Source organism: Salvelinus namaycush, chromosome 29 (genome assembly GCF_016432855.1).
Source record: "Salvelinus namaycush isolate Seneca chromosome 29, SaNama_1.0, whole genome shotgun sequence".
Lineage (NCBI taxonomy): Eukaryota > Metazoa > Chordata > Actinopteri > Salmoniformes > Salmonidae > Salvelinus > Salvelinus namaycush.
In genome coordinates, this window is record NC_052335.1 from 15,380,217 (window position 1) to 15,452,305 (window position 72,089).

The following is a 72,089-nucleotide window of genomic DNA, read 5'->3' on the forward strand; positions in this document are numbered from 1 at the left end:
GACTGAAGACGGGATGGTTTGACATTCGTGCGGTTGAGTCAATTTCTGCTGTATCAAGGACTCTACCACATGATGAAACAAGGAAGGTGTTGTAGTGAACAAGTCTTTGGTTGCCTAGACAATGCCCCCCTTCTTGCAGCAGCACGGACAATCAGGAGAGGAGAACATTTGCATCTAATAAAATGTATAAATAAAATGTGTAATTTGGCTGACCAATAACCAAAATTCCATGACTGTCACAGCCCTACCTTTGGGCTTCGCTTAGGGACACCAGGGGGATGTATAAGGCCCTATAAAATCCACATTGGAGAACGCGGACGGAACCACGGGAACCAGATATTAAAATGTAATTCAACAATATAAAATAAATGCAATGAACTTAATAGGAAATCAACTAAATGTATTGAACTTATTAGAACATGTATTCATTTGCTCAAGTTTGAGTTTGAGTTTATTTTTATTTTTACAGGGACAGTGCACATTAATCAACGTTTCAGTAAAAGTGCCGGTTTTAGCCAGCCGGCTAATTTTCAACCGCAGTCCCTGGGCAGGTTATTAAAAACAATTACAATATAGACAATAGCAACATAGAACAAGCAAGACATAGCAACATAGGACAAGCAAGACATAGCATACAGACAGAGCAACATAGGACAAGCAAGACGTAGCATACAGACAGAGCAACATAGAACAAAAAGCAGCAAGACAAAATTCATAAAAGCAACAAAGTGTTTCCACACCTTACAAGTTACAGACAACAGACATGGAAAGCGGCAACACACAGCTAGGGACCATGTTCACAAATCTGATTGACCTTTAGCCATGTCTTCAAGCATTTTGTGAAAGTGTGATATGTGGTGCAGTTATGTGTGTCTGATGGCAGTGTATTCCAGACATGGGAAGCTCTCACAGAGAATGCAGATTTACTAAAGGTGCTTTTCTTTAAGGGAACTATACAGTCACCTCTCATGGCAGACCTTGTAGATCTGCTGCCATATGTTTGGGTTTTCTGTTTAACAAAAATACTGAGTGGAGGGGGAGCCAGATCATTTAGGATCTTGAATACAAGACATGCGTCGGTGTATTGCACAAGATTTTCCCAACTCAGGAGCTCATGCTTTCTGAGGATGTGACAATGATGATGGCTATTGGGCTTCCTATCAAGCACTTTGAGAGCCTGTTTGTAGACAGACTGAATAGGTTTTAATGTTGTACAGCAAGCTTGGGCCCAACTAGTCAAGCAGTATGTTAAGTGGGGGAGTATCATAGATTTGAAGTACAGTTTTCCTACCTCTGTAGTCAAACAATTTCGTATAAATCGGAAATTAGCTAGGTTGAATTTGGTTATTTGAATGACCTTTTTCACATGCTTTTTAAAAGAGAGGTTGGAAGTTAATCATAAGACATGAACAAAATGCATCAGTGATTCTTATTTTCCTGCAACTTTCTGAAACGCCCATGTCTGTGTGTGTGGTGCGTGTGTGTCTTCACTTTGTGTAGCCATTAGCGATGATGCTAATGATAACCTTCTTCTGGTAGAGATCTAAAGGCTTTCCTAAATACTTTCTCAATTAAATGTTTACTACAAAGTAGGCTATGCCTACCTGGGAGAACGATATCATTATTATTTGCATCATTCCAGTGGCCATTTGTTTTGCAAACTCTGCAATCACATGAGTACTAAAGAAACACTGCTAATCAACAGTATGTTGATGTGCACACTTGCATTAAAGGGTAAAAAAAAAAAAAATGGCACTGACCTACACACAATACCCCATAAAGTCAAAGTGAAATTATGTTTAGATATTTTTACAAATTAATAAAAAATTAAAAGCTGAAATGTCTTGATTCAATAAGTACAATACAGGTGTCCTTCTTAACTCTGGGATTTCACCACAAGGCCAATGGGGACTTTAAAACAGTTACAGAGTTGAATGGCTGTGATAGGAGAAAACTGAGGATGAAAACTGAGGATGAATCAACATTGCAGTTACTCCACAATATTAATCTAATTGACAGAAGGAAAAGATATTCCAAAACATGGATCCTGTTTGCAACAAAGCATTAATGTTGTACTGCAAAAAATGTGGCAAAGCAATTCACTTTTTGTCCTGAATACAAACATCATACATTACTAAGTGTTATGTTTGGGGCAAATACAATACAGTACTGAGTACCACTCCATATTTTCAAGCATAGTGGTTACTGCATCATGCAATGGGTATGCTTGTAATCGTTAAGGACTGGGGAGTTTTTTCAGGACTAAAATAAACGTAATGGAGCTAGACACAGGCAAAATCCTAGAGGAAAACCTGGTTTAGTCTGCTTTCCACCAAACACTGGGAGATTAATTCACCTTTCAGCAGGACAATAACCTAAAACACAAGGCCAAATCTACAAAATCTACTTAGAAATCTATGGCAAGACCTAAAAATGGTTGTCTAGCAATGATCAACAACCAACTTGACAGAGTTTGAAGATCTTGGGAAAGAATAATGTTGCACAATCCTGGTGATCGTTGCCAAAGGTGCTTCTACAAAGTATTGACTCAGGGGTGTGAATACCTATGTAAATATTTTCACTTTGTCATTATGGTGTATTGTGTGTAGATGGGTGAACAAAATAAAATGTGGAATAAGTCAAGGGGTATGAATACTTTCTGAGGGCACTGTATCTCTCATACGTCGTGGGGCGACGCACAATTGGCATAGCGTCGTCCGGGTTAGGGAGGGTTTGGCCGGTAGGGATATCCTTGTCTCAGTATGTAAAATGTAATAAAAATGTATGCACTCTACTGTAAGTCGCTCTGGATAAGAGCGTCTGCTAAATGACTAAAATGTAAATGTAAAATCTCCCTAAACCTCCTGGGGTCCAGCAACATTAAGGCAGTTTTACATGACATTACATTTCATAATACTTTTCACAAAACATTAAGTGTGTGCGCTCAGGCCACTACTCTACTACCACAAATCTAAATTCAGCAAAAAACAAAATTAAAGGCAATTATGGTCACAATTATGGTCAATCTTAGGACACTAAAGAGGCCTTTCTACTGACTCTGAAAAACACCAAAAGAAAGATGCCCAGGGTCCCTCATCTGCGTGAACGTGCCTTAGGCATGCTGCAAGGAGGCATGAGGACTGCAGATGTGGCCAGGGAAATAAATTGCAATGTCCGTAGTGTGAGACGCCTAAGACAGCGCAACAGGGAGACAGGATGGACAGCTGATCGTCCTCGCAGTGGCAGATCACGTGTTACAACACCTGCACAGGATCGGTACAAACGAACATCACACCTGCGGGACAGGTACAGGATGGCAACAACAACTGCCCAAGTTACACCAGGAATGCACAATCCCTCCATCAGTGCTCAGACTGTTCACAATAGGCTGAGAGAGGCTGTACTGAGGGCTTGTAGGTCTGTTGTAAGGCAGGTCCTCACCAGACATCACCGGCAACAACGTCGCCTATGAGCACAAACCCACCGTCGCTGGACCAGACAGGACTGGTAAAAAGTGCTCTTCACTAACGAGTCGCGGTTGTCTCACCAGGGGTGATGGTCGGATCCGCATTTATCGTCGAAGGAATGAGCGTTTGTTACGAATCCCTTTGGCCCGGCAGTCTATGGGGGGGATGGTAACGAGACCCGTAACATAACTCATGCAAAGTATAATAGTGAAAACGTAACAGTGAGAACGAAAAACCACAGACAACTAAATTACCGTCAAACACTCAGGGTTTATTTGTAAACACACGGTACTGGGGAGCGGGAAAAGGGGCTGAGCTGGACCCAAGGAAATAAATAATAAACATCCAAAAACACCCCTAAGCTAGACTACCTGCTTCAACAACAGCTAGCTAACTAACCAAAAATACAGAGGGTGGTCCGCCCAGTTCTAACTAGTGTATTTAGACAAAGTTTACCTACGGGTAGTGTATGCCAATGGGCAACTTGTCTTGATACCCCCTTTCGCACCATCAAACAAACAGTCAAACACCATAACAAAACAATACTCACAGGACAACGGACAAAGTGACATGTAGTTGCAAAAACAAACACGAGATCTCTGCATACAAAGAGAGAGAGAGAGAAAGATTGCATGACCGATAGATTGAGCTCCAGAGAAAACAACTGAATGGGTTTTTAAACCAAGGGAAAGGGGATGTGATTGGGTAATGGAAACAGGAGGAGGTGTGTCTTCTGATTGATGACTGATTGGGGAATGATGATTGCCACCTGTGAGGGAAGAAGGAGAGAAAAGAAATACACACACAGGATATCTGTATCCGTAACAGCGTTACACCGAGGCCTGTACTCTGGAGTGGGATCAATTTGGAGGTGGAGTGTCCGTCATGGTCTGGGGCGGTGTTTCACAGCATCATCGGACTGAGCTTGTTGTCATTGCAGGCAACCTCAACGCTGTGTGTTACAGGGAAGACATCCTCCTCCCTCATGTGGTACCCTTCCTGCAGGCTCATCCTGACATGACCCTCCAGCATGACAATGCCAACAGCCATACTGCTCGTTCTGTGCATGATTTCCTGCAAGACAGGAATGTCAGTGTTCTGCCATGGCCAGCGAAGAGCCCGGATCTCAATCCCATTGAGCACATCTGGGACCTGTTGGATCGGAGGGTGAGGGTTAGGTCCATTCCCCCCAGAAATGTCCGGGAACTTGCAGGTGCCTTGGTGGAAGAGTGGGGTAACATCTCACAGCAAGAACTGGCAAATCTGGTGCAGTCCATGAGGAGGAGATGCACTGCAGAACTTAATTTGTTATGTTCATACAAATATTTACACATGTTAAGTTTGCTGAAAATAAACGTAGTTGACAGTGAGAGGACATTTATTTTTCTGATGAGTTTTACAATGCATGTGTATGCGTGTGTCTGTGTCTGTGTCTCTTCACAGTCCTCACTGTTCCATAAGGTGTACTTTTATCTGTTTTTTTTAAACAGACAGCTTGGTGCATTCAGCATGTCAATACTTCTTACTAAAACAAGTAGCAATGAAGTCAATCTCCCCTCTACTTTGAGCCATGTGAGATTGACATGCTGCCCTGTTCTGAGCCAATTGTAATTTTCCTAAGTCCCTCTTTGTGGCACTTGATCACACGACTGGACAGTAGTCCAGGTGCGACAAAACTAAGGCCTGTATGAGCTGCCTTGTTGATAGTGTTGCTAAGAAGGCAGAGCAGCACTTTCTTATGGACAGACTTCTCCCCATCTTAGCTACTGTTGCATCAGGTTTTGCACAATTGGCCCATCATCATCCAGGTTAGTGGAGGGTTTGGCTGGGGTAGGCCGTCATTGTAAATACGATTTTGATCTTAACTGACTTTCCTAGTAAAATAAAGGTTAAATAAATAAATAAAAGACTCAAAGCCAGTGGCATGTCATTAGTAAAGATTTTTAAAAGTAAAGGGCCTAGACAGCTGCCCTGGGGAATTCCTGATTCTACCTAGGTTATGTCGGAGAGGCTTCCATTAATGCACCCCCTCTGTTTTCTGTTAGACAGGTAACTCTTAATTCACAATATAGCAGGGGGTTTAAAGCCATAACACATACATTTTTCCAGCAGCAGACTATGATCAATAATGTCAAAAGCTGCACTGAAGTCTAACATAACAGCCCCTACAATCTTTTTATCATCAATATCTCTCAGCCAATCATCAGTAATTTGTGTAAGTGCCGTGCATGTTGAATGTCCTTCCCTATTAGTGTGCTGAAAGTCTGTTGTCAATTTGTTTACTGTAAAATAGCATTGTATCTGGTCAAACACATTTTTTTCCAAAAGTTTACTGAGGGTTGATAACAGGCTGATTGGTCGGCTATTTGAGAAAGGAAAGGGGGCTTTACTATTCTTGGGTAGCGGATTGACTTTTGCTTCCCTCCAGGCCTGAGGGCACACACTTTCTTGTTGGCTTAGATTAAAGATATGGCAAATAGGTGGCAATATCGTCCGCTATTATACTAAATTTTCCATCCAAGTTGTCAGACCCCGGTGGCTTGTCATTGCTGATAGACAACAATAGTTTTTTCACCTCTTCCACGCTCACTTTATGGAATTCAAAATTACAATGTTTGTCTTTCAGAATTTGGTCAGATATACTTTGATGTGTAGTGTCAGCGCTTGTTGCTGGCATGTCATGCCTAAGTTTGCTAATCTTGCAATGAAAAAATGATTAAAGTAGTTGCCAATGTCAGTTGGTTTTGTGATGAATGAGCCATCTGATTCAATGAATGATGGAGCAGAGTTTGCTTTTTTGTCAAAAATGTCATTTAAGGCGTGCCAAAGCTTTTTACTATCATTCTTTATATCATGTATCTTTGTTTCATAGTATAGTTTTTTCTTTTTATTCAGTTTAGTCAAATGATTTCTCAATTTGCAGTACGTTAGCCAATCGGTTGTGCAGCCAGACTTATTTGCCATACCTTTTTCCGCATCCCTCTCAAACATGCAATTTTTCATTCCTCATCAAATCCACAGGGATTTAATTATTTGTACAGTCATTTTCTTAAATGGGTGAATGCTTATTAGTAACTGGAATAAGAAATGTCATAAATGTGTCAAGTGCAGCTTCTGGTTGCTCCTCATTACACGCCACAGACCAGCAAATATTATTATTGTATGACCTCTTATACACTATATTAGGCCCAGCCTTTGGAACTTTGTTTTTCCTAGATATGGCTACTAAATTGTGATCACTACATTCAATGGATTTGGAATCTGCTTTAAAGCAGATATCTGCAGCATTAGTAAAGCTGTGATCAATACATGTTGATGATTTAATTCCTGTGCTGTTTGTAAATACCCCGGTAGGTTGACTGATAGCCTGAACCAGGTTGTAGACACTGGTTACAGTTTGAAGCTTTTTCTTGAGTGGGCAGCTTGATGAAACCCAGTCAATATTTAAGTCACTCAGAAAATATACCTCTCTGTTGATATCACATAAATTATCAAGCATTTCACACATATTATCCAGATACTGGTTGTTAGCACTTGGTGGTCTTTAGCAGCTTCCCAAAAGAATGGGCTTTAGGTTAGGCAGATGAACCTGTAACCATATTACTTCAACAGTATTTAACATGAGATCCTCTCTAAGCTTTATAGGAATGTGGTTCTGAATATAAACAGCCACATTTCCACCTTTAGCATTTCTGTATTTTCTGTAGATATTATAACCATGTATTGCTACCACTGTATCATCAAAGGTATTATCTAAGTGAGTTTCAGATATAGTCAGAATATGAATGTCATCTGTTACTAGCAAGTTATTGATTTCATGAACCTTGTTTCTTAGGCTACATATGTTCATGTGGGCCATTTCTAGCACTTTTCTTGGATGATTGATTGTGTTTATTGCTTTCCCGGACAAGCTTATCAGAAGTAGACATGACAATGTTATTTCTGTTTGAGCTGATAGTGCAGGGTGAACTTCCTACTAGGGCACACCGCCTTAGTGCTAACAGTAGAACTCTGGTTCATAGGTACATGATTACTGTATAAAATAGCTGTAGGATCGACAGAGGCTTTCAGGGGAGTTAGAGGGACATACGTTAGGCTACTTACGTTCATTCAAACCTCTACACAAAACTCTCACTCAGAAATCCCCCATTTTCTTATTCCCTGAAGAATGATTCTGTATGTTATTCTCCTTACATCATTTGTTATCTTCACTGTCAAAGTGGAGGCACTTTTCTTAATTGCCCCAATTAGAATGTATAATTTCCCTCAAACAAACTAACCAATAACATTTACTCACATCCATGGGCCAGGATGCAATCAACATCAACTTCTGTACAGCAGGAATGACTTACAGATGTTTGGGACCATCTCAGAGATAGGCTCAGTTACAGTTGAAGTCGGAAGTTTACATACACCTTAGCCAAATACATTTAAACTCAGTTTTCACAATTCCTGACATTTAATCCAAGTAAAAATTCCCTGTCTTAGGTCAGTTAGGATCATCACTTTATTTTAAGAATGTGAAATTTCTGAATAATAGTAGAGAGAATTATTTATTTCAGCTTTTATTTCTTTCATCACATTCCCAGTGGGTCAGAAGTTTACATACACTCAATTAGTATTTGGTAGCATTGCCTTTAAACTGTTTAACTTGGTTCAAACGTTTCGGGTAGCCTTCCACAAGCTTCCCACAATAAGTTGGGTGAATTTTGGCCCATTCCTCCTGACAGAGCTGGTGTAACTGAGTCGGGTTTGTAGGCCTCCTTGCTCACACACGCTTTTTCAGTTCTGCCCACATATTTTCTATAGGATTGAAGTCAGGGCTTTGTGATGGCCACTCCAATACCTTGACTTTGTTGTCCTTAAGCCATTTTGGCACAACTTTGGAAGTATGCTTGGTGTCATTGTCCACTTTGAAGACCCATTTGCGACCAAGCTTTAACTTCCTGACTGATGTCTTGAGATGTTGCTTCAATATATCCACATTATTTTCCTACCTCTGATGCCATCTATTTTGTGAAGTGCACCAGTCCCTCCTGCAGCAAAGCACCCGCACAACATGATGCTGCCACCCCCATGCTTCACGGTTGGGATGGTGTTCTTCGGCTTGCAATCTTCCCCTTTTTCCTCCAAACATAACGATGGTCATTATGGCCAAACAGTTCTATTTTTGTTTCATCAGACCAGAGGACATTTCTCCAAAAAGTATGATCTTTGTCCCCATGTGCAGTTGCAAACCGTAGTCTGGCTTTTGTTATGGCGGTTTTGGAGCAGTGGCTTCTTCCTTGCTGAGCGGCCTTTCAGGTTATGTCGATATAGGACTCATTTTACTGTAGATATAGATACTTTTGTACCTGTTTCCTCCAGCATCTTCATGAGGTTCTTTGCTGTTGTTCTGGGATTGATTTGCACTTTTCACACCAAAGTACGTTCATCTCTAGGAGACAGAACGCGTCTCCTTCCTGAGCGGTATGACGGCTGCGTGGTCCCATGGTGTTATACTTGCGTACTATTGTTTGTACAGATGAACGTGGTACCTTCAGGCATTTGGAAATTGCTCCCAAGGATGAACCAGACATGTGGAGGCCTACAATTCTTTTTCTGAGGCCTTGGCTAATTTCTTCTAATGCCATGACATCATTTTCTGGAATTTTCCAAGCTGTTTAAAGGCACAGTCAACTTAATGTATGTAAACTTCTTTCCCACCGGAATTGTGATACAGTGAATTATAATTGAAATAATCTGTCTGTAAAAGTTTGTTAACAAGAAATTTGTTGCGATGTTGAAAAACTAGTTTTAATGACTTTAACCTAAGTGTATGCAAACTTCCGACTTCAACTGTACATGGTCAGCATTGGTTACAGCATTGGACATTTAGATGAACAGTATACAGTTCACCTCTAAAACATTTGATAGGGTCCTATGGAAATCATTTGGGAGTGTGACTGTGTGTATGTGGGCGTTCATGTGTGCGTGCTTGGTGCATGTGGAGCCCACACACTTGGTGCTCCACCTCTAGAATGGTCTACAACTGACTAGGTATCCCCCGTGTCCTTCCCTTTCCCTTCTGTGAAGTTCAGTCAGGGAAAAAGTGTTGAACATATATATTTGCACATTATTGTTTCAAACCCACACTGGAGTGATTTTCATCTCTCTAATCAGAGACAATCTGGCACATCTCACTAGGGAGGGATGAAATAGAACGTACACGCATGCACACACAATGTGTTCTCTCTACTCTGCTGTACATCATTTTTGCTCTCACTATCAGTATGACATTTAACGTTAAGGAGTTATGGTAACAACGGGTGAAAGTAAGGGGGTACAGTCCAGTACGGCATCCCGGCAAAATAAATAGTGGGGGTGATCCGTACCGGTAAAACATCACAATAGTTCAAACAAAAGGTGACGAAAACTGTAGGCTATTTCACCAGTATTTGTCATTACTGCATGTCAGAGGCATGAAACATTTGCGAAAGGACTTGAAATATGATAGCCTACGTGCCAAAATGCTATGTTTTTCCGATGAGAACACTGATATTTTGTCAAGGCAGAGATGCGTGGCCGACACAGAGACGCATGCGGACAGCAGTGGACGCATAAATTCGGGCCTAATGACATTAGCTTTAGTGTCATTACACTTTTTGGTGTTTTGTGTAAAAGATTTCTCTTTCCATTCACCACTGAGTAGATTAACATGGTCGGGTAGCCTAGTAAAGGAAAGGAGCCCTTTGAAATTATTGTCAACCAATGGCAATCAACCAATGGCAGAAATCTACCAGGCAGCCCATAGCTGAACTATAACCTCTAATAGCTCCACCCATAAAGAGGATATGTGTGTGCATGTGTGTGTGGAGGCCGGTGGGAGGAGTTAAAGGAGGGTGGGCTCATTGTAATGGCTGGAATGGTATTAATGGAATGGAATCAAACATATGTTTTCCATATCTTTGATACCGTTCCATTTATTCCATTCCAGCCATTACAATGAGCCCACCCTCCTTTAACTCCTACAACTAGCTTCCAATGTTGTCTGTGTGTTTAGGCCAAGACATGGGGTATTGCTACACAGAAGGGAAAAGGCAAACAGTTTTTTTTATATCCTTAAAAGCCTTATAATGCCATGCTTTGTTCAGGTTTGTTGCACTGGCTCTTTGGGACCCCTAGAGAAACAAACACAGCATAAGAACAAGTTCTCCCATGTCACCACACTCTTCCGCACACTCCACTGGCTTCCAGTCGATGCTCACATCCACTACAAGACCATGGTACTTGCCTACGGAGCAGCAAGAGAAACTGCCCCTCCCTACCTTCAGGCTATGCTCAATCCCAACCTGAGTACTCCGTTCTGCCACCTCTGGTCGCTTGGCCCACCCACCCCTACGGGAGGGCAGCTCCTGCTCAGCCAGGTCCAAACTCTTCCCCAATGGTGGAACCAGCTTCCCACTGAAGCTAGGACAGCAGAGTCCTGAAACCCTACCTCTTCAAAGAGTATCTTAAATAATCCCGTGAACCCCCCCCCCCCCCCCCCCACATACTTTATTGAGAAAAAGTTAACTTACTATACTTGTGATATGTGGTTTTCCCACCTAGCGTTCTTAAGATGAACGCACTAACTGTAAGTCGTTCTGGATAAGAGTGTCTGCTAAATGACTAAAATGTAGATTCACACATCCACAAGAAGTTACATGTTAGGGCAGAAGTATGTGGTAACATTAACCAGCCAAAGATCTCTGTGAATGACTTAAAGGATCTTTGATTGTGAACACTGGTCACTGCTATACTATGTATTAAAAAGGAAAGCAGGAGGAAGGGGAGTGGGGAGGAAGGAGGGGGAGGAAGAGGAAGAGAGTTCATTTGGTGAATGAGTTGAGTGCCTGTACATTCAGTAGGCCAAGCAGTTGTCGCAATAAATCTGCTGGAGTTGAAATGCAGGTTGTTACTTTAGATCTAAGGAGGTCCAGGGCTGAATCAATATCAGTTTTCTGTTGACTTGTATCGTTCCTGTGTGTGTGTGTGTGTGTGTGTGTGTGTGTGTGTGTGTGTGTGTGTGTGTGTGTGTGTGTGTGTGTGTGTGTGTGTGTGTGTGTGTGTGTGTGTGTGTATGTGTGTGTCCAACCCCAGATCATCTGCCTCTGATAGGGAGACTGCTCAGCAGTGTGTGAAGCCACAAGCCATCGAAGGTTACCTGGCTGACACATCTGGATTTACAGTTTTGCCTACAGACACTGAAAACACACAAAGATATGCCACACAAACTCAAAGGCTGCCATTCAATTAGTTATTTTGTCATAAAACAAATCAAAGCTGCTGGTCAGGTTGATGTCTGATCTGGTTAATTATAACGTATCCTAAAGTTATTCAGTCAGCAACAAGGCAGGAATGCAGGATATATAGCTTAATTCAAAGCAACTCGACTGGATATGTGAGGTGGGGAATGAAAATACGTTTATGGGAGCTGAAAACAACCAATAACACGTTTTATATGATTTTCCTACTTTTGAACAGGAATTCCACAGTTCACGGGCTCAATAACTGAATTAAACTTCAGTCCTCCTTCTCATCGCTTTCCTCATCACCAGGGAGTACCTCCTCCGGTCTCGTCTTGTAACATGAACGAGCGGCACCTTTTTCCATCAAATGTTTTCTTCATCATGGACAAATCTCAGTGCAGTGAAGATCTCGCTCACGGCTTTTCATTGCGTTCCGGTTGTTTGACGCGCGGGCGATGATGGGACGCGGTCTTTCACGCACTGACTGGTACCCGACTGGATAAAATACCCTTTTTTTTTAAAGAGGAATTTTGCTGACTTCTCCAACTTTTATTTTCGAATGCTTGCAGGTATGATTGTTTTGTTAACTCTAGAAGCAACTACCATGTCAATACATTCACGTGACAGACGGGAATGTATAGACACATCAGGCATTACTAATCAATGATTATCACATCCAATTTCCACTCTTACAGTTGCATCATTTAATTTGCTTTGTGTGATTAGGCTACTATGACCAATGTGATAAAGTCTCAGAGTTTTATCACCATCACCATTAGACTAACTCTGATATATCCAGTAATTCCTCTAATCATAATTCGTTGACGTATTAAACAAATCATATTCCTGGTCACTCTCATACCCCTGATGATTTTTTTATCAAGCTTTTGAATTTGTGCTGCATTCAAACAAATCATTTATTTGAATTTAAGCTTGGTATGATCATATTTTCCTTGTGTAGAGAATAGTTGTAAAACATGGAATCATCAGAGGAATTTAGGCTATTGTTGGAGCCAATCAAATGTAACAATTTCCCACCCTGTGCCACCAACGAAATGCACTTCACCACCAGCGCTATCTGCCGGTGACAACGCTTTTGCAGAGAGAATACTTCAATAACACTCAAGCAGTTGGTGAGGACTGTAGGGGATTGAGCGCCCTCTGCTGGCCTCATCTTATACACCAGTCACCTGTTTCTTTTTGCGCAATCTTCCTTCCTCTCTCTGTCTTTTAGGCCCTGGTGGAGCAGTGCGATGACTCCCTTTCCCCCGTGTCTGCTGCTGCTCTGTGCCCTGCCCCTGTGTGTTCTTGCCTGGCGGGGCCACGGTGATGGTGTTGATGAAGAGTATGGCTGGTCCATGCAGAGGGTCCCGTTAATTCTGGACAGGCACACTGTGCATCTGCAGAGCCCCACATTTGGTGGGAAGGTCGAGGGGGCAGGTGAGGATGAGGAGGGGGGGTGTGGGATAAAGTGTCAGAGCGCCCTCCCCCCTCCCGACTGGGCCACACTGGAGAGCATGCTGGGATACGAGACGGTGTACGAGAATGGCACGCGCACACACAGCAACGTCACGCTGCAGGGCCTGAATGACACAACCTCACACACGCCCTTACACACCCCCTCACACACTCGCAGGAAACGTCAGGTGTACGGCGAGGACGGACGCTTTGTCATCTCGGACAGCCACTTCATCACCAGCTACCCGTTCTCCACGGCGGTCCGCCTGTCCACGGGCTGCTCCGGGGTCCAAGTGTCTGAAAAACACATACTGACGGCGGCCCACTGCGTCCACGATGGGAAGGACTACCTGCAGGGGGTCCGCAGGCTGAAAGTGGGGGTCCTACAGGTCAAATCTAAACGAGGTAGGAGGGGTGGGAGGAGGAGAGGGGGGAGGAGAGGAGGAGGAGAGGAAGTGGTAGGAGAAGGGGAGAAAGGGAATGGGATAGACGGAGAAGAACCGAGACAGGAGCAGAGACGGAGAGGAGGGAGGCAGAGAAGGAGGAAGGGAGAAAGGGAGAAACAGAACAGGGTTGATGAGATTGGAGCAGAGGGAGGTGAAGGAGGGAACATGGAGAAGGAGAGGGGACAAGGAGGGGGTAGGCAGAGAAGGAAAGGTAGCAGAAGTAGCCGTGTACAACGCAGCACCGAACCCAAAACTCAGCCCTCCTTCCACTGGACACGCGTAAAACAAACCCACATCCCCAAAGGTTGGATACACACAGGAGATAGAACCAACGCCATATCCCACAACTACGACTACGCCCTCCTGGAGCTCAAACAGCCAATTAAACAGAAGCACATGACACTGGGTGTAGTGGCCGCTACAAAGCCCCTCCCCTTGGGTCGCATCCACTTCTCAGGGTTCGACAACGAGCCAGAGGGAGGACAAAAGGACAGAGAGGGGGAAAAGGTGGTCTATCGCTTCTGTTCAGTGACGGAGGAGTCAGACGACCTGTTGTATCAGCATTGTGATGCCCAGCAGGGGGCGTCAGGCGCTGGTGTATACATCCGCCTCAGACAGGAAGTGGTGGGGTCCAATAAGGGGAAGTGGCAGCGGAAGGTTATCGGGGTGTTCTCAGGGCACCGCTGGGTGGACGGAGACGGGGGTGAACAGAGGGACTATAATGTGGCAGTGAGGATCACTCCGCCTAAATACGCTCAGATCTGCCACTGGATCCATGGGGATCCCAGCATGTGTAGGGAGGCCTGAGACACCAGGGATATGTCAGACTGATCAGAGTAAGAAAACAATAAGATATGCATCCATGTATCGCCTTTCACTGAGACCTCAAAGCGCTGAGGTGGTGGTGGACAAACTAACCAATGGCCAGCACAGACAGATCAGATGGAATAGAACTTTGGAATATGGGAGGATTTTCTTGCTCTGGTCAATCAAACAGATCCCTATCCAGACTGAGGTCTCAAAATTCTATGGTGCGCTAAAAACACGTTTCTTTGTCTCATGTGCTTTTTGTGTGTTTTTTTCCCCCAAGAAATACCCATCGTGCACATAATATGGGTGCTAAGATGAGTTCCGTTGGTGATGATTTTTCTTGGGTAAATCTTTGTTTTTAGTGTCTCTACATGATTCAGTTATCTAGCCAATGCTCTTTTTGGGTGCAAATAAGGGTTATAATAGTTATCAGAATATTTTTTTCCAGGGTCTATATTTTGAGTGTAAATGTGTATTTTGTTGAATATGTCCTAAACATACATTTTGCTTGGAAAAAAATTAGATCAACAGTGATGTAAAAAAAAATACAAAAATAAAATGTCTTTATATTAAAACCTACCATTGAATACCAAAAAACTTGTGATGGACTGAACATGTTCAAGTATGAATGACAACAGTGGAGACATAAGTGATGAGGCCTGAAGTCTTTCCATCAGTGTATTTCTATTTTATTGCATCTCAAGGGACTCACATGCAAGTGGGGGAGAGAAGAGTGATGCCATCCAAGAACCAAACACTGCTTTCAACCAAATATATAGCAAATATTGTTATCCACATTTTTTATTTTATACGTTTTATTCCTCTTTTTCTTTGTCAATACTTTTTTTCACAACAGATTAAGATAGTCACTTTGGAAGAAAAACAACACATGGAACATCCATTGTATATCTGAGCGGTTTACAGCTAACGAGTTCCCAACACCTCTGGAGTGTTGCTACGGGAGACAATACAACTCTACTGATCACAGCTCCACAATGACCTTAGGTCAGGGTTGTCAAAATCATTCCATGAAGTGCCTAGTGTCTGCTGTTTTTTTGGTTTGTCCTTTCAATTAAGCCTTAGACAACCATGTGTGGGGAGTTCCTTACTAATTAGTGACCTTAATTCATAAATCAAGTACAAAGTAGGAGCGAAAATCTGCAGACACTCGGTCCTCCGTGGAATGAGTTTGCCACCTAAGCCTTAGGTTGACATGGGCTGTGTCCCAACAATATTTACAAACCTTCTTTCCTTGTCTCCTTCATTTCATGACCACTGGTTGGTTTCACCAATTGCCTTTCACCTATCAATTCAGATAATTGGCCGTTAAGTAAAGGAGACAAGTACATTTGGATTTTTTAAAGTATTTGGATGCAGCCTAGATCAACTTCACTTGACATGGTCAAATGCAGTAACACTCCGCACCAATAGGGAGAGCCACAGTAAACACTGGGGGCTGAGTTTGCATTCAGTACTGCCTCCAAATACAGATGAGATATTTTTCAAAACTGCTTGAATTTTTTAAAACCTTAGAATTCATAGACATAACTAAAATATGATACATTTTCTCTCAAAATAAAGATTAAAGAAATATATGTATAATCTATACTTAAAAATATTCTAAAATGCATATGTCAATTTGAACATAGTCCACAAATGTTGCATGTAACACACAATCAAAAAAACAGACAAAATAAAAACAACATTTTGTCATATGATTTGTCATCTCGTAAACCCAGATTTGTGGTGACAGTTGTACATATTTCAATATTCATCAATATAACTGTATCTGTTCTCAAAGAGGCTGGGTGGATCAATTAATGGAGAAGAGTACAACTAAGTGTTGAATGATGTTAGAAAGGATAGTGAGGGAGAGGATAGGGCAGGGATTGGCCAGTGAGGTTTACACACACCGAACACAGTCCACGGTTAACAACACAATCCTCGTCTGGGAAACGCGCAAAAAAATCAACACAGATCCACCATTCCAGGTCAGCTGACACGTGGGAGTTCCAGAACAAATCTAAATACACTCATTGTTTATGGTACATTTTTTTCTTAGTTTAGGTAAAGGATAACATTGAAGTACACACACACTCATACACAGTTTAGTTTTCTGTATCTATGACTCACAGCCACGGTTTTTGCTACAACAGCAGACAGAGAGGTTACGGGGAAGTCCGAGGACAGGGGTCGTAGTGCTGATGGTTGATTGGCTGAAGTGGCTGGGGCGTGACAGGAGGGAGACGGGGGGTGCACACATCCACATCCACAGCTCCAGACATAACAACAACCTCTGGAGAGAAGAGACAGAGCGAGGGATGATTACCACAATGTTATTATGTAACTGTCTCTTTTCATTGCATTGTGTGCATGTCGTTTGGTGCCACTGTGAGAGAACCCTACCTCAGAGGGATGGGTTAGAGGGGTTTACATGAAGTCCTTGATGTTGAGGTCATCCAGGGCATTCTTGGGGGGCGGAGGCCTCCTCGGGCTCCCGGCCATCCCTGGAGATCCCATCTGTCACAGGGAACAGTGTTTCATGAAATAGGTGTGTCTGTGTGTGTGTGTGTCTGTGTGTACTCTGTGTGTGTCTTACCGGTGCTCCTGGGGCTGCAGGGGCTCCAAAGCCCGGCCTAACCATGGGCATCATGGGAGCTCCAGCACCGGCCGCCCCGCCCTGAGAGAGAGGAAACAGTCAGACACTATGGCAGCCATTTTAGAGATGCGTACATGTGCCACCTAAAGGGGTCATTGGCCATCTTAGGTGCTCCTAATGGTCCTAGGTTGAGGGCGGGGTGGTCTTACCATGCTGAATCCTTGGTAAGACCCCATAAAAGAAGGGGATCCCATTGGAACGTTCTAGGGGTGTGGAGTGGGGGAGAGGAGGTGGGACATTACCACACTACATACAACACAGGCACAGTAAAGACAACACTGCAACAACAAACACACAGACATATCACTGACACGCACACATAGAAAACATAGAACAATACACCATAAAAAAACTTTTAAGACGCACGCACGCACACACACAGAGAGAGAACAGCAAAGCACAGCACATAAAAACACTAACCTAACCTCTAAAATCAGGTTCAGGTGATTTGCTCATGCAGAAGCATTTGAAGACCACAGGGTCAATCATAAGAATACATGATCAGGCAAGCCAGTTTAAATCAGCAACTGATTATCTGATATTCATGTCAGTGGTGAGGCTTTGGCTAAATGAACAGCTGAAGCCATGGGTTAATACAGTAACTACAGACCCTATAGCAAAAGCTTTTTGGGCTAATGGTTAGTGCAGCAATTATATTATGAAGATAAAGCGATCTAAATTTGTATTGTTTTGTATTGTGTTTCGTTTGGACACTGGGAAGAGGAGCTATTGCTCAAAAAATGGGGGTTGAAATAAGGAAATATGCAGATGAACGGGGCATTTTGGGGTCAGGTGGCTTGTTTGAGGTCAGAACTTTAAGGGAAGAAAAGGAGGGAAGTGGTTTCACAAGTAGCTCCTTGGTTTAGGACAAACCTCAGCCCGCTCAGAGCTCTCCAGTATTCCCAGTCCAACCCCTTAGTTTTCCCACAAAATGTTCACCCCTTTAAACCAAACACCAAATTCCTAATGTCCATATTCCAAATGTGATTGGACCACCCTGGAGAGTCAGAGAGGAGAGGTGCGTGTGATTGGCTCCATGCCATGCCTGTCACTGCCATGTGGCTGCACTCCATGCTATATGACAAAGACCAGATTTACCATGGGAGCGCCCCAACTTGGAGGAGCTACCTGAGGAGTTGACCAGCCTCCGCTTCCCATCGTGTTCTCCCCCCTGCGGAAGAGATGTCAATCAGTCAGTAAGCAAATAGAAAGAGTAAGAAAAGACAGAGGCCCCCAACCTCTTAAAATGTAAAGCTCATTGAGCGCTTGGAAAATGCTATGTGATTGTAATCCATGACATTAAATTACATGTCGAAACACAAAGTAACACATACTCAAAACAGGAAAAACGTACGTTTTTTGGCTCCCCATTCCCAGATCTGAAAGAGAGAAAATAAGACATTTCCCAGTCAGACAGAATAATGTACATTTAATATCTTATAACAGTTGCAAGTACTATGTAATATTATTGTACCTCTACTGTAATTACACTGTATCTGGCTATGTAACATTTCATACCTCTACTGTAATTACACTGTATCTGGCTATGCAACATTATGTACCTCTACTGTAATTACACTGTATCTGGCTATGTAACATTATGTACCTCTACTGTAATTACACTGTATCTGGCTATGTAACATTATGTACCTCTTCTGTATCTGGCTATGTAACATTATGTACCTCTACTGTATCTGGCTATGTAACATTATGTACCTCTATTGTATCCGGCTATGTAACATTATGTACCTTTACTGTATCTGGGTATGTAACATTATGTACCTCTACTGTAATTACACTGTATCTGGCTATGTAACATTATGTACCTCTTCTGTATCTGGCTATGTAACATTATGTACCTCTACTGTATCTGGCTATGTAACATTATGTACCTCTACTGTATCCGGCTATGTAACATTATGTACCTTTACTGTATCTGGGTATGTAACATTATTGTACCTCTACTGTAATTACACTGTATCTGGCTATGTAACATTATGTACCTCTACTGTAATTACACTGTATCTGGCTATGTAACATTATGTACCTCTACTGTAATTACACTGTATCTGGCTATGTAACATTATGTACCTCTACTGTAATTACACTGTATCTGGCTATGTAACATTATGTACCTCTTCTGTATCTGGCTATGTAACATTATGTACCTCTACTGTATCTGGCTATGTAACATTATGTACCTTTACTGTATCTGGGTATGTAACATTATTGTACCTCTACTGTAATTACACTGTATCTGGCTATGTAACATTATGTACCTCTACTGTAATTACACTGTATCTGGCTATGTAACATTATGTACCTCTACTGTAATTACACTGTATCTGGCTATGTAACATTATGTACCTCTACTGTAATTACACTGTATCTGGCTATGTAACATTATGTACCTCTACTGTAATTACACTGTATCTGGCTATGTAACATTATGTACCTTTACTGTATCTGGCTATGTAACATGATGTACCTCTACTGTATCTGGCTATGTAACATTATGTACCTCTACTGTATCTGGCTATGTAACAGTATGTACCTTTACTGTATCTGGCTATGTAACATTATGTACCTCTACTGTATCTGGCTATGTAACATTATGTACCTCTACTGTATCTGGCTATGTAACAGTATGTACCTTTACTGTATCTGGCTATGTAACATTATGTACCTCTACTGTATCTGGCTATGTAACATTATGTACCTCTTCTGTATCTGGCTATGTAACATTATTGTACCTCTACTGTATCTGGCTATGTAACATTATGTACCTCTACTGTATCTGGCTATGTAACAGTATGTACCTCTACTGTATCTGGCTATGTAACTACCATGTACACTCAGTAGCCGTTCATGGAAAAGGTTTGCTCCTACAGACAGTGAGTCACGTGGCCATGGCTTGCCATATAAAGTAGGCAGACAGCCATCGAAGCATTCAGTTACATTTCAATTGAACGTTAGATTGGGCAAAACAAGTGACCTAAGCGACTTTGAGCTTGCTATGATCGTCGGTGCCAGCTAACAGGTGGGTTACAAACAGGCAAATAACGGCGCAGTACAACTGAGGTGTGCAGAACGGCATCTCAGAACGCACAACCCGTCGGTCCTTGTCACGGATGGGCTATTGCTGTAGACGGCCACACAGGGTTCCACCCCGATCAGCTAAAAACAAAGCGGCTCCAGTGGGCACACGATCACCAACACTGGACAATTGAGGAGTGGACCACTGCCTGGTCCGAGGAATCCCGGTTTCGTGTTGTGCCATGCTGATGGCAGAGTCAGGATTTGGCATCAGCAGCACGAGTCCATGGCCCCATCCTGCCTGGTGTCAACGGTGCCCCAAATAATTCAGGCTGTTCTAGAGGCAAAGGGGGGTCTGACCCAGTACTAGATGGGTGTACCTAATAAATGGTCCACTGAGTGTAAGTAACATTACAATAAGGTGAGATTGGTTATAGGAACATGTCTATGCATAGATGGACAGCACCATGATGCTGAAATTATTCAGGCCAAATTGAGAATCCCTGTCCTGTGTCTGCTCAGAGACTCTGTTCAGAGACTTACTGCTAGCCATGCTAGCCATGGTGGCGTCTAGGTCCCCTCCCATATGTTTAACTGGAGATGAGGCGGCCCCAGTCTGGGGCGTCATAGCAGGCATCAACACATCCCCTAGACCATCAAACGCTACAGGAGACACATAGGAGGGGGGAGAGATAGGAATGGAGTGGAGGGGGGAGAGGGAGGGAGAGAGAGAGAGAGAGGTGAGAAACAGCCACAATAATCCTCTCTGATCATAACAGAGGGGTCCTCCTTACGAGTGGGATTACCATGACAACCCATCGAGAGGGTCTCCATGACAACAGTGATCAGAGAGGAGCACAACATTGGAATGTTAACAAGAGGCAAGTCCTCATACTGATACTCAGTATGACTGAGGGCTTATACTGTGCCTCAACACACACACTCACACACAGTTAAAGTGATACTCTCCATGTAATATAAATCAACAGCATAAATATGCTGTCTACTCAACTCTACTAAATAGTATTACTATCCTATTAGCTAGCTTGTTTGAGATGGGGCATCATCCTTTGTATCTTGGTGACAGTAAGGATGCAGCCACTACTCTAGAGGGAGGAGGCAGTACCAAGCTAAATGGGCATTGTGCTGTGAGCATCTCACACACCCTATTTATTAGGCATCTGTCAGAGCAGAGGGAAAAGAACAGCAGCAGTTGCTCTCTTACTGCAATGCAGCAATGCACTGTGGGAAACAGCACATCAATGAGCCAGAACACTCACCCAATCAGAGAGCAGGAAGCAAGCAATGAGCCAGCCCCAGAGCCAGATGGAGAGAGAGAGGAGCAATAGAGGGACGAGAGAGAAAGAGAGAGACATAGAAAGTGAGAGAGGACAAAGAGTGTGAGAGAGCGCGCGAGTGAGTGAGATAAAGTGCAGCGGGAAAGAGAGAGAACAGAGGGAGGGAGGGAAAGAGAAGGAGAGGATGTAAGGGTAAGAAGAAAGGGACAGAAGGACAGTAGTGGAGGGAAAAATAATGGAGTGAGTTGAGAGATGACAAATGTTGCGAGAGAAAGAGAGATGGAGGAGAGAGAGAGAGTTAAGGCTTAAGCAGTAGTACTTGCAAATCGTCATTTACATAACATGCAGGGCAGTGACAGCCTTGACCATAAACCTGGTAAGCACAGGGAAAGTTACCACAGTAAAATGTGAAAAAGTCAACCAATGAACACACCAACAGAGAGAGAGACAACTATGGAAAGAATCTAGAATGAGAATGACCATACACAACAGCATGTGCATGTGGAATGGCCATAAAACCAAGGTATGTTCACAAGTTACATACACTCAGGATGTATTCATTCAGACAGACATGTTCATATACAGTACCAGTCAAAAGTTTGGACACACCTACTCATTCAAGAGTTTTTCTTTATTTTTACTATGTTATACATTGTAGAATAATAGTGAAGACATCAAAACTATGAAATAACACATGGAATCAGGTAGTAACCAAAAAAAGTGTTAAATCAAAATATATTTTATACTTGAAATTAGCCACACTTTGCCTTGATGACAGCTTTGCACACTCTTGATGACAGCTTCGCACACTCTTGGAATTCTCTCAACCAGCTTCATGAGGAATGCATTTTCAACGGTCTTGAAGGAGTTCCCACATATGCTGAGCACTTCTTGGCTGCTTTTCCTTCACTCTGTGGTCCAACTCAATTGGGTTGAGGTTGGGTGATTGTGGAGGCCAGGTCATCTGATGCAGCACTCCATCACTCTCCCATCTTGGTCAAAATAGCCCTTACCTGCCCTCCAGGACACCTACAACACCCGATGTCACAGGAGGGCAAAAAATATAATCAAGGTCATTAATAACCACCGAAGCCAGATACAGTGTTCACCCCGCTTCCATCCAGAAGGTGAGGTCAGTACAGGTGCATCAAAAATGGGACAGAGAGATTGAAAAACAGCTTCTATCTCAAGGCCATCAGATTGTTTAACAGCCATCACTAGCACAGAGAGGCGGATGCCTACCTACAGACTTGATATCGTTGGCCACTTTAATAAATGGAACACTAGTCACTTTAATAATGCCACTTTAATAATGTTTACGTATCTCGCATTACTTATCTCATATGTACAGTTGAAGTCGGAAGCTTACATACACTTAGGTTGGAGTCATTAAAACTCATTTTTCAACCACTCCACAAATTTCTTGTTAACAAACTATAGTTTTGGCAAGTCGGTTAGGACATCTACTTCGTGCATGACACAAGTAATTTTTTCAACAATTGTTTACAGACAGATTATTTCACTTATAATTCACTGTATCACAATTCTAGTGGGTCAGAAGCTTACATACACTAAGTTGACTGTGCCTTTAAACAGCTTGGAAAATTCCAGGAATGATGTCATGGCTTTAGAAGCTTCTGATAGGCTAATTGACATAATTTGAGTCAATTGGAGGTGTACCTGTGGATCTATTTCAAGGCCTACCTTCAAACTCAGTGCCTCTTTTGCTTGACATCATGGGAAATCAAAAGAAATCAGCCAAGACCTCAGAAAAAAAGTTGTAGACCTCCACAAGTCTGGTTCATCCTTGGGAGCAATTTCCAAACGCCTGAAGGTACCAGGTTCATCTGTACAAACAACGCAGCCTGGAGGTGTGTTTTGGGTCATTGTTCTGTTGAAAAACAAATGATAGTCCCACTACGCGTAGACCAGATGGGATTGCGTATCGCTGCAGAATGCTGTGGTAGCCATGCTAGTTAAGTGTGCCTTGAATTTTAAATAAATCACTGACAGTGTCACCAGCACCCCCACACCACCTCCTCTATGCTTCACGGTGGGAACCACACATGTGGAGATCATCCTTTCACCTACTCTGCGTCTCACAAAGACACGGCGGTTGGAACCAAAAATCTCAAATTTGGACTCATCAGACCAAAGGACAGATTTCCACCGTGTCTGTTGCTCGTGACCCAAGCAAGTCTTTTCTTTTTATTGGTTTCCTTGCAGCAACTCGAACATGAAGGCCTGATTCACGCAGTTTCCTCTGAACAGTTGATGTTGAGATGTGTCTGTTACTTGAACTCTGAAACATTTATTTGGGCTGCAATTTCTGAGGCTGGTAACTCTAATGAACTTATTCTCTACAGCAGAGGTAACTCTGGGTCTTCCTTTCCTGTGGAGGTCCTCATGAGATCCGGTTTCATCATAGCGCTTAATGGTTTTTGTGACTGCACTTGAAGAAACTTTCAAAGTTCTTGACATTTTCTGTATTGACTGACCTTCATGTCTTAAAGTAATGATGGACTGTTGTTACTCTTTGCTTATTTCAGCTGTTCATGCCATAATATGGACTTGATCTTTTACCAAATAGGGCTATCTTCTGTATACCACCCCTACCTTGTCACAACATAACTGATTGGCTCAAATGCATTAAGAAGGAAAGAAATTCCACAAATTAACTTTTAACAAGGCACACCTGTCAATTGAAATGCATTCCAGGTGACTACCTCATGAAGCTGGTTGAGAGAATCCTAAGAGTGTGCAAAGCTGTCATCAAAGGGTGGCTAATTTGAAGAATCGAAAATATATTTTGTTTTGTTTAACACTATTTTTGGTTACTACATGATTCCATGTGTGTGTGTGTTGTAATATATATATACATTATATATATATATATATATATATATATAAATAAATAATGATATAGAATTACTATATTTATTATCATTATTATTCACAATTATTAATAATCGAATAACCTAATCTATATCTAATATACATATGAATAAGATTATATTACATGATATTATATGATATTATATATCTGAAGTACCCAAAAAGGCCACTAGATGTCATCTGATAGAAATCCAAATAAACCTTCAAAGTAACCAAAGATTCTGGTCGTTTACTGGTAAATTTAGAAAGTTTCCAGTAATACACCCTACCTTTGTAACCCTATATGTGGTGTATTTACTGTTATATGTCTTGCATACAATGTGAATGTTCATGCCTGTTGTTTGTGTCATGCCTCGTGGGTGTGTCGTGCATCGGTAGGTACATTACCTGCCATCAGCTCAGCACCAGAGGCAGCTGCAGCAGGTTGGGTTTCTCCACCGGTGGAGTCTAATGGGTCAAACCAAACCATACCAGGCCAAGGTGGGCCAAGCCATTAACAGTGCAGCATGAGGGCAGAGAAGAGTTAAGAAGTCAGCCATCGGCTCCACACTAGGAACGCCAAACAGATAGAACAGCGTTATCATTGTCAGATAGGACAGTAGACATACACAGGTAAACACACGTACACACCAATAGTCTCAAACACACCAATAGAAACTCCTTTGATCCCAATATGCTGTGACAAGTCTACATCTACTAAGTGATACAAACTCAAAATTCTGTAGAGGACGTTGAAAAGTCAGAGTCCATCCTGAATACCACAGCTAACGCCTTAACTACAGTAACAACTTTATGGGTCACCAAAAACATACAGAGAAACGGAACGAGAAATGCTGATGAAGGTGAATGACATGAAAATAATCAATCAAATAATCAGTTAAAGTTAGGGCTTTCCTGCTTAGAAAGATTTTTACAAAAGGCCACTCATTTGAAGACCGTCGACCAGCAGCAAGGGGGATAGTGAGAGGTGGGGGGAGGGTGTACATTTACCCACCCCCAAACATGTCCATGATCGCCCCCTTGTCCGTTGGGGGGTCTGAGGAGAGGAAGGGGGCAGGGGAGGAGAATGCATCTGCTATAAGGGGAGGGGTAGAGGAGGGGTAGAACACACAGTGTGTGAATTATGTGCAAATGTCACAGTATAATTCACACTCACACGTACATCACACAATCAAACAAACCCATACCAACTAAACAAACTCACACAAACAACAAAATACAATAAGTATCCTTGAATTACAATAATGCACAAATGTACATATAAAAAACAGCACTCCAAACACATGCTGAGAAAGAAGGCAGATGGCGTGAGTTTGGGTACCTGCTCCAAACATGTCAACACTGGGGGCAGGGTCTGCTTTGGTGAAGCTTGGATCTGGCATTGAATCAAACATAGCTACAGGACAAGTACACAACACACAAACACAATTTAAATGAGAACAGCAGACTACAAACAATGACTCATTAGATTAACAATTGTGATTGAAAGCCAATGCAGGAGCAGAGAGGCAGCTGGGGAGAATGCATCCAAGCTGAAAGGAAGCAGAGGAAGCGTGATATGTGCAAGTTAGCCTCACAAAGAGAAAGGAACAATGCAGTTGACGGGTAAAATGCAGGAGAGGACAGGACACAGATGCAGAGTAGAGGACAAGGACAAAAGAGAAGAAAAGAAAAGGTTAAAAAAGTACCACACACGTGTAAACATTTACCACTGAAGAGGTCTATCGATGGGGTGGCGGGGGGGATGGGTGCTGCGATGGTGGATGAGGGGGCAGGAGGGGGCGCCACTGAGTTAAAGCAGTTGTTCTCCATTGGCATCATGGCAAACAGGTCCAGCCCTGGGCCTACTGCATTTGAGCTGCTACCAGTGGGGGCAAAGGGGTCTTTGGGAGGAAAGAACCAGGGAGGGGATGACAAGGGGGATGGAGATATTACACAACCACCATAACACAGTGTGAAATAAACCTAGAGGTATGGCAAGAGCTATATTCTGTGAAATAGGGAGGAGGAATAGGTGCATTCGGCTGAAATTCTGAAGATACGAGCTGAGTTAGGGAATTCACCGCTCCATATTCTTCATAAACATACAGTACATGTAAAACACTATGAAGTATCGTATGATCAAGAGAATCTGGAAAATAAGCATGTCTGATGAAAAATGCTAAGAAAAGAACACGATTTGTGAAAAGAGGGAAACATATTGGAGAAAGCAGTATTAGTAGTATTCACACTCTCTCATTATACTCTCTGAAATACCCATACTAGACCAGATTTACAGAGTGTAACCACAGAGCTTGTAGATGCATTTTGGGATTTACAGAGTGAAAGGAAACCCCAGGTGGTATCTATCATGGTGGTTAACCACTGTCCTAAAATCAACCTCAGCAACAATCTCCATAGTAACAGCAACAGCCATGCCCAGAAACAACCAACAGCAGCACCTTTCTAGGGAAACTAGCTACACCCACTCACAGCAAAGGGATCAACTGTTGGAACACACTCTCCATACAAAAACACATAAGCATGGATGCACCGAGCACTCGAATACAGCCAAACACACACACAGCCATTTACACAGGCAGACACACGTCCTGTAACCCACCGGCTGCGGCGTCGGCAGCTGGGGTTGGCGTGGAGGCCGGGGCCCCGCCCTCGGCAGCGGCATCAGAGGCGGGAGCAGGGGTGGAAAACGCATCTGATACCCAACACACACACAGACGACAGAGAGCGAGGTACAGCGAGAGATACGGAGAGAACAGAGAAAAGAAACAAGACAGACAAGAAAGAGAGTAAGTCAGAACAGGAAGAAGCCAACTAAAAGATGGTCTGTGCCTCAGCAGAGTTTAGAAATACTACTTTTACTTTGTTAGGTATTTCATTTACTTAATATACTGTACCTATATTAAATACTTGTAATGTAATGTCAGGCATAAGATATGTAATATACTTATTTTATTGCAGAGAGATATATTGCAGAGATACTATTTAACTGAGCCATCTTTTGATTACTGTAATAAATTCAGTTTAGATTAGTTACAAAACATTTACTTTGTGGCATGAATGATTGACCGGTGAAGGATAAATGAGAATACAGACAGGAGGCACAGCAAGGCCTATGGAAGCCGGGCTTTAGCTACAACTAAACTAGAAAGCGGTAACTAGGTCTGTTGCACTACATAACTGGACAAGCAGGTCACAGAATGAAACCAGAAGCAAAGCAATGTGTCTTTTAGGCGGCAATAAAGAACATGACTCTGTTTGATAGATTGGCTTTTCTCTGAAGTTAAGGAAAAGCTGTCGGACTATCAAACAAAATGAAGCATGTGAAAATGTATGGGTAGCATGTCTGAGTGGGTCTACAAGTGTGAGCATGCTTGTCTCTGTGTGTAGATCTGTGTCAATGAGCATAAGATGTACAAAATGCATACCAGTATGTGTGTTGCTTGCCATGTTCTTCCCAAATGGATGTGTCTGTTTTGGGGTATCTGGGTCACTGTGTGTATGTACATGCAGAGACTAAACATATGCATTCGTGTGTGTACATGCATGTAGAGAACACTACACTGTATCTCCTGTGTGTGCATGTGGAGGGTTGGTTGGGGTTGAGCTGTCCAGCAGAGATTCTGTGGTTGGGAATCCTCCAGAAGCCCACTGACCTCCCAGCAGATCCATATTCGTCGCACCGGGGGAGGTGGTGGCGGCCGCACTAGGGGGAGGAGCCAGAGTGACTCCTGGCTCTGCGGCTACAGGGGTGGGCGTTACCCCCGCGGGAGAGGGAGCGGTGTCTACAGCGAGGGTGGGGTCAGGAAGCATGGACTCGCCCATTTCTGCAGGTACCCACGTGGTGTACCAACCAAACCCAAAACAAGGTACCAAAACAACCCCCAGAAATCATCCCCCAAAATACCCCATAGGAACCAAAGCAACCAGAAAGGCCCCGTTAGAACCAAATGAAGGTATCAAATCAACCCAATTTTAAAGAAACAACCGAAAAACAAAATCAACCCCAGAATTAAAGCCCCCGAATGAACCCAACCAGGGGATGGGAGGGAGGGATAGAGAGCAGAGAGAAACAAAGAGAGAGAAATAGACTATTGAGACTAGAGCAACACTATGAAACACATTGGGAGATTTAGAGATGACACGCTCTGTTAATGTTAATACACTAGAGAGGTTAAAGCCAGGGGCACTGTGGGATAACACTCACCTGATCCAAGGAGGTCTGTGGCAGCATCCCCAGAACAGCATGGGAGAAGGTGATGGAGGAAAATTCAATTATATTCATGTTAATTAGATAATGGAACTACCAGTAAGTTTTAATTAAGAATTAAACTATCAAGTTTTGATGTGGGACATTACCTCCCCAGGACATAGGGGCTGCTGAGGCTCCTGCTGACGGACCAGAGGAGGACAGAGGGTCCAGATCAAACAGAGAACTAGAGAGAGATAGAGGGATAGAGAGAGAATGGAAGGGGAAGGAAGAATGGACTCTTATTCACAGTTTTACCAAATAAATGGAACAGATAGAATGGTTGAATGCCAGAACTGAGGAAATCCCTGAGGTGACGAGGTAAACTGTGGTAGGCAGAGGTAGTCACTCACTCAGTGGCTTCTTCGGGTGGCGGCACTAGGGTGGGCACGGCGGCTGCAGATTTGGCGGGGGTGGAGGTCGGGGACACGTTATTGGTGGGGGACCCCTGGAATAGAGAGGGAGAGCCTTATTACTATCTATGTGTCGACATATAACCAGAAATAGAAAGGCAGGGAAAATCATTTGTAATCTTCAACTCACCTTTGTTGGAGACCTGAAAGAGAGACGGAATAGTTCATATTTAAATTTCATCCGTGCTAGATATCACCTTTCACAGCTGAAGTCATCTACATTTAAATGATCTTTTAAACTTATTTTCATGACTTTACAATAAACTCATCTGTCAAACCCCAAAGAAATCGTTCCTGCTCACCCTTCACTTTGATCCCCAATGATGAACAGAAAGGAACAAAGAGAGAAGAAGGATTAAAGGAAAAGTTAACACAAAACGGTCTTGGGAACTGTGGTGTTGGGACAGGATTCAGCCTGCCACCCATTCACAAACAAGCGAACCATCATTAAATAGGGATTACATTTCTCAAAACACATAAATAATGTGCACATTTGAAAGATATGTTAATTCTATGTTGACTGAAATGATTGAAAAATTTAAATGTTTGTTATCACGTAGACTAGTAATAGCACTTGGAAGCTGAAATTACCAAATTAGCATTCTCAGATGGCAAATATCCTAATGTTATCTACATAAAACATTTTGGCACAGTTTCTGTATTTTGTCATTGATATTCTGTGGCTAACAACACTGTCAGTTCAATAATTGATCTTTGATTGAAAAGGGATAGCCTGTATGGATAATGAGCATTATATACAGTCTAATATTATGAAGTGTTCTTACTACGTGAAAACAAGCATCATTTTTTTCAATAATATTCCTCAGCATATAATTATCATATATTTCAAATTCTGTGCTCGTTATTTCATAGTTTTAACAAATGTAATTCATATTTAACGATAGTTTTGCTTATTTATGAATGGGCTGGAAGGAGGAAAACCAGCCTGATCTCAGTGCATTTCGTATGTTTCTGTAAGTAAATCCGAGACACTCCATTTAGTATGATAAGTTAAGTTTCATATTGTATGTATTCATTTGTGGATGTCCATCACTCATTTTGTAAGATATGTTACCAATTACAATTCGTTTTATATGTTCTGAATTTGCAAAACGTATGATATGTTACGAATTCTAGCTAGGTGGCTAAAGTTAGCTAGACTAGGGGTTAAGGTTAAGTTTAGGAGTTAGGTTAAAGGGTTAAGGTTAGGGGAAGGGTTAGCTACAAGGTTTAGCTAAAAGGGTTAAGGTTAGGGTTGGGGAATGGTTAGTTAACATGCTAAGTAGTTGCAAAGCAGCTTAAAAGTTGTACGTAGTTGAAAAGTTGCTAATTAGCTAAAATGCTAACGTTGTCCATCATGAGATTCAAACTTGTAGACTTTGGTCTGCTAAACGTTCGCATTATATGCTCACCCATCCACCCTGACCAACCACCCTACTTTCGTTTTTTCCTTAAGTAACCATTTGTCTTATATAAACATACCAAACGTAATAAATCATACTGTCCCGGATTTACATTTACTATGTTACATCTAGTCTATGAGACCAGGCTGCATTCGATCAGGAACAGGGTCAAGTGGGCAGGGCTAAATAAGGTGAATAGAGCCCAAGTTATGAGTCTATCTAGTTTCTCACCCTCTCATTTCTCAATTCAGATTTTCTCTGTGTACAGACACCAAGAGAGCCATTTCCGCATTTTAGCTCTTTTTGAAATGGTGTGGTTAGAGAGGGTCCTCTTACCCCTTCTTCCCCTCCAAGCTGTTCATGTGTGTCTCCAGAGACTCCAGGATGCTACTGGGAGCCTGAGGGTCAGAGAAGAGAGAACCAATCAGAGACACAGAAACAACAGGTTTATGTGACTGACTTCCTTACTCATCTGCATGCCAACACTTCAAATAACACAGCACCCAATTCTATTTCTATGGCAGCACCACTCCAGGCCCTTAATTTTTAACTCATCCCACTACCCCACTTTTCTATAAACTCAACGGCCTGTAGAATGAAGTGTTAAGGAACATTTTACTTAAACTCTTCAGTCGTTTGTGCACGGAAGCACACACACATGCAAATAAACACACAGAAATGCACTGCAGTCAGAAGTGTCAGTCTGTAGAATTATCCCATGCCAAAACCCCATCCTCCCAAACAGGCACTCTGCCAAGCCACTCCATGTCTCTATGGTTACCGGGTCCTCGATAGGCTTAAAGGGACAGTCCTCATCGTCTGAGTCTATGAGGTTCGTCACCACTCGAGGGTGCAGACACTGGGATCGCAGGGGGGAGATTAGGATGGATGTGTGTGTGTGTGTGTGTTACAACTATGCCATTATCCTTCCAGAGAGAAAGCACAAAGACCAGTGACTTACATAGTTGATGTCTGGAATGTCATTTTTTTCGACACCGACTGTCTGTGGAACAAAACACACACAAGAGACAACTTCACAATCATATCCGTGCATCATAACCTTACGTTCAAAATAGAGACAGACACTGTATGTGAGCAAGCTCTGTGTGAGTTTCACTTGGATATAAGTTAGTTAGAATACAGCCTAATCCGTTAAGAAGTTTCCTTTACCTCAGCGAGCTTCATGAACTCTCCGATCTTGGTGACCCTGGTCAGGAACCTCTTGTAGATCTCCAAGGCCTCCTTGCAGTCGCTCTTCTTCATCTTAAAGTATTTCTCTACAGACATTTAACAGTTGTTAAGAATAAGAGCATCTTCTAAATCGCTACACGGTGAAAGGAAGTAACTTATCTTTTAATTGGTCTGCTTCCCAAATGGCACCCCTTTCCCTTAATAGTACACTACTTTTGACCAGGGCCCATAGGTCTCTGGTCAAAAGTAGTGCACTATAAAGGAAATACGGTGCCATTTGGGATGCACACTATGACATGTCTAGCTCACCTAATAGATTAATGACCCCATCGTTGTAGGAGGCAAACAGCTTGACCAGATCCTTGAAGAGCAGCAGGAACGCTGCGTTGATGATAGGGTTATTCAGCTCCTTGGGGTGGACCTGGGAGAGAAAGAGAGACCTTTCAAAAGCGTTTCATTTATGTAGTTCAACAGAAGATGCATTAAACTCCAGCAATATTCTGCTGTACTAAAACATTGTTCACCCCCACAGAAATGTCAGGGTCAATAGAACAAATAGCATCATTGCTATTGAGAGAGAGAGAAAATGTAACACAAGAAAATAAACAGTTGGTTAACAGTATTCTTTGTGACCTGACATAGTACAGTGGTCAGCTAATTCACAAATGACCAAAGGCCCACAGACAGACAGACAGACAGGCAGACAGACAGTTGTAAACAGATCAATGATAAACAGCATGTCCAACTCACATCAAACTCCAGCAGTGTGTCGATCTGGGTCTGCAGGACGGGCATGCCTTTTAACAGCTTGTCTGGAGCCATTGTCCTCATCACCCCTTCAGCACTGTGGAGGAAACACACAGGGAAAGCATAACGAGGGCCTCATGGATGAGGTAAATTACAAAATGTCCTCAGTGATGAGGTGAATGACAGTATGAGGTGGGCCTCAGTGACGAGGTGAATGACAGTACGGGGTGGGCCTCAGTGACGAGGTGAACGACAGGTGGGCCTCAGTGACGAGGTGAACGACAGTACGAGGTGGGCCTCAGTGACGAGGTGAACGACAGGTGGGCCTCAGTGACGAAGAGAGACAGGGAAGTGACTGACCCTTTCTTGACTTTGGTGAAGTCGAAAGCCATCTGGCGGTAGGCAAAGGCCCTCTCATTGAGGTAGCGGCCGTAACGTCTGATGAACGTAGACATGTCATAGCCTAGAGAAAGAAGAGAGCACCACATTCATGTCACACCAAAGGTAAAGCTCCTGATGAAATGTAAAGGCCATTCAGTTTTGCAAGTCGTGTATCTGATTGTAGAGGAGTTTTGAAGGGGATTGAAGGGGAGGGTTGCAGTAGCTCTTTTTCTTGTTTACGTTAGGATGAGAGACAGTACGATGAGACAGGGGATCTATAATGAGACCAGGGCAAGACACTGGTGACAAGCGCAGGAAATAGCAATCAGAGGCAGGAAGCAGTTTAGTGTGCGTGTGAATGTGCGTGCAAGAGTGCATGGATGTGTGTACAGATGTAGGATCTCCATTTGAGCCAGTTTGCTACAGAGGAAAATAATCATACAGCAACAGGAAATGTGAATTATTATGTGGACTATAATTAATGGACATTTTGGTAGGGGTTGATACCTGATTTTCCCTTACGAAAATGTATGAAATTTCAAAGTGGAAATTAAAAACTTCAGAAGCCTTTTTAAACCTCAAATACACTACAAGTTTGAAATGTCCAGCATTGCAGGAAAGTTCTCCTGCAACAGGGTGATCTTGTTGTGGTTCTTAATGTTTTTCCCCATAATCCTGGACTATCAGACCACCATTTTATTACGTTTGCAATCGCAACAAATAATCTGTTCAGACCCCAACCAAGGATCATCAAAAGCCGTGCTATAAATTCTCGGACAACCCAAAGATTCCTAGATGCCCTTCCAGACTCCCTCCACCTACCCAAGGACGTCAGAATAAAAAATCACTTAACCACCTAACTGAGGAACTTAATTTAACCTTGTATAATACCCTGGATGCAGTCGCACCCCTAAAAACAAAAAACATTTGTCATAAGAAACTAGCTCCCTGGTATACAGAAAATACCCGAGCTCTGAAGCAAGCTTCCAGAAAATTGGAATGTAAATGGCGCTACACCACACTGGAAGTCTTCCGACTAGCTTGGCTAGACAGTACCGTGCAGTATCGAAGAGCCCTCACTGCTGCTCGATCATCCTATTTTTCCAACTTAATTGAGGAAAATAAGAACAATACTAAAAAAAAAATTGATACTGTCGCAAAGCTAACTAAAAAGCAGCATTCCCCAAGAGACAACGACTTTCACTTCAGCAGTGATAAATTCATGAACTTCTTTGAGGAAAAGATCATGATCATTAGAAAGCAAATTACGGACTCCTCTTTAAATCTGCGTATTCCTCCAAAGCTCAGTTGTCCTGAATCTGCACAACACTTCCTGGACCTAGGATCAAGGGAGACACTCAAGTTTTTTAATACTATATCTCTTGACACATTGATGAAAATAGTCATGGCCTCTAAACCTTCAAGCTGCATACTGGATCCTATTCCAACTAAACTACTGAAAGAGCTGCTTCCTGTGCTTGACCCTCCTATATTGAACATAATAAACGTCTCTTTATCCACCGGATGTGTACCAAACTCACTAAAAGTGTCAGTAATAAAGCCTCTCTTGAAAAAGCCAAACCTTGACCCAGAAAATATATATATTTTTTAAATTGGCCTGTACCCGAAACTTCCATTCCTCTCAAAACAAAATGAAAAAGCTGTTGCGCAGCAACTCACTGCCTTTCTGAAGACAGACAATGTATATGAAATGCTTCAGTCTGGTGTTAGACCCCATCATAGCACTGAGACTGCACTTGTGAAGTTGGTAAATGACCTTTTAATGGTGTCAGACCGAGGCTCTGCATCTGTCCTCGTGCTCCTACACTTTAGTACTGCTTTTGATACCATTGGCCACCACAGTCTTTTGGAGAGATTGGAAACCCAAATTGGTCTACACCGACAAGTTCTGGCCTGGCTTAGATCTTATCTGTCAGAAAGATATCAGTTTGTCTCTGTAGATGGTTTGTCCTCTGACAAATCAACTGTAAATTCCGGTGTTCCTCAACGCTCCGTTTTAGGACCACTATTGTTTTCACTATGTATTTTACCTCTTGGTAATGTCATTTGGAAACGTGTTAACTTTCACTGCTATGTGGACGACACACAGCTGTACATTTTGATGAAACATGGTGAAACCCCAAAATTGCCCTCCCTGGAAGCCTGTGTTTCAGACATAAGGAAGTGGATGGCGGAAAATGTTCTACTTTTAAACTCGGAAAAAACAGAGATGCTAGTTCTAGGTCCCAAGAAACAAAGATCTTGTGTTGAATCTGACAATTAATCGTAATGGTTGTGCAGTCGTCTCAAATAAAACTGAAGGACCTCGGCGTTACTCTGGACCCTGATCTCTCTTTTGACGAACATACCAAGACTGCTTCAAGGACAGCTTTTTTCCATCTACGTAACATTGCAAAAATCAGAAACTTTCTGTCCAAAAATGATGCAGAAAAATGTATCCTTGCTTTTGTCAATTCTAGGTTAGACTACTGCAATGCTCTACTTTCCGGCTACCCGGATAAAGCACTAAATAAACTTCAGTTAGTGCTAAACACGGCTGCTAGAATCTCGACTAGAACCAAACATTTTTATCATATTCCTCCAGTGCTAGCCTCTCTACACTGGCTTCCTGTTAAGGCAAGGGCTGATTTCAAGGTGTTACTGCTAACCTACAAAGCATTACATAGGCTTGCTCCTAGCTATCTTTACGATTTGGTCTTGCGGTAGATACCTACACGTATGCTACTGTCACAAGACGCAGGCCTCCTTATTGTCCCTAGAATTTCTAACCAAACAGCTGGAGGCAGGGCTTCCTCCTATGGAGATCAATTTTCATGGAATGGTCTGCCTATCCATGTGAGAGACGCAGACTCGGTCTCAACCTTTAAGTCTTTACTGAAGACTCATCTCTTCAGTAGGTCCTATGATTGAGTGTTGTCTGGCCCAGGAGTGTGAAGGTGAACGGAAAGGCACTGGAGATACGAACCGCCCTTGCTGTCTTTGCCTGGCCGGTTCCCCTCTCTCCACTGGGATTCTCTGCCTCAAACCCTATTACAGGGGCTGAGTCACTGGCTTACTGGTGCTCTTCCATGCCGTCCCTAGGAGGGGTGCGTCACTTGAGTGGGTTGAGTCACTGATGTTATCTTCCTGTCCGGGTTCGTGCCGTGGGGATGGCAAAGTGGGTGGGGTTATATCCTGTCTGTTTGGCCCTGTCTGGGGGTATCTTCGGACAGGGCCACAGTGTCTCCCGACCCCTCCTGTCTCAGCCTCCAGTATTTATGCTGCAATAATTTGTGTCGGGGGGCTAGGGTCAGTCTGTTATATCTGAAGTATTTCTCCTGTCCCCAGTCCACCTGGTCGTGCTGCTGCTCCAGTTTCAACTGTTCTGCCTGCGGCTATGGAACCCTGACCTGTTCACCGGACGTGCTACCTTATCCCAGACCTGCTGTTTTCAACTCTCTAGAGACAGCAGGAGCGAGAGATACTGACCTGAGCCAACTGACATTTACTCCTGAAGTGCTGACCTGTTGCACTCTCTACAACCACAATGATTATTATTATTATTATTATTATTATTTGAACCAGCTGGTTATCTATGAACATTTGAACATCTTGGCCATGTTCCGTTATAATCTCCACCCGGCACAGCCAGAAGAGGACTGGCCACCCTTCATAGCCTGGTTCTAGGTTTCTTCCTAGGTTCCGGCCTTTCAAGGGAGTTTTTCCTAGCCACCGTGCTTCTACATCTGCATTGCTTGCTGTTTGGGGTTTTAGGTTGGGTTTCTGTACAGCACTTTGTGACATCAGCTGATATAAGAAGGGATTTATAAATACATTTGATTGATTGAATGATTGATTAAGATCCCACATCTGTACACGTACAGTACTATGTTTCGCGTGCGCACATTGCATGCTTGCTATTGTTCATTATGTAATTATAAGGCCAGTAATTTCCTCTCTTTCCAGATGGCCCGTCTCCTCCTGTCTCCTTCAAATCCCTCCTGTCTCTGCCTCTCCTCCTGTCTCTGCCTCTCCTCCTGTCTCTGCCTCTCCTCCTGTCTCTGCCTCTCCTCCTGTCTCTGCTTTATAAGTACATGTGATTGATTATTTAAGATCCCACATCTGTACACGTACAGTACTATGTTTCGCGTGTGCACATTGCATGCTTGCTCCTGTTCATTATGTAATTATAAGGCCAGTAATTTCCTCTCTTTCCAGATGGTCCGTCTCCTCCTATCCTCCTGTCTCCTCCTGTCTCTGCCTCTCCTCCTGTCTCCTCCTGTCTCTGCCTCTCCTCCTGTCTCTGCCTCTCCTCCTGTCTCTGCCTCTCCTCCTGTCTCCTCCTGTCTCTGCCTCTCCTCCGCCTCTCCTCCTGTCTCTGCCTCTCCTCCGCCTCTCCTCCTGTCTCCTCCTGTCTCTGCCTCTCCTCCTGTCTCCTCCTGTCTCCGCCTCTCCTCCTGTCTCCTCCTGTCTCCTCCTGTGTCCGCCTCTCCTCCTGTCTCCTCCTGTCTCCGCCTCTCCTCCTGTCTCCGCCTCTCCTCCTGTCTCCTCCTGTCTCTGCCTCTCCTCCTGTCTCTGCCTCTCCTCCTGTCTCCTCCTGTCTCTGCCTCTCCTCCTGTCTCCTCCTGTCTCTGCCTCTCCTCCTGTCTCCGCCTCTCCTCCTGTCTCCTCCTGTCTCTGCCTCTCCTCCTGTCTCCTCCTGTCTCTGCCTCTCCTCCTGTCTCCTCCTGTCTCTGCCTCTCCTCCTGTCTCCTTCTGTCTCTGCCTCTCCTCCTGTCTCCGCCTCTCCTCCTGTCTCCTCCTGTCTCTGCCTCTCCTCCTGTCTCTGCCTCTCCTCCTGTCTCTGCCTCTCCTCCTGTCTCCGCATGTCTCCACCTCTCTCTGCCTCTCCTCCTGTCTCCACCTCTCTCTGCCTCTCCTCCTGTCTCCACCTCTCTCTGCCTCTCCTCCTGTCTCCACCTCTCTCTGCCTCTCCTCCTGTCTCCACCTCTCTCTGCCTCTCTTCCTGTCTCCACCTCTCTCTGCCTCTCCTCCTGTCTCCACCTCTCTCTGCCTCTCCTCCCGTCTCCACCTCTCTCTGCCTCTCCTCCTGTCTCCACCTCTCTCTGCCTCTCCTCCCGTCTCCACCTCTCTCTGCCTCTCCTCCTGTCTCCACCTCTCTCTGCCTCTCATCCTGTCTCCACCTCTCTCTGCCTCTCTTCCTGTCTCCACCTCTCTCTGCCTCTCCTCCTGTCTCCATCTCTCTCTACCTCTCTCTGCCTCTCCTCCCGTCTCCTCCTGTCTCTGCCTCTCCTCCCGTCTCCTCCTGTCTCTGCCTCTCCTCCTGTCTCCGCCTCTCCTCCTGTCTCCGCCTCTCCTCCTGTCTCCGCCTCTCCTCCTGTCTCCGCCTCTCCTAATGTCTCCGCCTCTCCTCCTGTCTCCACCTCTCCTCTTCTCTCTGCCTCTTCTCTCTGCCTCTCCTCTCTGCCTCTCCTCCTGTCTCCGCCTCTTCTCATGTCTCCGCCTCTCCTCCTGTCTCCTCCTGTCTCTGCCTCTCCTCCTGTCTCCTCCTGTCTCTGCCTCTCCTCCTGTCTCCTCCTGTCTCCGCCTCTCCTCCTGTCTCCTCCTGTGTCCGCCTCTCCTCCTGTCTCCGCCTCTCCTCCTGTCTCCTCCTGTCTCTGCCTCTCCTCCTGTCTCCTCCTGTCTCTGCCTCTCCTCCTGTGTCCGCCTCTCCTCCTGTCTCCTCCTGTCTCTGCCTCTCCTCCTGTCTCCGCCTCTCCTCCTGTCTCCTCCTGTCTCTGCCTCTCCTCCTGTCTCCTCCTGTCTCTGCCTCTCCTCCTGTCTCCTCCTGTCTCTGCCTCTCCTCCTGTCTCTGCCTCTCCTCCTGTCTCCTCCTGTCTCCGCCTCTCCTCCTGTCTCCGCCTCTCCTCCTGTCTCCTCCTGTCTCTGCCTCTCCTCCTGTCTCCTCCTGTCTCTGCCTCTCCTCCTGTCTCCGCCTCTCCTCCTGTCTCCTCCTGTCTCTGCCTCTCCTCCTGTCTCCTCCTGTCTCTGCCTCTCCTCCTGTCTCCTCCTGTCTCTGCCTCTCCTCCTGTCTCCTCCTGTCTCTGCCTCTCCTCCTGTCTCCTCCTGTGTCCGCCTCTCCTCCTGTCTCCTCCTGTCTCCGCCTCTCCTCCTGTCTCCGCCTCTCCTCCTGTCTCCTCCTGTCTCTGCCTCTCCTCCTGTCTCCTCCTGTCTCTGCCTCTCCTCCTGTCTCCGCCTCTCCTCCTGTCTCCTCCTGTCTCTGCCTCTCCTCCTGTCTCCTCCTGTCTCTGCCTCTCCTCCTGTCTCCTCCTGTCTCTGCCTCTCCTCCTGTCTCCTCCTGTCTCTGCCTCTCCTCCTGTCTCCTCCTGTCTCTGCCTCTCCTCCTGTCTCCGCCTCTCCTCCTGTCTCCTCCTGTCTCTGCCTCTCCTCCTGTCTCCTCCTGTCTCTGCCTCTCCTCCTGTCTCCTCCTGTCTCTGCCTCTCCTCCTGTCTCCTCCTGTCTCTGCCTCTCCTCCTGTCTCTGCCTCTCCTCCTGTCTCTGCCTCTTCTCCTGTCTCCGCCTCTCCTCCTGTCTCTTCTTCTCTCTGCCTCTCCGTCTCTCTATGCCTCTCCTCCCGTCTCCGCCTCTCCTACCATCTCCGCCTCTCTATGCCTCTCCTCCCGTCTCCGCCTCTCTATGCCTCTCCTCCTGTCTCCGCCTCTCTATGCCTCTCCTCCTGTCTCCGCCTCTCCTCCTCTCTCTGCCTCTCCTCCTGTCTCCGCATGTCTCCTCTTCTTTCCGCCTCTCCTCCTGTCTCCGCTTCTCTCTGCCCCACCTCCTGTCTCTTCTTCTCTCTGCCTCTCCTCCTGTCTCTGCCTCTCCTCCCGTCTCCGCCTCTCCTCCCGTCTCCGCTTCTCTCTGTCTCTCCTCCCGTCTCCGCCTCTCTCTTCTTCTCTCTGCCTCTCCTCCCGTCTCCGCTTCTCTCTGCCTCTCTCTGCCTCTCCTCCCGTCTCCACCTCTCTCTGCCTCTCCTCCTGTCTCCACCTCTCTCTGCCTCTCCTCCTGTCTCCACCTCTCTCTGCCTCTCCTCCTGTCTCCACCTCTCTCTGCCTCTCTTCCCGTCTCCACCTCTCTCTGCCTCTCCTCCCGTCTCCACCTCTCTCTGCCTCTCCTCCCGTCTCCTCCTGTCTCCGCCTCTCCTCCTGTCTCCGCCTCTCCTCCTGTCTCCGCCTCTCCTCCTGTCTCCGCCTCTCCTCTTCTCTCTGCCTCTCCTCTTCTCTCTGCCTCTCCTCTCTGCCTCTCCTCCTGTCTCCGCCTCTTCTCCTGTCTCCGCCTCTCCTCCTGTCTCTTCTTCTCTCTGCCTCTCCGCTTCTCTCCGCCTCTCTATGCCTTTCCTCCCGTCTCCGCCTCTCCTCCCGTCTCCGCCTCTCTATGCCTCTCCTCCCGTCTCCGCCTCTCTATGCCTCTCCTCCTGTCTCCGCCTCTCTATGCCTCTCCTCCTGTCTCCGCCTCTCCTCCTCTCTCTGCCTCTCCTCCTGTCTCCGCATGTCTCCTCTTCTTTCCGCCTCTCCTCCTGTCTCCGCTTCTCTCTGCCTCACCTCCTGTCTCCGCTTCTCTCTGCCTCTCCTCCTGTCTCTGCCTCTCCTCCCGTCTCCGCCTCTCCTCCCGTCTCCGCTTCTCTCTGCCTCTCCTCCCGTCTCCGCCTCTCTCTTCTTCTCTCTGCCTCTCCTCCCGTCTCCGCTTCTCTCTGCCTCTCCTCCCGTCTCCGCCTCTCTATGCCTCTCCTCCTGTCTCCGCCTCTCTATGCCTCTCCTCCCATCTCCGCCTCTCTATGCCTCTCCTCCCGTCTCCGCTTCTCTCTCCTCCAGTCTCCTGTTCTTTCCACCTCATGTCTCTTCCCGCCTCTCCTCCTCTCTCCACCTGTCTCTGCCTCTCCTCCTGTCTCCGCCTCTCTCTCCTCCAGTCTCCTGTTCTCCTCCTCCTCTCATCCTCTCCTTCTGTACCTCCAGGTAGTCTCACATCTCATCTACTGTATCCGTTTATGGTCTCAACTGGGAGGGAATCCACCTGCTTCCCTCCACAAACATACAGGAAGTGCACTTACCGTGGGAGCCTGTTTTGTCGATAAAGTTGCTGAGATTGAACAGAGCGGTCCTGGAGGCCAGGTACTGGATGAACCTCTGAGGAAGCAGAATGACAATAAGGCACTGACACTCTGAAACACCTTACAATGAAATAGGCTGATTAAACAAAACCAGAATCCAAGAAAAATAAATCAGGACAATTAAGGCTTATTTACTGAAATAGTCAACTACAAATTGAGTGCTAGTATGTTAGTCCAAAATTGAGACTTTATAATTTACAGTGTGTGAAAGCATGTCTTTTGCAATACAGCAACTTAATATGTAAATATAGCTCCAGACAAACACAATGGTGATTGATAACCATGTTTCAGAACGAGCTCTAGTCTGCAGCAAGACTAATAGCACTGTTTCCAGCACCATGGACAGCCACACTCACAGCTCCCCTGGGATGAATCAAGACAGCCGTGTAGCTGTCCATGGTGCTCAAACAGTCCTAATTGGTTTTTATTGTGGTTGTGCACTAAAATGCTGCCCTCTGACCTCGTTTCCATGGACACACATGTGGTGTGTGGTGACTAGGGCCTTGAAGACAACAATCCAGCTGGCGTTGGTGGCCCTCTCAAACAGAGTGTCGGCCATCTGAGGGATGTTCACGTTGGTCGCATTGGTGGCCGATATCAGATCTGAAATACATACAGATAGGTTTGTTAGTACTGTGGGGAGAGGCTGTTCGTTCAGCTCAGTGAAACTGTTCTCTTATTGATTGTCGATCTGTGAAACGGTCAGACATTTTGAGACAGTAGAATATAGCAGGATTTGTTAGGATATATCAAGGTATTTAAAGAGGGTGAAAATCATGATGAGTAAGTACAATTTCAAAGTGTTAAGACATGCTGACTGCCAAGAAAATATGTAATGTGCTGCCGTAGCTGATAGTGAAGCCTCACCCCAGGTCAAATGAGACTCAGTCTCCCTTGCTCCATTCATGTGCTCTGTGATTTTTGGAGTAGGAGTGCTGGGCTGTGTGTGTGTGTGTGTGTGTGTGTGTGTGTGTGTGTGTGTGTGTGTGTGTGTGTGTGTGTGTGTGTGTGTGTGTGTGTGTGTGTGTGTGTGTGTGTGTGTGTGTGTGTGTATGTGTGTGTGTGTGTGTGTGTGTGTGTATGTGTGTGTGTGTGTGTGGCTTCTGAATGTGTGAAAGCCATAAAACAGCCTCTGGGGGTTGTTCACTTCACTGTGCACCTAGTGGAGCTAGGCATTGCCGAGTCAGACATCCATTTGGGAGTCAGGACACACATACCAAGCCTCAAAGAGCCACCAACACTGCTGGAAAGGATCCAACACACAGATAGAAGTAGTGCACACACACACAGACGAAGAGACATACAAAGAGACATACAGACTGCCATTTAGACAGACTGACCGACAGGTCTGACTCAGAGAGCAATCACCTCAACTCAGCTCTTTGGGATACAGTACATGACAGATTAGCTGCTCGGAAGAGAGAGGGGGATATGAGATGTCATCTGGCCTTTATTGGTATATTTTATCACACTAATGTTAACCAACCATCCCTCCTAGGATCGGGAAGGTTGCTATAAATCATAGCCAAACCATGTTTCTGTACTTCCAAAAGGCGGAAGCTTGTCCTGCCAAGGGATGGAAGGCTGCAATATTATCAATGGTTGACCAACACTGACCAGACTAAAACGAGAGAGGGGATGCATGAGGACGGCTTGTTGGTCATTTCATGGTTAAAGGGCAGGGGCTTTGTCCACAGATTAATATAAATCAGTAAGGAGTCTGGTGTGGTGACCCCTCTCCCAACAGCCACACACACACACACACACACACACACACACACACACACACACACACACACACACACACACACACACACACACACACACACACGACTCCAGTTAGAAGCTTTTGTGTCCAGTTTTTGGTGAATGTTGACTGATGTACTGACTGTACATTCTTATAAAAAACAGGTGCTATCTAGAGCTTGGTTTCAGGTAGAACCCCTCTGTGTTCCATGAAGACCCCTTTCCACAGAGGGACAGCCAAAGAACCCTTTTATGTTCTCTCTCTCCTAAATGTATCTGCATCTCCCAGTAAAACAGTTGGTGATGACAGCCCTTATATTCCTGTCTGTCCCTGCTTTGCTCGGCTCTGTTTCCTACACCACAGCTCAACCATATGTTCCATCTCAACAGGCAACCCTGTGGTGTGGATTTTATGTGTGGAATATTTGTGGCCCACTATTTTGTTTCCCACACAAGCATATGTGTGTTCATACACGCACACACACACACACACACACACACACACACACACACACACACACACACACACACACACACACACACACACACACACACACACACACACACACACACACACACACACACACACACACACACAGAGCCGTGTGTGTGTGTAAGTCTAATGATGATTGACTGATCTAAATAAAGACTCAGTAATCCACAGCAGACAGGAGAGCTGTAAAAATGAACTGGTAGGGGAGTCTATAACAAGGCACACAGGACTGTGTGTGTGCATGTGCGTGTGTGTGTGTGCGTGCATATGTCTACAGACTGCCTGGGTGTGTGTATTGTTGTACTCACACACCAGACTGCTCCGAGGTTAGAGTGACAGGAATAGGCCAGATTAAAATCAGCTAGAAGCCAGCGTATAGGCGCCAACCCATTACCCTAACAACACTCCTATGAGACCACACACACACACACTTGTTAAGCTTGTCCAGAGGTATCAGCTCAATGATTCACTTACCAGATGACTGAAAACGCCTACACACGCACACACACAGACACACGCTGTGTCCATGCATGCGGGTATAGGCTACACTGACCACTAAACCAGTGATTCCTGTCGCATCACTGATCTTCAATGTATTTTTATCATATTGCTCAGAGGGAACAGGTTTGTCAAATTTAACGAACTGTGGAAACAAGAAGAGTCCTATCAAAATGAAATACATTTCAGACATCTCGCTCCTTCAGAGTAAGAACCAATAAAAAACAACATTGAAACCCATTTCTCACTCTGAAACACCAAAACAAGACAGAAAATAGCATTGTAAGGATATGCTACTGCCCAAAATGACTATCTGTTGAAGCACTCTGGAGTCGTTTGCCCTCCACTGTGCCTTCCCAGAACCCCCCTTTGTGTCAGCCCGAGTCTTTGACCCGCTCTACAATCTGTTTCCAAGGCAACCGGACTGCGTCTCAAGGGTCAGCAATCATGACACAATGATGAAGGACAACAACAACTATCTTCTCCGTTACAATGGCTTCACACAAAGACTAGAGGGGTAATGCTTGATGTATCATCACATTGGCACATCAATGTCTGTGGCAAAGTGTATAGGGTCATTGAGACAGACAATATTTCTTATTTCATGTCTAGGCCTTGGGCATTATCTGTGGAATCTATGCGTTATGCCATCAAACTTAAGGCCAAGAGATATGTAATATATAGTACCAGTCAAAAGTTGACACACCTACTCATTCCAGGGTTTTTCTTTATTTGTACTATTTTCTACATTTTAGAATAATAGTGAAGACATCAAAACTATGAAATAACACATATGGAATCATGTAGTAACCAAAATAGTTCAACAAAACCAAATATATTTTAGATTCTTCAAAGTAGACACCCTTTTCCTTGATGACAGCTTTGCACACTCTTGGCATTCTCTCAACCAGCTTCATGAGGTAGTCATATGGAATGCACTTCAATTAACAGGTGTGCCTTGTTAAAAGTTAATTTGTGGAATTTCTCTCCTTCCTAATGAGTTTGAGCCAATCAGTTGTGTTTTGACAAGGTAGGGGTGGTATACAGAAGAAAGCCCTATTTGGTAAAATACATACCTTCTTTATTTGTGCTATATGTATTTTTTTTATTAAATATCAGTATAAATATGGAATGATTAATTATAGAGCATGGTTGATGAACTCGTGGTTTTTGGTTTTCTATTAGAATTATCATGGGTATTTAAAAGCATTATGTGTTCCCCTTCCCTTTACCTATTTAGGTTTTTTGGCAGAATGGGTCTACTAAGCCTCACGTATGGCGGCACCTTACAGTTTTTTGACCGCTACGCCACTAAGCTGCTACTAGTCTATACCTTTTGTTTACAGTTTAAATCTGACCGCTGTGCCTTTGATTACCTATGGAATATAGCCTATGAAATGACCTTTTGTTTGGAAAATGTAGAACTTTGAATTCTCTGTTCTGTGATTGCTTTTGAAGCGCGTCTTACTACAGCGTCACATACCTGTGGCCTCAAGGCAAGTTTGGAATTGGATTATCCCTGAGGAGATGACAAATAATATGCCCTACTGGAGTTTCCAATAATATATTTAGGTTAGACGGAGCCCTTGCCTAAAAATGTTGGCATAATTAAATGTTTTGGTGTTTGAAGAGAATGTTGCCTTGAGGGCATTAACTATGTGGCAAGAAAATACTATAAGGGAGACATTGTGCCCTATATTTATTTAGTTTTGAAGGGCCATGAAATTGATATACACTGTACATGCACTAGGATTAACTGCAAGGCAAGAGACATAGCTACAGGTACTCAACTATCAATGTCACAACACAGACAAGACACAGACAATATCCTTCCACCTGGATAAAGACAGGATCCATTTGCATTGTGCTTGTTTAATCACGCTTATCGTATTTGGTTAACATGTGTAAAAAATAAACTACTATAGTAAACATACACTGAGTATACCAAATATTAGGAACACCTTCCTAATATTGAGTTGCACCCCCTCCCCCATTTTGCCCTCAAAAGGGACGCAATTCGTCAGGGCATGGACTCTACAAGGTGTCGAAAGCATTCCACAGGTACGCTGGCCAATTTTGACTCCAATGCTTCCCACAGTTGTGTCAAGTTGGCTGGATGTCCTTTGGGTGGTGGACCATTCTTGATACACACAGGAAACTGTTGAGTGGGCAAAACCCAGCAGCGTTGCAGTTCTTGACACAAACCGGTATGCCTGGCATCTACTACCATACCCTGTTCAAAGGCACTTAAATATTTTGTCTTGCCCATTCACCCTCTGAATGGCACACATACACCATCCATGTCTCAATTGTCCCAGGCTTAAAGATCCTTCTTTAACCTGTCTCCTCCCTTAACAAGTGACATCAATAAGGGATCATAGCATTCACCTGGTCAGTCTGTGCCATGGAAAGAGCAGGACATATGTGTATTTTGTTGGGTAAGAATCTCCCTTCTCTGGACAGCCATACTCTGAGTTCTCTGCCTCTCTCTGTGCAATGCTATGCTAATCCCCAGCAGTCTCCTGCCTACTTTAGCATTAGCATGGTCACCTTTGGCTGTGTAAATAATAGAGGCCAGTCATTGGCTGATTAATGCATTATTCAGTGGGGAGCGTATCACACGATATAAGTTCTGAGTCTTGCTAGACCTAGCCTGAAACTGGGCCGGCCACCTGACCACACACACAGGCAGAACACCATTCATCCACGACTGCTTTAGTCCGACTCGGGCTGCTAGGCCCTATGCCAGCGATTCATATTGTCTTGTCATGAGGCGGACCCTGAGTCTTTATGGAAGCAGGGCTGATTCAGGGAAAAATGGATACTGGTGAATAAGCAGAATTGGACGTTAAGGTCTATCTGTCTACAGTAGGCCTGCATCTATCTGTTTTCTAGTTGTTGCCCATTTCATTCACACTTGATATAGTGTATATATAGGCTACACCTGTGAAACCAAGTGAGGAAGCTCTTTAGCTTATCAATAACAAAGACAACTACAGTAGCAGACACTGCAGCCGCTGAAGACTTGAAGACATGCACTCCTGCCATATGTATCACTTAACCTGTTTGGGCTGCAGGGGCAGTATTGAGTAGCCGGATAAAAGGTGCCCATTTCAAACGGCCTCGTACTCAATTCTTGCTCGTACAATATGCATATTATTATTACTATTGGATAGAAAACACTCTCTAGTTTCTAAAACCATTTGAATTATATCTGTGAGTAAAACAGAACTCCTTTTGCAGCAAACTTCCTGATAGGAAGTGGAAAATCTGAAATCGATGCTCTCTTCTAGGGCCTGCCTATTAAAGTCCTTGATATTTATTCGTTTAGATGCACTTCATACGTCTTCCACTAGATGTCGACAAGCAGTGAGAGAAGAAATGGAGTGTGTAACTTGATCTGGGCTCGAATAAATGCTCTTTGTATGACGTGTCACCAGTTTCCTGTTTTCTGGAGAGCGCGTCAAGGGACCTGGATTTGCCTTCTGATAAGCTGTCGTTATGGACGACTAATATCTCCGGCTTTGATTTTATTTGATACATGTGACAATATCATCGTAAAGTATGTTTTTTCAATATAGTTTAATCAGATTATTGAAATTTTTTCGGGAGTTTTGCCGTGTTCCGTTCTCTGAGTTTGTTGACGATGAAGAGATTCGCGCCACTTGGCACGTGTGCTTGCTAAATCGAGAGGGAAAAAGGCCGTTCTAAATCCAAACAACGATTGTTCCCGACAAAGGACCCCTTGTACAACATTCTGATGAAAGATCAGCAAAAGTAGGACCCATTTTATGATGCTATTTCATATATCTGTCGAACATGTTGTGCTAGTCGTTTACGCCCAGCTTTTGGGTACTCTCTCGCTATACCTAAGCTGGATGTCGTAATGAAGTTATTTTTAGAATTCTAACACGGCGATTGCATTAAGAACTAGTGTTTCTATCATTTCCTATACAACATGTATTTTTTAGTTATGTTTATGAATAGTTATTTGGTCAGAATATGTGTCAGAAAAAGTGTCAGAAAAATATCCGGACGTTGTGGGAAAAAGATGCTACGTTAGCACAATGTATAACCACTGATTTCAGCTCTAAATATGCACATTTTCGAACAAAACATAAGTGTATGTATAACCTGATGTTATAGGACTGTCATCTGATGAAGCTTATCAAGGTTAGTCAAAAATTATATATCTTTTGCTGGTTTGTTACGATCGCTAACTTTTGCTACTGGGGAATGGCTTGTGTTTCTGGCTATTGTGGTAAGCTAATATAACGCTATATTGTGTTTTCGCTGTAAAACACTTAAGAAATCGGAAATATTGGCTGGATTCACAAGATGCTTGTCTTTCATTTGCTGTACACTATGTATTTTTCAGAAATGTTTTATGATGAGTATTTAGGTATTTGACGTTGGTGTCTGTAATTATTCTGGCTGCTTTCGGTGCAATTTCTGATTGTAGCTGCAATGTAAACTATGATTTATACCTGAAATATGCACATTTTTCGAACAAAACATAGATTTATTGAATAACATGTTATAAGACTGTCATCTGATGAAGTTGTTTGTTGGTTAGTTTGGTTGGTTCTTGGTTAGTTAGGTTGGCTTTGTGCATGCTACCTGTGCTGTGAAAAATGTCTGTCCTTATTTGTATTTGGTGGTGAGCGAACATAAATATACGTGCTGTTTTCGCTGTAAAACATTTTAAACATCGGACATGTTGGCTGGATTCACAAGATGTGTACCTTTCATTTGCTGTATTGGACTTGTTAATGTGTGAAAGTTAAATATTTCTAAAAAATATATTTTGAATTTCGCGCCCTGCACTTGAAGTGGCTGTTGTCATATTGTGGCCGGCCTCGGGCTTGCAGCCAGAAGAAGTTTTTAAGGGAAGCTTGGGAGGTGTAGTGTGCAAGGACAAGTGAACAAGGGAAAATGTAATGTATTGTGACTAGGCCTCTGTGTGAGTCAGTCTGTTTTGAGTTATGACCACCTTTCTCTCCAATCACTGTGAGCTACACATGTAGGATGACTAGGGGTCACCATTGGGGTCATCTCCATGGTAACATCAATACATGGTAGGCCTCTGGTCATGCAGGGCAGGAGCATAGAAATGTAATGCATTGGTTGATGATTCAACAAGCTCTCACAGTCTCACATCAGAATTAGACAACATTTCTAAGTTGTTCCAAACGTCAAATTACTAAGGGTTATAGGTTAAGTTTAGGCATTAAATCAGAACTTTTAAGGTTAGATTTAAGTTTAGGTGTTGACTACGAAATCTTAAGGTTATGTATTAACTCTGAATGGTTAAGGGAAGGGTTGAGATTTGGGATAGTCTTAAAACAAAAATCTCAAAAACAACGTTCTATGCTGGATTCGACCATGCAACGTTTGGCACCAGAGGCATATGTTTACAATGGATGTCAACCATTTTTTCCCATAGATATCTAATCAATTAATGATACAGTGTTCTTCACTTGATAGTGTGTGTGTGGGTGTGTGTGAGAGAGAGAGAAAGGGTGGGGATGAGAATGCACTTACATTCCAGGTGCTTTTTCTTGGGCGCCATCACCTCGTGAGTGGTGGCTTTGCAGACGGCGCGAGATACCTCTGATCCCGTCAACTGGTACTGCGCAGCGGCAATACGATCCGTGAGCGTCTGCCCCGACATTTTCTCCTCGTGTAGTCGACCACCTTAAGAATTTATTTAACCAACGAGAGAAATAAAAGGCGGTCTTGCTACAGGAATACGGGTATCAACGATGCCAGTGCTGTGCGGTCCTCTCCAAATACCCGACGTATAGGCCTGTGACCTTCTGGATGGGCGAACAATTTTCAATATTAGCTCAAATAAATAAATCAAGATTTCATTTGACATTAAATAATTGGGTCACGTTGATGTGTGCTCTGACCTGGGTAGACTTAAACAAGATTGCCTTCTTCCTTCTGTGTCCCGCTATACCGTTCAATTCAGCACCTTGGATAAAGTCACTCTTACGTAACACTACGCTGGAAATACAATGTATTTCCTCAGCCCACAGCAATAAAGCAATAATAAAGAAGCAATCAGGAGATTGAAAACGTTGCGACCGCGCAGCGTTTCTTATCCTTACAATGAATGGGTTTGGCCAAATACATAGAATATTCCGTTATCCGTTTTGCAGGAGCGTCGGATACACGGTCAGTGTTTCCTTCTCCACGACGCACGCAAAAAAGGCAAACCGAAGGAGTAAAATGCACTGGGGGGCTTTCAAAATAACGATTTTGTAGTGACGCACAGTCGGGTCGTTGGTTAAAATCTTCGCTCCGGACGTTTTCTTCTGATCAAGAATGTCTGATAGGCTCGTTGCCCTTCTCTCTCTGTCGACAGCAGATGTGCCTCTAACCCCTGTGGCAAGAGCCAACACTGACCGGCGCACCAATCCAAGGAGGCTGAATAGGCTACTAGGCTATACTGTATGGAGATGTTGGAAATAATTGTGTCTTCCACTCACTCGAATGTATGTTTATTTGGACTATATATCCTCTCCCCCCGTGCAGCGTTAGGACAGGGTCAGGTGACACTTCATTAACAAACCCGACACACGTCCATCCCACGCTCACGGTGGCGCGTTCTTAAAGGGGAATATTCCTAGGCCTACTGTATAGCCTAGCAATCATATCATTAATATGTCAAATGGTTTACGAGTGAGCACTACTGCAATGGTGCAAAATGTTAAAGAGACAGATTTGAACCCATTGCGCACAGGAAGTATATTTTCCAAATGGCACGTGCCCTCATGATGCTACTCGCTCTCCCATCACTACTGTCATCCTTCCCTGCGGTTGTTCACCCTGGTCATTGACACTTTGCCACACACGTATAGGCTTTATTATGCCCTATAATTAGCATAACTGTATTGCCTAGAGCAAAGTTATTATAGTTTTGTGTTTTTATATTAGTTTTTATTTCTATTCGTTTTGTATTATTATTTGGAAGTAAGTTTTCAGACCTGATTTGCTAGTTTTGATTTAGTTTAGTTATATACAAATATGTATATTATCAAATCAGATTGTATTTGTCACATGCACCGAATACAACAGGTGTAGAACTTACAGTGAAATGCTTACTTAGAAGCCCTTAACCAACAATGCACTTTTAAGAAAATACCTAAAACAAGTAAGAGATAAGAATAACAAATAATTAAAGAGCAGCAGTAAATAACAATAGGGGGGTACCAGATACAGAGTCAATGTGTCGAGGTAAATGAGGTAATATGTACATGTAGGTAGAGTTATTAAAGTGACATAGATAATAACAGAGAGTAGAAGCAGCGTAGAAGTGGGGAGGGAGGCAATGCAAATAGTCTGGGTAGCCATTTGAATAGATGTTCAGGAGTCTTATGGCTTGGGGGTAGAAGCTGTTTAGAAGCCTCTTGGATCTAGGCTTGGCGCTCCGGTACCGCTTGCCGTGTGGTAGCAGAGAGAACAGTCTGAGACTAGGGTGGCTGGAGTCTTTGACAATTTTTAGGGCCTTGCTCTGACACCGCCTGGAATAGAGATCCTGGATGGCAGGAAGCTTGGCCCCAGTGATGTGCTGGGACGTACGCGCTACCATCTGTAGTGCCTTGCGGTCGGAGGCGGAGCAGTTGCCATATCAGGCAGTGATGCAACCCGTCAGGATGCTCTCGATGGTGCAGCTGTAAAACCTTATGAGGATTTGTGGACCCATGCAAAATCTTTTCAGTCTCCTGAGGGGGAATAGGTTTTGTGGTGCCCTCTTCACGACTGTCTTGGTGTGTTTGGACCATTCTAGTTTGTTGGTGATGTGGACCCCAAGGAACTTGAAGCTCTCAACCTGCTCCACTACAGCCCCGTCGATGAGAATGGGGGCGTGCTCGGTCCTCTTTTTCCTGTAGTCCACAATCATCTCCTATGTCTTGATCAAGTTGAGGGATAGGTTGTTGTCCTTGCACAACACTGTCAGATCTCTGACCTCCTCCCTATAGGCTGTCTCATTGTTGCCGGTGATCAGGCCTACCACTGTTGTCTCATCGGCAAACTTAATGATGGTGTTGGAGTCGTGCCTGGCCATGCAGTCATGAGTGAATAGGGAGTACAGGAGGGGACTGAGCATGCACCCCTGAGGTATTATTATAGTATTTCGTTTTAGTTTCAGTTTTAGTGTTGAGGACAGAAAGCATGCGTGGGAGTCTAGGAGCCATTTGTGTTTTATAGTTTTGTTTAAGTTTTTTGGGATGTAATTTCTTGCAACTGGGGGGCACTGGGGATGTAATACATACAGTGCATTCGGAAAGTATTCAGACCCCTTTACTTTTGACACATTTTGTTAAATTACAGCCTTATTTGAAAATGGATTTAATATTTTTTTTTGCCCTCAATCTACATACAATACCCCATAATGACAAAGTGAAGACCTGTTTTCAGATTTTTTCCCAAATGATTGAACAAAAATAACAGAAATACCTTATTTAGTATTCAGACCCTTTGCTATGAGACTCCAAATTGAGCTCAGGTGCATCTTGTTTCCATTGATCATCCTTGAGATGTTTCTAAATCTTGATTGGATGCCATCAGTGATAAATTCAATTGATTGGACATTATTTGGAAAGGCACACACCTGTCTATACAGTGCCTTCGGAAAGTATTCAGAGCCCTTGACTTTTTGCACATTTTGTTGCGTTACAGCCTTATTCTAAATTGGATTTTTTTTAAATCAAAAATCTTCAGCAATATACACACAATACCCCATAATGACAAAGTCGAAAACAGGTTTTTAGAAATGTTTGCAGATGTATTAAATATAAAAAACATAAATACCTTATTTACATAAGTTTTCAGACCCTTCGCTATTAGACTCGAAATTGAGATCAGATGCATCCTGTTTCAGTTGATCATCCTTGAGAAGTTTCTTCAACCTGATTGGAGTCCACCTGTGGTAAATTCAGTGATAGGACATGATTTGGAAAGGCACACACCTGTCTATACAGTGCCTTGCAAAAGTATTCATCCCTCTTGGCGTTTTTCCTATTTTGTTGCATTACAACCTGTAATTTAAATAGATTTTTATTTGGATTTCATATAATGGACATACACAAAATAGTCCAAATTGGTGAAGTGAAATGAAAAAATGACTTGTTTAAAAATAAAAATAAAATAAATTTAAGTGGGAAAGTGGTGCATGCATATGTATTCACCCCCTATGCTATGAAGCCCCTAAATACAGTGGGGCAAAAAAGTATTTAGTCAGCCACCAATTGTGCAAGTTCTCCCACTTAAAAAGATGAGAGAGGCCTGTAATTTTCATCATAGGTACACTTCAACTATGACAGACAAAATGAGAAAAAAAATCCAGAAAATCACATTGTAGGATTTTTAATGAATTTATTTGCAAATTATGGTGGAAAATAAGTATTTGGTCACCTACAAACAAGCACGATTTCTGGCTCTCACAGACCTGTAACTTCTTCTATAAGAGGCTCCTCTGTCCACTCGTTACCTGTATTAATGGCACCCGTTTGAACTTGTTATCAGTATAAAAGACACCTGTCCACAACCTCAAACAGTCACACTCCAAACTCCACTATGGCCAAGACCAAAGAGCTGTCAAAGGACACCAGAAACAAAATTGTAGACCTGCACCAGGCTGGGAAGACTGAATCTGCAATAGGTAAGCAGCTTGGTTTGAAGAAATCAACTGTGGAAGCAATTATTAGGAAATGGAAGACATACAAGACCACTGATAATCTCCCTCGATCTGGGGCTCCACGTAGGATCTCACCCCGTGGGGTCAAAATGATCACAAGAACGGTGAGCAAAAATCCCAGAACCACACGGGGGGACCTAGTGAATGACCTGCAGAGAGCTGGGACCAAAGTAACAAAGCCTACCATCAGTAACACACTACGCCGCCAGGGACTCAAATCCTGCAGTGCCAGACGTGTCCCCCTGCTTAAGCCAGTACATGTCCAGGCCCGTCTGAAGTTTGCTAGAGAGCATTTGGATGATCCAGAAGAAGATTGGGAGAATGTCATATGGTCAGATGAAACCAAAATAGAACTTTTTGGTAAAAACTCAACTCGTCGTGTTTGGAGGACAAAGAATGCTGAGTTGCATCCAAAGAACACCATACCTACTGTGAAGCATGAGGGTGGAAACATCATGCTTTGGGGCTGTTTTTCTGCAAAGGGACCAGGACGACTGATCCGTGTAAAGGAAAGAATGAATGGGGCCATGTATCGTGAGATTTTGAGTGAAAACCTCCTTCCATCAGCAAGGGCATTGAAGATGAAACGTGACTGGGTCTTTCAGCATGACAATGATCCCAAACACACCGCCCGGGCAACGAAGGAGTGGCTTCGTAAGAAGCATTTCAAGGTCCTGGAGTGGCCTAGCCAGTCTCCAGATCTCAACCCCATAGAAAATCTTTGGAGGGAGTTGAAAGTCCGTGTTGCCCAGCAACAGCCCCAAAACATCATTGCTCTAGAGGAGATCTGCATGGAGGAATGGGCCAAAATACCAGCATCAATGTGTGAAAACCTGGTGAAGACTTACAGAAAACGTTTGACCTCTGTCATTGCCAACAAAGGGTATATAACAAAGTATTGGGATAAACTTTTGTTATTGACCAAATACTTATTGTCCACCATAATTTGCTAATAAATTCATAAAAAATCCTACAATGTGATTTTCTGGATTTTTTTTTCTCATTTTGTCTGTCATAGTTGAAGTGTACCTATGATGAAAATTACAGGCCTCTTTCATCTTTTTAAGTAGGAGAACTTGCACAATTGGTGGCTGACTAAATACTTTTTTGCCCCACTGTAAGATCTGGTGCAACCAATTACCTTCAGAATTCATATAATTAGTTAAAGTCCACCTGTGTGCAATCTAAGTGTCACATGATCTGTCACATGATCTCAGTATATATACACCTGTTCTGAAAGGCCCCAGAGTCTGCAACACCACTAAGCGTGGTATGATCATAACAACATACAGTAACTCAAGTTCTTTTGTTCACCTGACCTAGAATTCCTTACAATCAAATGCCGTCCGCATTATCTACCAAGAGAATTCTCTTCGATTATAATCAAAGTCGTGTAGTAGACACATCGACGGCCCTGAAAGAACTTCATTTGACTCTATGTAAACTGGAAACCACATATCCTGAGGCTGCATTTATTGTAGCTGGGGATTTTAATAAGGCTAATCTGAAAACAAGGCTCCTGTCATGTTTTGTCATTGATCATCATGTCTTGTCCCTGTGCTTCCCTCTGCTGGTCTTATTAGGTTCTTTCCCTCTTTCTATCCCTCTCTCTCCCCCTCCCTCTCTCCCTCTCTCGCTCTCTCTCTCTATCGTTCCGTTCCTGCTCCCAGCTGTTTCCCATTCTCCTAACTACCTCATTTACTCTTTCACACCTGTCCCCTATTTTACCCTCTGATTAGAGTCCCTATTTCTCCCTCTGTCTTCCGCTTCTGTCCTTGTCGGATTCTTGTTTGATGTTTGCTGTTCTGTGTCCTTGTTCCGCCCTGTCGTGTTTTTGCCTTCTTCAGATGCTGCGTGTGAGCAGGTGTCTATGTCAGCTACGGCCTGTGCCTTCCTGAAGCGACCTGCAGTCTGTGGTCGCGTCTCCAGTCGTTCCTCTCTTCTGACGAGAGGATTTCAGTTTCCTGTTTTGGATTTACCTTTGATAATATCCAGGAGAATCATTGTTTGTTTAAGACTGGAATAAAGACTCTGTTTCTATTACGTCGCTTTTGGGTCCTCATTCACCAGCATAACAGAAGAATCCGACCAAGAATGGACCCAGCGACTACGGATTCTCGCAACACTGCCGTCGAGTTCCAGGGAGCAATGCTCGGCAGACACGAGCAGGAATTGTCTGCTGCTCGTCATGCCGTTGAGACCCTGGCCGCTCAGGTCTCCGACCTCTCAGGACAGTTTCAGAGTCTTCGTCTCGTGCCACCAGCTACTTCCTGGTCTTCCGAGTCTCCGGAACCTAGGGTTAATAACCCACCATGTTACTCTGGGCAACCCACTGAGTGTCGCTCCTTTCTCACCCAGTGTGATATTGTGTTCTCTCTCCAGCCCAACACATACTCAAGAGAGAGAGCTCGGATCGCTTACGTCATATCACTCCTTACTGGTCGGGCTCGGGAGTGGGGCACAGCTATCTGGGAGGCAAGGGCTGAGTGTTCTAACGATTATCAGAACTTTAAAGAGGAGATGATACGGGTTTTTGATCGTTCAGTTTTTGGGAAGGAGGCTTCCAGGGCCCTGGCTTCCCTATGTCAAGGTGATCGATCCATAACGGATTACTCTATAGAGTTTCGCACTCTTGCTGCCTCCAGTGACTGGAACGAGCCGGCGTTGCTCGCTCGTTTTCTGGAGGGACTCCACGCTGAGGTTAAGGATGAGATTCTCTCCCGGGAGGTTCCTTCCAGCGTGGACTCTTTGATTGCACTCGCCATCCGCATAGAACGACGGGTAGATCTTCGTCACCGAGCTCGTGGAAGAGAGCTCGCGTTAACGGTGTTCCCCCTCTCCGCATCTCAACCATCTCCTCCCACCGGCTCAGAGACTGAGCCCATGCAGCTGGGAGGTATTCGCATCTCGACTAAGGAGAGGGAACGGAGAATCACCAACCGCCTTTGCCTCTATTGCGGTTCTGCTGGACATTTTGTCATGTCATGTCCAGTAAAAGGCCAGAGCTCATCAGTAAGCGGAGGGCTACTGGTGAGCGCTACTACTCAGGTCTCTCCATCAAGATCCTGTACTACCTTGTCGGTCCATCTACGCTGGACCGGTTCGGCTGCTTCCTGCAGTGCCTTGATAGACTCTGGGGCTGAGGGTTGTTTTATGGACGAAGCATGGGCTCGGAAACATGACATTCCTCTCAGACAGTTAGGGAAGCCCACGCCCATGTTCGCCTTAGATGGTAGTCTTCTCCCCAGTATCAGATGTGAGACACTACCTTTAACCCTCACAGTATCTGGTAACCACAGTGAGACCATTTCCTTTTTGATTTTTCGTTCACCTTTTACACCTGTTGTTTTGGGTCATCCCTGGCTAGTATGTCATAATCCTTCTATTAATTGGTCTAGTAATTCTATCCTATCCTGGAACGTTTCTTGTCATGTGAAGTGTTTAATGTCTGCTATCCCTCCTGTTTCTTCTGTCCCCTCTTCTCAGGAGGAACCTGGTGATTTGACAGGAGTGCCGGAGGAATATCATGATCTGCGCACGGTCTTCAGTCGGTCCAGAGCCAACTCTCTTCCTCCTCACCGGTCATATGATTGTTGTATTGATCTCCTTCCGGGGACCACTCCTCCTCGGGGTAGACTATACTCTCTGTCGGCTCCCGAACGTAAGGCTCTCGAGGATTATCTGTCTGTTTCTCTCGACGCCGGTACCGTGGTGCCTTCTTCCTCTCCCGCCGGAGCGGGGTTTTTTTTTGTTAAGAAGAAGGACGGTACTCTGCGCCCCTGCGTGGATTATCGAGGATTGAATGACATAACGGTTAAGAATCGTTATCCGCTTCCCCTTATGTCGTCAGCCTTCGAGATTCTGCAGGGAGCCAGGTTCTTTACTAAGTTGGACCTTCGTAACGCTTACCATCTCGTGCGCATCAGAGAGGGGGACGAGTGGAAAACGGCGTTTAACACTCCGTTAGGGCATTTTGAATACCGGGTTCTGCCGTTCGGTCTCGCTAATGCTCCAGCTGTCTTTCAGGCATTAGTTAATGATGTACTGAGAGACATGCTGAACATCTTTGTTTTCGTTTACCTTGACGATATCCTGATTTTTTCACCGTCACTCGAGATTCATGTTCAGCACGTTCGACGTGTACTCCAGCGCCTTTTAGAGAATTGTCTCTACGTGAAGGCTGAGAAGTGCGCCTTTCATGTCTCCTCTGTCACATTTCTCGGTTCTGTTATTTCCGCTGAAGGCATTCAGATGGATCCCGCTAAGGTCCAGGCTGTCAGCGATTGGCCCGTTCCTAAGTCACGTGTCGAGTTGCAGCGCTTTCTCGGTTTCGCTAATTTCTATCGGCGTTTCATTCGTAATTTCGGTCAAGTGGCTGCTCCTCTCACAGCTCTGACTTCTGTCAAGACGTGCTTTAAGTGGTCCGGTTCCGCCCAGGGAGCTTTTGATCTCCTCAAGAAGCGTTTTACATCCGCTCCTATCCTTGTTACTCCTGACGTCACTAAACAATTTATTGTCGAGGTTGACGCTTCAGAGGTGGGCGTGGGAGCCATTCTGTCCCAGCGCTTCCAGTCTGACGATAAGGTCCATCCTTGCGCTTATTTTTCTCATCGCCTATCGCCATCGGAACGCAACTATGATGTGGGTAACCGCGAACTGCTCGCCATCCGCTTAGCCCTAGGCGAATGGCGACAGTGGTTGGAGGGGGCGACCGTCCCTTTTGTCGTTTGGACTGACCATAAGAACCTTGAGTACATCCGTTCTGCCAAACGACTTAATGCACGTCAAGCTCGTTGGGCGTTGTTTTTCGCTCGTTTCGAGTTCGTGATTTCTTATCGCCCGGGAAATAAGAACACCAAGCCTGATGCCTTATCCCGTCTCTTTAGTTCTTCTGTGGCTTCTACCGACCCCGAGGGGATTCTCCCTGAGGGGCGTGTTGTCGGGTTGACTGTCTGGGGAATTGAGAGACAGGTAAAGCAAGCACTCACTCACACTGCGTCGCCGCGCGCTTGTCCTAGTAACCTTCTGTTCGTTCCTGTCTCTACTCGTCTGGCTGTTCTTCAGTGGGCTCACTCTGCCAAGTTAGCTGGCCACCCCGGCGTTCGGGGTACGCTTGCTTCTATTCGCCAGCGGTTTTGGTGGCCTACTCAGGAGCGTGACACGCGCCGTTTCGTGGCTGCTTGTTCGGACTGTGCGCAGACTAAGTCAGGTAACTCTCCTCCTGCCGGTCGTCTCAGACCGCTTCCCATTCCTTCTCGACCATGGTCTCACATCGCCTTAGACTTTATTACCGGTCTGCCTTCGTCTGCGGGGAAGACTGTGATTCTTACGGTTGTCGATAGGTTCTCTAAGGCGGCACATTTCATTCCCCTCGCTAAGCTTCCTTCCGCTAAGGAGACGGCACAAATCATCATTGAGAATGTGTTCAGAATTCATGGCCTCCCGTTAGACGCCGTTTCAGACAGAGGCCCGCAATTCACGTCACAGTTTTGGAGGGAGTTCTGTCGTTTGATTGGTGCTTCCGTCAGTCTCTCTTCCGGGTTTCATCCCCAGTCTAACGGTCAAGCAGAAAGGGCCAATCAGTCGATTGGTCGCATATTACGCAGCCTTTCTTTTCGAAACCCTGCGTCTTGGGCAGAACAGCTCCCCTGGGCAGAATACGCTCACAACTCGCTTCCTTCGTCTGCTACCGGGCTATCTCCGTTTCAGAGTAGTCTTGGGTACCAGCCTCCTCTGTTCTCGTCCCAGCTCGCCGAGTCCAGCGTTCCCTCCGCTCAGGCTTTTGTCCAACGTTGTGAGCGCACCTGGAGGAGGGTCAGGTCTGCACTTTGCCGTTACAGGGCGCAGACTGTGAGAGCCGCCAACAAACGTAGGATTAAGAGCCCTAGGTATTGTCGCGGTCAGAGAGTGTGGCTTTCCACTCGTAACCTTCCCCTTACGACAGCTTCTCGCAAGTTGACTCCGCGGTTCATTGGTCCGTTCCGTGTCTCTCAGGTCGTCAATCCTGTCGCTGTGCGACTGCTTCTTCCGCGACATCTTCGTCGCGTCCACCCTGTCTTCCATGTCTCCTGTGTCAAGCCTTTTCTTCGCGCCCCCGTTCGTCTTCCCTCCCCCCCCCCCGTCCTTGTCGAGGGCGCACCTATTTACAAGGTACGGAAGATCATGGACATGCGTTCTCGGGGACGTGGTCACCAGTACTTAGTGGATTGGGAGGGTTACGGTCCTGAGGAGAGGAGTTGGGTTCCATCTCGGGACGTGCTGGACCGTTCGTTGATTGATGATTTCCTCCGTTGCCGCCAGGGTTCCTCCTCGAGTGCGCCAGGAGGCGCTCGGTGAGTGGGGGGGTACTGTCATGTTTTGTCATTGATCATCATGTCTTGTCCCTGTGCTTCCCTCTGCTGGTCTTATTAGGTTCTTTCCCTCTTTCTATCCCTCTCTCTCCCCCTCCCTCTCTCCCTCTCTCGCTCTCTCTCTCTATCGTTCCGTTCCTGCTCCCAGCTGTTTCCCATTCTCCTAACTACCTCATTTACTCTTTCACACCTGTCCCCTATTTTACCCTCTGATTAGAGTCCCTATTTCTCCCTCTGTCTTCCGCTTCTGTCCTTGTCGGATTCTTGTTTGATGTTTGCTGTTCTGTGTCCTTGTTCCGCCCTGTCGTGTTTTTGCCTTCTTCAGATGCTGCGTGTGAGCAGGTGTCTATGTCAGCTACGGCCTGTGCCTTCCTGAAGCGACCTGCAGTCTGTGGTCGCGTCTCCAGTCGTTCCTCTCTTCTGACGAGAGGATTTCAGTTTCCTGTTTTGGATTTACCTTTGATAATATCCAGGAGAATCATTGTTTGTTTAAGACTGGAATAAAGACTCTGTTTCTATTACGTCGCTTTTGGGTCCTCATTCACCAGCATAACAGCTCCCTAAATTTTATCAGCATATCGAATGCGCGACCCGGGCTGGTAAAACCCTGGATCATTGTTACTCTAACTTCCGCGACGCATACAAAGCCCTGCCCCGCCCTTCTTTCGGAAAATCTGACCACGACTCCATTTTGTTGCTCCCAGCCTATAGACAGAAACTAAACCAGGAAACGCCCATGCTCAGGTCTGTTCAATGCTGGTCCGACCAATCGGATTCCACGCTTCAAGATTGCTTTGATCACGTGGACTGGGATATGTTCCGCATAGCGTCGGACAATAACATTGATAAATACGCTGATTCGGGGAGCGAGTTTATTAGCAAGTGCATCGGTGATGTTGTACCCACAGTGACTGTTAAAACCTTCCCCAACCAGAAACCGTGGATTGATGGCAGCATTCGCGCAAAGCTGAAAGTGCGAACCACTGCTTTTAATCAGGGAAAGGCGACTGGAAACATGACCAAATACAAACAGTGTAGCTATTCTCTCCGCAAGGCAATCAAACAAGCTAAGCGTCAGTATAGAGACAAAGTAGAGTCGCAATTCAACGGCTCAGACACGAGAGGTATGTGGGAGGGTCTACAGTCAATCACGGACTACAAAAAGAAAACCAGCCCCGTCGCGGACCTCGATGTCTTGCTCCTAGACAAACTAAGCAACTTCTTTGCTCGCTTTGAGGACAATACAGTGCCACCGACACGGCCCGCTACCAAAACCGGTAGGCTCTCCTTCACTGCAGCCAACGTGAGTAAAACATTTAAACGTGCTAACCCTGACAATGTCAGGACCCGGTGTGAGAAACAGTCACTAATAGTCGGCAGAACCCAGAAGATGAGGCAGACACAGCAGTACTAGAGACGGTGGTTTAATAAAGGAAAAAGATCTTCAGGCAAAAAATATAAATCCACAACGTCAAAAGTGATGCCAAGAGAAAAAATGAATATCCTCCAAGATACAATGAAAATCCACAAAGTGGTAAGAACAGCAGGGAAAAACAAACCTCAAAAGAATAATCAAAAATAAACAAGAACAGGGGCCTCCCGGGTGGCGCAGTGGTCTAGGGCACTGCATTGCAGCGCTAGCTGCGCCACCAGAGTCTCTGGGTTCGCGCCCAGGCTCTGTCACAGCCGGCCGCGACCGGGAGGTCCGTGGGGCGACGCACAATTGGCTTAGCGTCGTCCGGGTTAGGGAGGGTTTGGCCGGTAGGGATATCCTTGTCTCATCGCGCTCCAGCGACTCCTGTGGCGGGCCGGGCGCAGTGCGCGCTAACCGAGGGGGGCGGGTGCACGGTGCTTCCTCCGACACATTGGTGCGGCTGGCTTCCGGGTTGGAGGCGCGCTGTGTTAAGAAGCAGTGCGGCTTGGTTGGGTTGTGCTTCGGAGGACGCATGGCTTTCGACCTTCGTCTCTCCTGAGCCCGTACGGGAGTTGTAGCGATGAGACAAGATAGTAATTACTAGCGATTGGATACCACGAAAATTGGGGAGAAAAGGGGAGAAAAAAATGTAATTTTTTTTTTTTTAATATTTAAAAAAATAAACAAGAACAAAACCAGAGTACCTCAGGAAAATCCAACTAGAGAAATAAATGTTCACAGCATGGCTGGGGCTGGGTGCTAACATACAAACACAGAGCAAAGAACTGAGGAACACTAAGGGTTATACCTACAATACCTACAAGGAAATGAGGCACAGGTGCAAATAATAACTAGAACAAGGGCAAAACAAAAGGTTAAAAAAGGCGCAATGGGGGCATCTAGTGACCAAAACCTGAACAATCCTGGCCAAAACCTGACAGACAAGGTTGCCGGCCCAGGCGGCATCCCTAGCCGCGTCCTCAGAGCATGCGCAGACCAGCTGGCTGGTGTGTTTACGGACATATTCAATCAATCCTTATCCCAGTCTGCTGTTCCCACATGCTTCAAGAGGGCCACCATTGTTCCTGTTCCCAAGAAAGCTAATGTAACTGAGCTAAATGACTATCGCCCCGTAGCACTCACTTCCGTCATCATGAGGTGCTTTGAGAGACTAGTCAAGGACCATATCACCTCACCCTACCTGACACGCTAGACCGACTCCAATTTGCTTACCGCCCCAATAGGTCCACAGACGACGTAATCGCAATCACACTGCGCACTGCCCTAACCCATCTGGACAAGAGGAATACCTATGTAAGAATGCTGTTCATCGACTACAGCTCAGTATTTAACACCATAGTACCCTCCAAACTCGTCATTAAGCTCGAGACCCTGGGTCTTGACCCCGCCCTGTGCAACTGGGTCCTGGACTTCCTGACGGGCCATCCCCAGGTGGTGAGGGTAGGAAACAAAATCTCCACCCCGCTGATCCTCAACACTGGGGCCCCACAAGGGTGCGTTCTCAGCCCTCTCCTGTACTCCCTGTTCACCCATGACTGCGTGACCATGCATGCCTCCAACTCAATCATCAAGTTTGCAGACAACACTACAGTGGTAGGCTTGATTACCAATAACGACGAGACGGCCTACAGGGAGGAGGTGAGGGCCCTCAGAGTGTAGTGCCAGGAAAATAACATCACACTCAATGTCAACAAAACAAAGGAGATGATCGTGGACTTCAGGAAACAGCGGAGGGAGCAGCCCCCTATCCAAATCGACGGGACAGTAGTGGAGAAGGTAAAAAGTTTTAAGTTCCTCGGCGTACACATCACGGACAAACTGAAATGGTCCACCCACACAGACAGCGTGGTGAAGAAGGCGCAGCAGCGCCTCTTCAACCTCAGGAGGCTGAAGAAATTTGGCTTGTCACCAAAAACACTCTCACTTTTACAGGTGCCCAATCGAGAGCATCCTGTCGGGCTGTATCACCGCCTGGTACAGCAACTGCTCCGCCTACAACCGTAACGCTCTCCAGAGGGGGCAAACTACCTGCCCTCCAGGACACCTACACCACCTGATGTCACAGGAAGGCCAAAAAGATCATCAAGGACAACAACCACCCGAGCCACTGCCTGTTCACCCCGTTATCATCCAGAAGGCGAGGTCAGTACAGGTGCATCAAAGCTGGGACCGGGAGACTGAAAAACAGCTTCTATCTCAAGGCCATCAGACTGTTAAACAGCAATCACTAACATTGAGTGGCTGCTGCCAACATAGTGACTCAAATCTCTAGCCACTTTAATAATTATAAATTGGATGTAATAAAAGTATCACTAGCCACTTTAAACAATGTCACTTTATATAATGTTTACATACCCTACATTACTCATCTCATATGTATATACTGTACTCTATGCCATCTACTGCATCTTGCCTATGCCGTTCGGCCATCGCTCATCCATATATATTTTTATGTACATATTCTTATTCATTCCTTTACACTTGTGTGTATAAGGTAGTTGTTGTGAAATTGTTAGATTACTTTTTAGATATTACTGCATGGTCGGAACTAGAAGCACAAGCATTTCGCTACACTCGCATTAACATCTGCTAACCATGTGTATCTGACAAATAAGATTTGATTTGATTTGATTTAAGCAAGGGGCACCACCAAGCAAGTGGCACCATGAAGACCAAGGAGCTCTCCAAACAGGTCAGGGACAAAGTTGTGAAGAAGTACAGATCAGGGTTGGGTTATAAATAAATATCAGAAACTTTGAACATCCCACGGAGCACCATTAAATCCATTATTAAAAAATTGAAAGAATTTGGCACCACAACAAACCTGCCAAGAGAAGGCTGCCCACCAAAACTCACGGACCAGGCAAGGAGGGCATTAATCAGAGAGGCAACAAAGAGACCAAAGATAACCCTGAAGGAGCTGCAAAGCTCCACAGTGGAGATTGGAGTATCTGTCCATAGGACCACTTTAAGCCGTACACTCCACAGACCTGGGCTTTACAGAAGAGTGTCAAGAAAAAATCCATTGCTTAAAGAAAAAAATAAGCAAACACGTTTGGTGTTCGCCAAAAGGCATGTGGGAGACTCCCCAACCATATGGAAGAAGGTACTCTGGTCAGATGAAACAAAAATTGATGTCTGGCTCAAACCCAACTCATCACCCAGAGAACACCATCCCCACAGTGAAGCATGGTGGTGGCAGCATCATGCTGTGTGGATGTTTTTCATCGGCAGGGACTGGGAAACTGGTCAGAATTGAAGGAATGATGGATGGTGCTAAATACAGGGAAATTCTTGAGGGAAACCTGTTTCAGTCTTCCAGAGACTTGAGACTGGGATGGAGGTTCACCTTCTAGCAGGACAATGACCCAAAGCATACTGCTAAAGCAACACTCGGGTGGTTTAAGGGGAAACATTTAAATGTCTTGGAATGGCCTAGTCAAAGCCCAGACCTCAATCCAATTGAGAGTCTGTGGTATGACTTAAAGATTGCTGCACACCAGCGGAACCCATCCACCTTGAAGGAGCTGGAGCAGTTTTGCCTTGAAGAATGGGCAAAAATCCCAGTGGCTAGATGTGCCAAGCATATAGAGACATACCCCAAGAGACTTACAGCTGTAATTGCTGCAAAAGGTGGCTCCACAAAGTATTGTCTTTGGGTGGTGAATAGTTATGCACGCTCAAGTTATCTGTTTTTTTAGTCTTATTTCTTGTTTGTTTCACAATAAAAAATATTTTGTATCTTCAAAGTGGTAGGCATGCTGTGTTAATCAAATGATACAAACCCCCCAAAAATCAATTTTAATTCCAGGTTGTAAGGCAACAAAATAGGAAAAATGCCAAGGGGGGTGAATACTTTCGCAAGCCACTGTATAAGGTCCCACAGTTGACAGTGCGTGTCAGAGCAAAAACCAAGCCATGAGGTCAAAGGAATTGTTTGTAGAGCTCTGAGAAAGTATAGAGGCAGATCTGGGGAAAGGTACCAAAAAATGTCTGCAGCATTGAAGGTTCCCAAGAACACAGTGGGTTCCATCATTCTTAAATGGAAGACGTTTGGTAGGTGCTTCAACAAAGTCCTGAGTAAAGAGTCTGAATACTTACGTAATCGTGATTTTTCAGTTTGTTACTTTGCATACATTTGCAAAAATAAAAATGTTTTTGCTTTGTCATTATGGGGTATTGCTTGTAGATTCATGAGGGGAAAAAAACTATTGAATCTATTTTAGAAAAAGGCTGTAACGTAACAGAATGTGGAAAAAGTCAAGGGGTCTGATACTTTCCGAATGCACAGTAAGGTCATGGGTCAGGTCATAGGTTAGGTTAGGTTAGGTTTAAATTATAAAGTCAATCTCAATGTGACTTTATTTAAGAGGAATAGCTCCAAGACAAAAAATATGGTGGAAAATATGGTGGAACAGGGTGATAGCTAGTGATAGTGATGTGCAAGCTAGGCCTATTTGAAACATTGCTATCTCCTGGTTGCATTTACCTACCAGATTGAATAAACACACATTCATCCTAGTTTTTGTTTTTATTTTTGTGCATTTTTGGAGTCAAAGATAATAGTTTCAGTACAGTTTTAGTTTTTCGAACGGGTTTGTTAATTATTTTATTTCAGTTTACTAAATTGTTTTTTCATGATTAATTTTAGTTTATTATTAACCTATAGACTCCTTATAAACAAAGTATCATTATCTGTCATTTTTAGTGCTATACGGGGCGAGATACACTATATATACAAGGCTATACGGGGCGAGATACACTATATATACAAAAGTATCTGGACACCCCTTCTAATAAGAGGATTTGGCTATTTTAGCAACACCCGTTGCTGACAGGTGTATAAAACTGTAAGTGCTGTTATTGTGAAGTGGAAACCTCTAGGAGCAACAACGGCTCAGCCACGAAGTGGTAGGCCACCAATAGGATGGTGTAACCTTAATTGGGGAGAGCGGGCTCGTGGTAATGGTTGGAGCGGAATCATTGAATGGTATCAAAAGCATCAAACACATGGTTTCTATGTGTTTGATGTCATTCAATTTACTCCGTTCCTTCGAGTGCTGAAGAACGTAGCATGTAAAAATCGTCTGTCCTCGGTTGCAACACTCACTACCAAGTTCCAAACTGCCTCTGGAAGCAAAGTCAGCACAATAACTGTTCATCAGGAGTTTCATGAAATGGGTTTCCATGGCCGAGCATCTGCACACAACCTTAAGATCACCATGAACAATGCCAAGTGTTGGCTGGAGTGATGTAAAGCTCGCCGCCATTGGACTCTGGAGCAGTGGAAACATTCTCTGGAGTGATGAATCACGCTTCACCATCTGGCAGTCCGATGGATGAGTCTGTGTTTGGCGGATGCCAGGAGAACTCTACCTGTCCCAATGCATAGTGCCAACTGTAAAGTTTGATGGAGGAGGAATAATGGTATGTGGCTGTTTTTCATGGTTCAGGCTCCTTAGTTCCAGTGAAGGGAAATATTAACTCTCCAGCATACAAAGACATTATAGATGATTCTGTGCTTCCAACTTTGTGGCAACAGTTTGGGGCAGGCCCTTTCCTGTTTCAGCATGATAATGCCCTCGTGTACAAAGCGAGGTCCATACAGAAACGGTTAGTTGAGATCCGTGTGGAAGAACTTGACTGGCCTGCGCAGAGCCCTGACCTCAACCCCATCGAACACCTTTGGGATGAATTGGAACGCCGACTGCGAGCCAGGCCTAAACGCCCAACATCAGTGCCCGATCTCACCAATGCTCTTGTGGCTGAATGGAAGCAAGTCCCCGCAGCAATGTTCCAACATCTAGTGGAAAGCCTTCCCAGAAGAGTGGAGGCTGTTATAGCAGCAAAGGGTGGACCATCTCCATATTAATGCCCATGATTTTGGAATGAGATGTTCGACGAGCAGGTGTCCACATACTTTTGGTCATGTAGTGTATAATAGGCAAGAACTGCATTTTATATAGGCCCATTTGTTCTGGGCACGTTATTATAGGCCTTATGATCAAATCGATATGTATATTGAATTGTCTTGAGTCGGTAAAAACATTGGGTAAAGCTTTTAGCCCACTAATTGTCCTTGGGGAAATCGTTCTCTAAAACTGTGCCCACTGAATAAATGCATCAAAACATGTGTGGTGTAGCGGCGCATGGCAGTTAAAGGGCGTGGTCAAGGGACGTACAAGGAACTGCAGCCACGTCACCAGTAGAATCGGGAGGCTTTCAATTCACTCCTTCAACAACTGCAAGTAAGTGAAACTATTTATACGTTTAGTAAATATTTCGAAATTAATAGCGTATTCTATTTGTCTTGTAACAAGTAAATGACCTTGCACGCATGTTGCGATATCAGTCTGTCAATAGAGAGGAAGGAGCTTAATCATGTTTCTGCATGAGTTGATTTAGCTAGTTAGATACCTAGCTATCAATGATCAGCAGCAGCAGCACAGATACACCTTTGAAATAAACTTTGCCCAGTAGAGTATGACCTGGTAGGGCCAAGGCTACTTTATAGTGGCTTTACGACGAATGAGTGAACATGGTTTCTCAGTGCCCTCATTAATTTGACAGATCAAATATTGAAATAGTGTTGATAAAGGTTTATGGCTATTATTGTAAGCTGTTCAAAATTAATATATTATCACATTATTATTATTTGGGGTATTTAAACATGTTCAGCCCCCTGAATAATATAGGCTACATCTTATGAAGGAGATGAGCTGAAGAGAGGAACCCACTTCAAATTATTGAGACATCCCCTTTGTTTTTCTGTTTTGGTGTTTCAGGAATGGCCCAGTTTGAGGAAGTATCCCAGAAGTCTGCTGTCCACCCTAAACCTGTAGGGTTGGCCCTACAATATGGTACTGCTGGATTCCGCACCAACTCTAAGCAGTTAGACCATGTCATGTTCCGAATGGGTTTACTGGCCACACTCCGCTCCAAGAAGACTAAGGCCACCATTGAAGTCATGGTCACTGTGTCACACAACCCTGAGGTGAGCCAAACCGAACACTTGCTTCCTTTAATACCCTTTGCTGTGTCTATATGGCTTCAGGGTCATTCCATGTCATTTCAAGCAAACCATGACATCTCAGATTGTTCTGAAATCATTTCTGTAGTTAGAAACAGATAATAGCATTCCTGCAACATTATTTTGTTGAAATATAATTTGATCTATGAGAAATTAAGCTAATTGATTGCACCCAAATTGGCCATTTTAATTTATAGGATTCCTTTAATATTCAATAAATGTAGTACTTAACATCTGATTTGGACCAATTTTTTTTTTTAAACAACGATTAAGACATGAAGAATCCAAAGAAATGGTCAAAAGCCACACATGGACCCCCCCCCCACGCCAATCCTCCCCAACAACCAGTATTCTGTATCTGTTCTCTGTCTGACAAGTACTATGGAGCTGCAGCTCGGAATATTGTTTATTCATACTATGTAATATATTTTTTGAGTTTTTGTCCCCACCCTGTTCAGAGAAGTTAGTCATTGAAGCTGTTTGTGTCCTATCCTACATCCTTATATTACCAGGTTCTGACCACTAGATGGTGGTGTTCCTGCTATTAGGTGATACAAAAAATATATAATAATCCCCCCTCAATGTTGAAGAGAGAGTTCACACAAATTACAAAATTACATATTGGTTTCCTTACCCTGTCAGCAGTTTATGGACAAGGTATGACAGCAACCCATGCTTGGTCCAATTCGGATGTTAGGTACTATATTTATTGAATATTATATGAATCTTATAAATTAAAATGGCCAATTTGGGTGCTTAATTGCTCAAATAAAATTATATTTCAACAAAATATTTCTAACAACAGAAACAATTTCAGAACAATCTGAGATGGTGGGTGTCAATCCTCTTACTTGTGCTTTTTGAGGTGGAACGACCCTTCAGGGTCTTTCTTTGACCGATAGTCCCTGGTTCTATTATGGTCTGCTCTGAGGGCCACAAATAAAGCTGCTGATATTATTAGAAAAAGGTTGTCTGGAATTGATTTGCTTTCATGGGAACTATTGCTTTTCTGACTTACACAATATCCCAATCTCCATCTTTATCTCTCCCCTCCTCCCTCTCTCCATCTACCTCACCCCTAATATCCACACTATACTACAACCACCCCTTCCTGTTCCTTTCTTACCCCTTCCTTCCTTCTCTCCTCCTCTCCCTTCCCATCCACTATATCCCTCCACCCTCCCTCTCCAGGAGGATAACGAGGTTAAGCTGGTGGACCCCATGGGGGAGATGGTGACCCCTGCGTGGGAGGGCTATGCCACCCAGCTGGCCAACGCAGAGCAGGAGGGGCTCCTCACCGCCCTGAAGGACGTAATCAAGAGAGAGGCCATCAGCATGGCCCAGGAGGCCAGCGTGTTTGTGGGTAAAGACACGAGGTACTGGGGTATTAACATTCTCTAGTCTAGAAACTAAACTATAATCTTGAATATCAAGGGTTAGCAATATAACAGGGGTTCATTTTGCATCACCCGGTGTCCCGGGTGGGTGGAAATGTAACTTTAGGACCAATGGAATGATCTAAAATACTTAAACTCACCCCATCCGGGGCACCAGGTGATGCAATAAGAACTCAAACAAGGTTACCTCAGATATTTAATGTGATTGGTTGTGTTACATCAGGCCAAGTAGTGAGAGCCTATCACAGGCAGTACTGGATGGAGTCCACGCCCTGGAAAGCCACAGTAAAGGTGCATTAACTCTTGGGTTTAACTACACCTTGGTATTTGATTGTTGGTTGTTGTTTGGAAATCACTTATTGGTGACTCTTCCTGTCTATCAGATTATGGCTTGGTGACTACACCCCAGCTGCACTACATGGTGTGCTGTCAGAACACCCAGGGTCGCTATGGCGACGCCACGGTCAAAGGTTATTACCAGAAACTCTCCCAGGCTTTCATCCAGCTCACTAAGAACGTAAGACTACATAAGCTCTGTCTGTAACACTTTTTAATAACTTTCATGAATAAGCATGGCTAAATGCTTTATAAATATTGAACATTCTATAAAAAAATTGTATTACAAAAATTGGTCAGCAGTTATAAGCAAGTTTATTCATTTGCAAGATCTTATACTTGCTTGTTATAATTGCTTGCTTGTTATTATAAGGATAAACCAAGATGGCGTAGCAGTTCAGACGTCTTTGTCTTGTCGTGTCCCATGTATATAATTTTTTTTCCTTCGTATAGATTTTTTATATTTTTAACCTCAGTTTCAACATACTCTCCTGCAACCCGCCTCACCCAATGTGGTATGGATCTGCTATTTTCTATACTTTAGAACCGGAACCCCCAACAGAAGCTAGCCAGCTAACTAGCTAGTAGCCAGTTAGCCACTGCTAGCGGTCATCAACTAACCTTAGTCTGGTCAACTCCTGCCAGTCTGCACAGTGCGATTCAACCCAGAGCATACCGGACTGCTTTTTCTCTACATCTCCGTATTCCTACCGCAAGCTCGGAACCTTTTCACCTGGATCATCGCAGCTAGCTAGCTGCTATCCGAGTGGCTACCCCCTGGCTAACGTCTCTGTCCCGAAGCAAGCACCAGTGAGCCTGGAACTAGCCTCGTGCTAGGCCTATCTCCCAGCTAGCTGAAGAGGTCCATCAGCCACTCCTTGGGTGACAATACCTATTTTGCCAATTGGCCTGGACCCATTTTACTGCTGACACGGAGCCCCGCCGATCCATCACGACTGGTCTACCGACGTAATCCACCCGAGGGGTTTCAACAGGCTCCTCCGTCGCGACGTCCCCTGAAGGCCCATCCGCTAGCCTGCTAGCCTCGGCCCGCTAGCTGTCTAGAGCATATCGGACTGTTAGCTGAAGAGGTCCATCAGCCAATTTCTTGAGATACAATACCTATTTTGCCAATTGGCCTGGACCCTTTTAATGCCGACACGGAGCCCTGACGATCCAACACGACTGGACTGCCAACGTAACGTCCGAGGGGGCTACAACAGACTCTTCCGTCGCGACGTCCCCCAAAGGCCCTTCTGCTAGCCCCGGCCCGCTAGCTGTCTGAATCGCCGTGTCTCCAGCTCGCCTAGCTACCCACTGGTCCCTATGATCACTCAGCTACGCATGCCTCTCCCTAATGTCAATATGCCTTGTCCATTGCTGTTTTGGTTAGTGACAATATTCCTTAGCTAGCCCTTTTGTTTCACCTCCCACACATGCGGTGACCTCAACTGGTCTAAATGATGTCTCTAGAGACAAAACCTCTCTCATCGTCACTCAATGCCTAGGTTTATCTCCACTGTATTCACATCCTACCATACCCTTGTCTGTGCATTATGCCTTGAATCTATTCTTCCGCGCCCAGAAACCTGCTCCTTTTACTCTCTGTTCCGAACGCACTAGACGACCAGTTCTTATAGCCTTTAGCAGTACCCTTATCCTACTCCTTTGTTCCTCTGGTGATGTAAAGGTTAATCCAGGCCCTGCAGCGCCTAGCTCCACTCCCATTCCCCAAGGGCTCTCATTTGTTGACTTCTGTAACTGTAAAAGCCTTGGTTTCATGTAGAGGTCGACCGATTAATCGGAATGGCCGATTAATTAGGGCCGATTTCAAGTTTTCATAACAATCGGAAATAGTTATTTTTGGACACCGATTTGGCCAATTTTTATTATTTATGTAGTTATTTTAAATTTTTTACACCTTTATTTAACGAGGCAAGTCAGTTTAAGAACACATTCTTATTTTCAATGACGGCCTAGGAACAGCCTCGTTCAGGGGCAGAACGACAGATTTTTACCTTGTCAGCTCGAGGGATTCAATCTTGCAACCTTACAGTTAACTAGTCCAACGCTCTAACCACCTGATTACATTGCACTCCACGAGGAGCCTGCCTGTTACGCGAATGCAGTAAGCCAAGGTAAGTTGCTAGCTAGCATTAAACTTATCTTATAAAAAACAATCAATCAATCAATCATAATCACTAGTTAACTACACATGGTTGATGATAT

General features: G+C 44.6%; 2 protein-coding genes and 1 pseudogene across 2 annotated transcripts; 2 read left to right on the forward strand and 1 right to left on the reverse strand.

Moving 5' to 3' along the window:
- The first annotated feature begins 12,060 nt into the window (after positions 1–12,060).
- On the forward strand, positions 12,061–15,568 carry LOC120024289 (serine protease 23-like). Its single transcript, XM_038968492.1, has 2 exons — positions 12,061–12,306; positions 12,972–15,568. Exon 2 carries the CDS (start codon positions 12,991–12,993, stop codon positions 14,446–14,448), a length of 1,458 nt encoding a protein of 485 aa, XP_038824420.1. The 5' UTR covers positions 12,061–12,306; positions 12,972–12,990; the 3' UTR covers positions 14,449–15,568.
- Positions 15,569–16,881: 1,313 nt separating this feature from the next.
- LOC120023967 (clathrin coat assembly protein AP180-like) lies at positions 16,882–49,277 on the reverse strand. Its single transcript, XM_038968066.1, has 21 exons — positions 49,148–49,277; positions 41,327–41,469; positions 40,807–40,882; positions 32,703–32,805; positions 32,346–32,439; positions 31,905–32,016; positions 31,575–31,681; positions 31,366–31,407; positions 30,741–30,802; positions 29,132–29,144; positions 28,942–29,036; positions 28,699–28,775; positions 27,996–28,166; positions 26,942–27,034; positions 26,049–26,222; positions 25,661–25,735; positions 25,334–25,414; positions 20,613–20,809; positions 17,260–17,313; positions 17,051–17,131; positions 16,882–16,971 (listed from the first exon to the last, which is right to left on the reverse strand). Exons 1-21 carry the CDS (start codon positions 49,275–49,277, stop codon positions 16,882–16,884), a joined length of 2,070 nt encoding a protein of 689 aa, XP_038823994.1.
- An 18,607-nt stretch (positions 49,278–67,884) lies between these two features.
- The window catches only part of LOC120023911, an 11,248-nt pseudogene continuing 7,043 nt past the window's right edge, over positions 67,885–72,089 (forward strand).

What these genes read in the sequence shown, in the direction of transcription:
- LOC120024289 (XM_038968492.1), top strand. Translation starts at nt 12,991, where the DNA reads ATGACTCCCTTTCCCCCGTGTCTGCTGCTGCTCTGTGCCCTGCCCCTG.
- LOC120023967 (XM_038968066.1), bottom strand. Translation starts at nt 49,277, where the DNA reads ATGTCGGGGCAGACGCTCACGGATCGTATTGCCGCTGCGCAGTACCAG. An exon ending in AGTTCATGAAGCTCGCTGAG is followed by an intron (nt 31,408 to 31,574) that starts GTAAAGGAAACT and finishes TTTGTTCCACAG; the next exon opens with ACAGTCGGTGTCGAAAAAAA. An exon ending in ACATTCCAGACATCAACTAT is followed by an intron (nt 30,803 to 31,365) that starts GTAAGTCACTGG and finishes TCTGACCCTCAG; the next exon opens with GCTCCCAGTAGCATCCTGGA.